This window comes from Nuphar pumila, chromosome 14 (assembly GCF_984573655.1).
Source record: "Nuphar pumila chromosome 14, dmNupPumi1.hap1.1, whole genome shotgun sequence".
NCBI classification, from domain to species: domain Eukaryota; kingdom Viridiplantae; phylum Streptophyta; class Magnoliopsida; order Nymphaeales; family Nymphaeaceae; genus Nuphar; species Nuphar pumila.
Window position 1 is genome coordinate 24215408 of NC_143262.1, and position 67635 is coordinate 24283042.

At 38.3% G+C, this 67635-nt stretch overlaps 1 protein-coding gene and 1 pseudogene across 2 annotated transcripts; one reads left to right on the forward strand and one right to left on the reverse strand.

Moving 5' to 3' along the window:
* The first annotated feature begins 1405 nt into the window (after positions 1-1405).
* On the forward strand, positions 1406-6733 carry LOC149816640 (putative glucan 1,3-beta-glucosidase A; annotated as a pseudogene). Its single transcript, XR_016427613.1, has 8 exons — positions 1406-1621; positions 1730-1849; positions 2311-2511; positions 2750-2908; positions 3122-3291; positions 3388-3543; positions 4870-5218; positions 6467-6733. The product of XR_016427613.1 is annotated as a putative glucan 1,3-beta-glucosidase A (transcript).
* A 21536-nt stretch (positions 6734-28269) lies between these two features.
* LOC149816641 (uncharacterized) lies at positions 28270-58021 on the reverse strand. The gene is made up of 4 exons (XM_089987424.1): positions 57743-58021; positions 50088-50665; positions 49206-49292; positions 28270-28711 (listed from the first exon to the last, which is right to left on the reverse strand). Exons 1-4 carry the CDS (start codon positions 57974-57976, stop codon positions 28417-28419), a joined length of 1194 nt encoding a protein of 397 aa, XP_089843550.1. The 5' UTR covers positions 57977-58021; the 3' UTR covers positions 28270-28416.
* Positions 58022-67635: the final 9614 nt, after the last annotated feature.

Here is a 67635-nt window from a genome sequence, read left to right on the forward strand (position 1 = left end):
CTAAACGGCTACTTTTTGTCATCGTTATAGGTCTATAACAACGACAAAGAGAGCAATAACGGTGCCTTTCATCACCGCTATTGACCTTTATTCTTCTGGTGTCGCTATATGAGTTCAAATGTGCCTTTTACAAGCCGAATATGATTTAAGCAATGAGTTTTTCCCTGCCATGCGCGTGAGAGATTAGCTCAGTGAGTAAGAGCGGCTCGTGATTGGTATTAGGTTGAGAAGATATCATGAGTTAGAAATCCATGGTGCACTTCTTCTTTTTCTTGATAGACAACCTGGGGTTATGCAGATTCCACCCTGAGCTCAAGTTGGTATAGGTGCACGTCTTTTGCTGCTACACAAAAACTGGGTGCAATACTTAGTAGGCAGTTGGACTTGGGGTTTTAGGCGAATAGGCTTAGTGTTGAAGGCAATTTTTTTGTTCAAAAAAATTTTTTTTGGGTTGAAAACTTTATAATGAATGTCACATTGATTGATTTTTAGTTACCAACAGACTCAACATGCACTTAATAAGTTTGAGAGAAGAAGTACATATATTAAATATCAAATGGACGTGGTCACTAATGGATGCTCTAAATTAGGCACCAGACTCATTGTGATGCTCTAAATTAGGCTCCCCATCACATCTGTGGACACTTAATTTGGATTTTGCCCCGCGCAGCCATCATCAACCGAGCGGGTCAAATTGTTTGGCTTGCACCCTCAAACAAAACCCTTCGGCGGCTTATTGTGACACGCCGACTTCACAACGTCAGCAAGGACTTCAGCCAGTCAATCCCATTAGCTACGGATGAGAAAGCCACACCTGTCCGCTTCTGGAAGCCCCCATCATCACAAATATGGCGAGATTTATGAAAATCTCACGATAATATCGCTAAAAATTACTTGAACTTTTTAAACGGTAATTTCTTTCGATATATTTAAAATATCATGATTTAAACCTGATATTTATATTTTTAACAGTTATTTATTGTGAAATAATCGTGTGGCTTTTATTTTTAAATACTATTTATTTATATTTTCTTATAAAATTTATTTATTATATAATTTTAATCTAATTTTTATTGCCGAAAAGAATGCGAGATTTTCAAACTAATTTCAAATTTTCTCGAGGTTTTGACCGCCGATAATTTGCCGTTTTAAACTTTTGTCACTATACTTGGAAGCTGATCCCATTGATTGCTGGATCAATGTGATGCTAGCTCATCTTATCTTACAGTAAAACGTTTCTTTGGTCTTGTCCAACCTTTCTTTGGCCGACCGAAGGCTCGACTTTATTTGCAGGGCAGATAAGTTGAAGATTGCTGGTCATGAATCCCTGTTGAATAAAACTATAAATACTATTGCCGATCGGCCTCATACTTGCACTGAGGGAAACAACGCAGAGTTAGGTTAGGAAGGGGGGAAAGATATGAGGGACTATAATCGTTGCTCATGGTGTCTGAAAAGCCTGATAATTCTCCTATGTCATCTCTCATGTCATGTGAGGGTTCTGCACTCGAGAGAAACGCCCAGTTTTAGGTTCAAGGCCGTTAATCTTGGAGGGTGGCTGGTCACTGAAGGCTGGATCAAGCCATCGCTCTTCGATGGAAGACTCAACAAAGATTTATTGGTAAAAACATTCCTTCTCCTCTTCTTCTCCTCCTTGGAACGTTTCAGCCGTAGTAATCATTATTAATGTTGTGTGTAAGATGGTTAACGTGTGTGGTTTGATCGTCAGGATGGCACCCAAGTCCAGTTGAAGTCGACTGCATGGGGGAAGTATGTGTGTGCAGAGAGTGGCGGTGGATCCATCATTGTTGCCAACAGAAGCAACCCTTCAGGGTGGGAAACTTTCAAGGTAAAACCCGTCACTCACATTTCTCTCTCTCATATATGTATATCGAGAGAGAGAGAGAGAGAGAGAGAGAGAGTATTGGCTGCTGATCTCGATTGTACCATACCCTATAGTACAGACACCTCGTTCCATCTCATTTGTTGATTTTTTTTTTTTGTGGATCAAGCTCTACAGATATTATATACATGATATATATGGTTTATTTAGTCACAACATGTTTTATATTGCCCGATGGCATCGCATGAGCAGTGGATCTGCTCTCTCAAAGAACTTGATAGGAGATATTTCTTTAATATGCACGTAGGAAATGTTATTTGTTGGTTATGATCAGGCAAAAGAATGAGCAAGATTACGTTGTCATGTGCAATACTGTACATAACTGAAGGATCCAGATGTTTTATTTGCATGATAATTTCAATTAATGGTATTGGTTTGATGAGCGTGTAGTAATACAATGGGTGCAGTTGTGGAGGGTGACAGAGGACAAGTTTCAATTTCGAGTCTTCAATGGACGATTTGTTGGGCTCAATATTGGACAAGGATCAAGCAGCCCACTCGCAGCAGAGGCCCTTTCACCTGGGGTGTCCGAAACGTTTCAAATTATCAGAAAATCTGATGAGCCAAATAGAGTTCATATCAGAGCCCCCAGTGGAATGTTTCTGCAGGTAAATGCTTCCCACAGCTTGTTCCTCCATCAAGTGAATGTCACAAATCTCTTTCCTAGGAAAATCTCTTTTGTTTTTCTTGATAAAATATCGTGTGGAAGTATCACCATATATTAAAGTATAGAAGATAATATAAAAGTATAAACGAAAATATAACATAAAAAATAGCATTTAAAAGTGCCTTTCCCATGTTTATATCATGATAAAAATATTCATTGTCCGTGCTAATTGATGGCAGGCGAAAACGGAGGATATGGTGACCGCAGATCTCGATGGCGAGCCAGACTGGGAAGACAACAACAGAGCAGTGTTTGTGATGAACGTCTTTGGGACGCTTCGCGGGGAGTTCCAAGTAACAAATGGTTATGGACCTGAAAAAGCCCCCCAAGTCATGCATGTAAGTAATACCAAAATTATATGAATTTTTTGGTCAAAACAACCTCCTCATATGAGTTCTAACTAGGGGTTCCTTGTCCAAGAAGGTAGCAAACATTATATGTATATAACGGATCTCTCCAATCAAACAATTATACAAGTGAAATGAGAATGCTTTTTTGTGTTAGGTAGCCTTGATCAATATGTTTCTTTTGGTTTTGTTTGCTTTCCGCAGGATCATTGGAACACTTTCATAGTTGAAGAGGATTTCAAGTTTATCGCAAATAATGGTTTGAACTCGGTGAGGATTCCAGTCGGGTGGTGGACAGCCAGTGACCCTACACCTCCCGCCCCTTTTGTTCAGGGGTCCCTACAGATTTTGGACAATGCCTTCTCCTGGGCACAGTAAGCCAACAACTATCTAAAACACTATACTTTAAAATGGTTTTGTATTCTGGTGAAGTGCAATTAAGATTGTGATAAGAAATGGTGTTGATTCAGGAAATATGGTCTTAAAGTCATAATTGATCTCCATGCCCCACAATATTCCCAAAATGGTTGGGAACACAGTGCAACAAGAGACGGCACCATAGAATTCGGAGCAACAAAAGAAAGCATCTACAAAACCGTTGCTGTTATAGACTTCTTTTCATCGAGGTATGCCCTATGATCTTACATCATCATTACCAAGATTTAACTCACACTTAATAGAAGCTTTAGATTTTTAAATTTCTTAAACTTTTTTTGTCGATCAGACCCTATCGATATGATAATTAAGCATTATTTAGTATTTTTTTTAAATATAAGTATTATTTATTAGAAAACAAGTTTTCTATCATGTGATTATAACTTACATGTAGGTTTTCTAAGACCTTTAAAAATCAATAGCTTACAATGTATCGAAATTTGATGACTTAAAAAATCCAATTTTTATGTCAAAAAAAAACATGATCCAAAGCGTGATTTCTATCAAATAAACTATCTTGAGTACCCCCATAAAGAGTGATTAAGAAGACACAACCTACAACTATGATTTCTAGTATGTGGAAATAGGTGTTCCCTTAGCACCCGAGTATTATCTCTCTCTCAATAAAAATATATATATATATATATAGCCTGCAACAGTAAATGTACTAAGTGTCCATTGTTATTGGATGCAAGAGCTTTTTTTTTTGCACAAAAGACAATTTAGCATCAATTTTGACCATCGTTAAATACCTGGGCAGAAACCAGGACTTTAACATCCTTCCAAGACTGCTACTAAAGCTTTTTTTTTTTACATGCGATGGGCAACCGTGCATTTGACACTTTCGTCCATTTTTTTGCATCCACCATTACATGTTTCTATCGTTTGTATGTACAAATGACAACAATTTTTTTTTTTAAAACTTGCTTCCCGAAAACTCGCTTCGGAAGCTCGATACTCCTCCCTTTCAAAATTTGATGAGAATCTTTATTTTTTCACGCTTCTCTTATGTTTTTCACACATTTCATCTATTTTTTTTATATGTTTTCTCACTCTACTTTTTATATTTTTGTGTTTTGTCTCACGCTTCACACTCACTTTCATGTGTTTTATTTAAATTGGCAGTCATCATTTTTAGATTTTGTTCAAAATTTAATTCTTACACTAAAAAATTATGAAATTTAAGAAGTCCACTTTTATTTTAGTTTTTATTTGTGTTCCATTTCGATTCCCATTTAACTCTTATATTGTTTTTTTATTCCTTGCATCCTATATATTTTAAACTACATCGCTTCTCACTTCTCACTTCCTTTTCTCGTATCATTTCTCACTTTCTCGCTTCCACTTTCTTGATTTAAACCCTGATTTCTATTAGAAAAAGTATGTAGAAAACATGTATAAGGTCAGCTTCACCAAAAAAATGCGAAAGTAAACAAAAAATTTTGGCGCCTTCGTGTGTGTGTGTGTGTGTGTGTGTGTGTGTGTGTGTGAGGAAAGATTATTCTTGTGTGTTGTAGGTACGCAAATTCCCCAAGCCTGGCGGCAGTGGAGCTCATAAACGAGCCCTCAGCTCCTGGGGTCTCCCTTGAAGTCATCACTGAATATTACAAGGCAGGATATGCTGCGGTCAGGAGGCACTCTCCCACAGCCTATGTCATTATGTCCAACAGGCTGAGCTCCCCAGGACCAACTGAGCTCTTCCCCATCACCAGTGGCCTCACCAAAACTGTCATTGACGTCCATTACTACAACCTTTTCTCCGACGTTTTCAATGGCCTGTACAACAAAACATAGATTTTGTCTACACCAACAGAGCTGCTGATTTGAACGCTGCGACCTCCGCCAATGGCCCCCTCGTTTTTGTGGGTACGTACCTTTCATTCTCCTTTTAATTTCTTCTTGTGTTTGATGAGAGCGGATCAGGTAAAGCCGTGGGTGCTACAATTTAGGTCACAAATATACAGGTTATCAAAAATAGAATTTCAATTTTTTCATCAATAAAAAAACTACTTTTGATAATTATATCTATATATATAATTGAAATATTATTTAAAATATCAACATAATGTCTCTACTTGTCGACGTCATGTTAATGTGTATCACCCAGATCACCTTGCCTTACGTGGCTCAGCTTTGAAATCTATGGATATACCCATGCACCATTGAGGTTTAATCCGGGGTTTTCAACTCAACACCTTCACAACCCCAATGCACCAATGAGGTTTAATCCGGGGTCTTCAACTCAACACCTTGACACCACACACACACACACACCACCACCACCACCACCACACACACACACACATGCACCAATGAGGTTTGATGCGGGGTCTTAAACTCAACACCTTCACAACCAACCCCCCCCCCCCCCACACACACACACACACACACACACTGGCCACACGGGTTCGTTTCTCATAATTGTGTTTTCAACCCTTGAATAGGTTATTTTCTTAAATAAAAAAAACCTTTAATAGGTTATTGTTAGGCGAGGCACTCCCCCAACAAGCATTACGATATATAGTCACAAATTTTGTTATCGGGAATTTCTCAGCAAAGGAAAATCTTGTGATAAATTAAAAAAAATTTATACTTCTTTAAAACATCTCAAAAAAATATAATGGGTATCTTTAAATTTTATAAAACTGTAAGAGAATATATAAAAATATAAGAAAATTATTGAATACGTAAAATTCAACTTTTGCTTAGGTACCATGATAGGATCTACTCATTCTCTTTCTCTCTCTCTCTTGTGCTGGAGATTGGGGACCTTGTGTCTTGATCATGGGACCAATGCTTGGAGGCGTGCAACAAATCGCTTTCTTAAAAGCGACAGTTGCGCCACCAGGTTTGATTCCGAGTGCATGTAGGGTTGTTCACAACTTTGCTTTTGGGATACAACTAAGCCTCACCACTCATGTAATACTGGGTAGGCCAGTCACCACGACACAGTTACCCTGACCAGCTTCCGGGTGAGGGAGAATCAGAAAAACAGAAAATCCATATTCATTTGGTGAAAAACATATTCATTTTCAATAGCTTTCTCTTTTCATTAATTTCACATATAGTAAACTTTGATTTGCTTTCTATGATATATGGGAAACAAAACAAAAGGCGAATGGGTGACTGAGTGGCAAGTGAGGAATGCAACGAAAGAAGAGTTTCAGAGGTTTGCTAAAGCTCAGCTGGAAGTGTACGGGAGAGCCTCATTTGGATGGGCTTATTGGACGTTCAAGAACGTGAACCAGCACTGGAGCCTTCAGTGGATGATTGAAAACGGCTACATTCAGTTGTAGTTGTACTTCCCATGCTTTTTGTGGGATCCATCAAGAATGCTGAGATCTAATTGATCTATTAAATAAAATCCAATTATTGACAAAAGTTTTCTTGGCAAACTGCTCATACATTCTCATACCAAGTGCTTTGGAATTAGAATAAATTGTGGAGTAATTTATAAAAAGCCACCTAAGGTATGAACTATTTACCAAAAGCCGCGGTTATTACATCTAACTGCCTGCATTATTTGAATACATTTTAAATACCCACTAGAGGTGTAAAATTGCAATTTTTGTTGTCTTTGTTATGAACAAATAACTCCACTTATGCTCTTTCATTAGTGAAATCAATAATGAGGCTATTTAGCCATTTGGTTTGACTAAAAAAAGCTCAACTTTTGAAACATAAATGGAAAAAACAGTTAAATGAAATAATTGAAACGCTATATGGCTTTTTGCAACTGTCAGATAAATAAGGCAGCCGTTTTTAAATAACTCGACATTTTATTTCTAATCACCTTAGTATTTATTACCTGCTGTTAGAAGCACCGCAGAGTTACTATTGATGTTTTCCTACAAGAATACATCTTTCTAACAAAAACGTAGATGGCACTCGCTTTGGCACCATTCCCTGTTTTGGAGAGGGGGGTGGACAGGGCTCGTATTCCCGTGTATGTTGACATAACTTTGCATCTTAGTCTGGTGCTGTTGCAAAAACTTAAGCACCCTTTCTTGCTATTCTTACCTTGAAATGATGGTTCGAGGAAATGACAAAAATATCCTCTATTCAAAAGTTGGGAAACTAGGGTTCGAGAAAAAGACAAAAAAGTCCTCCATCCAGAAAGTTTGATGTTAACTATTTAAAGTACAGACGTTCCCTATTCATTAAACTCCTGTGCCATCTGTTGTAACAGTAGCTCCCATTATCAACCCAAACTTTGCCTTCGTCTCCAGTCGAGGTTTCCACCTTGTTTTTTATCTTGTTTTACAACACATTATTGCCTTCTCGTGCCTGCCTTGTGTTACAAATTATTCCTGTGTCTTCTCTTCATTTTTTTTGTCGTTAGGCATTATGGAAGAAAGCAATAATGCACAAACATTCCAACCAGTGCCATTAAGGCGGCGTGAGTAGCTTTCCATTTCATCATGCTATTGATGAAGAAGGCATGTCGTCTTGTGTGTCATTAAGGCATTGTTTGGTTATTGTAGGTAGATCTTGTTCTTATGATGGTTGGAAACTTATCAATATTTGTAAGACGTTGGGACCTATTGACAAGAATGCTTGTTTACAAATGCTAGGAAGGGTCTCTACCCCATCAGGTATCCTACATTCACTCATTATATGCATTGTATCTCAAACTGTTGTATTAGTAACATACTCCTGTTTTTGTGAGATATATTTTTGTTAGTTAATATCGATTTGTTTGCTATTATGCTCAATTTCTTCTGTATCGATTTGTAATTTATTGTGCGATATATTTATCGACCTTTTAGATATTATGGTTTTGTATTGTCGAGTTGTAAGTTATTATGCTGAACTGCCGTATCGATTTTCAATATATTATTCGATATGTATATCGATTTGTAAGATATTATATGTTTTGTAATATGTATTTCTAAGATATTTATACACAGACTTTGAAAATGTGTGCGTGCAGAAACACATCGTTATACGCATGCGGGGGCGATTTTCGCATTCATATCGCTGCTCTGTCAGCGATTTCTATTAAACTCGCTTTACAACCTCATGGATATAATGAGAGCGTTATCGTCAACACACATGTACGACATGTGTCTTTTATTGTCATGGTAAGTGACAACTCGATGCTCAGTATAAGCAAATATCAAACCGCACTTGCTTTGATACTGTCATTCATTAAATCGTTGCTTTGACTTGCTTAACCTTATCGGTATCCGTTGTTATATGCATCCTGATTAAATCGTAGTAAACGTATGTGCTTGCTAACGCAAATTGATATATTGCTTACAAAACATTCCACTGTCTTCTCTTCTTTTTCATTGTTGTTAGGCATTATGGAAGAAAGCAATGATGCACAAACATTCCAACCAGAGCCATTAAGGCGGCGTGAGTAGCTTTTCATCTCATCATTCTATCGATGAAGAAGGCATGTCGTCTTGTGTGCCATTAAGGCATTGTTTGGTTATTGCAGGTAGATCTTGTTCTTACGATGGTTGGAAACTTATCGATATTTGTAAGACGCTGAGACCTGTTGACAAGAATGCTTTTTTACAAATGCTAGGAAGGGTCTCTACCCCCATCAGGTATCCTACATTCACTCATTATATGCATTGTATCTCAAACCGATGTATTAGTAACATACTTCCATTTTTGTGAGATATATTTTTGTTAGTTAATATTGATTTGTTTGCTATTTTGTTGCCAACACAAATTAATATATTGCTTAAAACATTGTTGAGCTTATCATCAGGTTGTAATAAAAATGATGTAGCTCAATCAATTGAAAGATTTGGAGAATTGAACATCTATACTAATGACGCAACTGAAGAATTGAACATCTGCACTAATGATGCACATGAAAAGAAGGGTGCAGGCATTAGACCCACTCTTGACTTGAATGTTCCAGTAGAAGAAATGCAATTCAATAATAAGGTAGATTACCATGACAGTACACATAATAAAAGTGTAGGCACCGGGAATGTACATGGAAGTATACTTGACTTGAATGTTCCAGTAGAAGAAATGCAATTCAATAATGAGGTAGATTTTGATGTCAGTACACATAATAAAAGTGTAGGAACTGGGAATGTACATGGGATTACACTTGACTCTGTTCCTGTAGAAGGAATGCAGTTTAATAATGAGGAAGTTGCATATAAATTTTACAACGATTATGCCTTAAAAGTTGGTTTGAGTGTGAGAAGGTTTTCTTGGTCAAAAAATGCATAGGGTGTCTTGGTTAGAAAAACATATGTTTGTTCCAAGCAAGGTTGGAAGAAATCAATGGAAAATCCAACAAGGAGCATGCCAGAATCAAGATATGGATGTCAAGCGAGAATGGTTTTGAGAAGACATCCGAATGGAAAATTTGTAGCCCGTACTTTAATCAGTGATCATAATCATGATTTATCTGCATCATTTATGACTCCTATGCTAAGGTCACATCGTAAAGTAACTATAGCGCATGCTGCAATGGTTGAAATAGCCGATAGCGCCGGCATTGCACCAAGGAAGACATACAATTTGTTTACCCACATAGATGGTGGTCGCGATAATGTGTCATTCACACCTTTGGATCTAAGAAACCACTTGAGAATGAAGAGGACAGATAACATGAAGAATGGAGAAATATGTTCTTTGGTTGATTACTTACAGAATAAATCAAGCAATGAACATGGTTTCTTTAGTGCAATGCAAGTGGATGAAGATGGATATGCTGTGAATATGGTTTGGGCAGATTCAAAGTCAAGAGTAGATTATGAATGCTTCAATGATGTGCTTGTATTTGATACTATAATAAAGATTAATGTTGAACAGTGGCCATTTGCGCAGTTTGTCGAAGTGAACCATCACGCACAGAGTTGTATATTAGGCGGGGCGTTTTTGTATGACCAGACCAAGAAAAGCTTTGAGTGGTTGTTCAGAGTATTTACACAGGCAATGAACGGAAAACAACCTGAAGTTGTACTTACAGATGGTGATCACGCAATTGCGGCTGCAGTGCTTCATGTGTGGTCAGATGTACATCATCGCCTATGTTTGGGGCATATCTTTCAAAATTCAGCAAAGAACATAGAACACATATTTAATCAAAAGACAGGGTTTGACAAAAAGTTTACAAGGTGTGTACTTCATAGCGTAGACGAGGTCAGCTTTATGTCAGTTTGGGAGGAAATGATTAAGACATACGACCTTAAAGATTGTCCTTGGTTACAAAATTTATATGCAGAAAAAGAGAAGTGGGCATTGGCATATGAAAGACAATACTTTTGTGCAGGTATGATAAGCACACAAAGAGCTGAATCTATGCATGCCACGCTGAAGAAAACCATGTATTCATGTTTAACAATGTTTCATTTCATGAAACAATATGAATTATTTGTAGACGGTCTAAGACAGAATGAGCTTGAACAAGACGTGAAATGCTTCAATACACGACCTCTAACTTTTGGCATGAAAATATTGATGCGACTTGCAGCTCTGTATACACTAATTGTATTTGAATGGATCAAGAAAGAGATGTTACATGTCATGAATTGCAAAATAGAAGGACTTGTGCAAACCGAGAATATGCACAAATACCATATTTTATGGCAGGACGAAAAGCATCACGAAAGGAAAGAAGCACATGTCACGTACAATGTTGACAACAGAAGAGTTGAATGTTCGTGCAAAATGTATGAATTCAAAGGTATTTTATGTTGTCATGCATTAAAGGCAATCAATCAAGAGAAGATACAAGAAATACCTGAGTCTTACGTAATACGAAGATGGAAGAGACGTGCAAAGATTGAAATGCTTGTTATGGACAATGGGAGTAAATCTGGTGTTGACGAGAAGTGCCACATAGCCTCCTGTTACCAACAATTATGTAGGTCATTTATGCATGTTGTTGATTTGGCATCGAGAAGTGAAGAAGGTTATGTATGCGTGAGAAAAGCTTCAATGGAGTTACTTGAAAACGTGGAGTTAATTCACCTTAAGTTCGTTGCAGCGAATGAGAAGATAATGGGATCGAACAGCGTAGGTGAAAATCATGTTTCGCTTGACACTCCTGAGAAGTTGCGCCAAAGCATAAAAATTATCTTCAACAAGTCAGTAGTGAATGTTGTTGATTATGATGGACATATTCATGAAGTGAAGGGTATCAAAAGAAAACTTTCCTCTGGTCGCAGTCGTCGGAGGGCAAAGGGTGCACTAGAATTGGTTGGCAAGAAAAGGACTAAGAAACAACCAACCTGTAATAAAAAACAACAAAGCCCTTCGAATTAACAGGTATGTAAGACATTATATTGCTTCTCATTACGTGAAGCTTGTCAATATCTAACTCGTGTAATGTCCAACATGCAGCAATACCCTACAAAAGTAACACAAAACATTGAAACCTTCATTCCTCTCGACCAGATTTCCTGCAACGATAGCTTCAGTTTTACAAGTCTTTTGGTATGTAATCAATGTTGGGAGGAGGTTTGCATTTCTTGTGAAACTTAATGCAGCGTCATATATTTTCTATTTCATGACAGGCTCTGATGCATTCGACAGATATGTATGGGACACAGGAATCTCGTGTGGGATATTAATTTAGTTGTCATGCCTCTTTGCATGACCTGATTTCCACATTGTCGGATTTCTTAAGAATTTATAGTGATTTGTCAGTGATGACTTGTGGTCTGTGGTTGGATTTGCTTAAATCGATAGATAGCGATTTGTGGCTTCTGCAGAAAGTCGATTCATGACATCACTGAATGGCGATTTGTGGTTATCGTTGAAAAGCGATTTGTGGCATCGCAGCATAGTAATTTGCGGGTATTGTTGGAATGTCAATCCAAGCGGGTTGAGAAGGGTTGTTCAAGTAAGCTTTATTGGGCCATTGATCAAGGTTGCGATGCATTTTATGATCTGAGTAAGCTTTCACCTGTGTTGTTCAGGTAGGTGGTTGCACAATGTTGGACTTGTGTAATGATAATAAAAAGAAATTGTTTTATGATCTGAGTTTTTTTGGTTGATTTAAACAATTTCTTTATTTATTGAATTGTGATTTACATCCAATAAATAGAATGTGTCCCAACATAGCTGCCAATCTACTTCCAAGATAGTGTCATGTTCACAAGTTATGAGTGCCATTCTTTTTCTTTGTACTTGTTTTTCTTGACAATTTTTTTATGGTGCATGTTCGCCCCTCGTAACTAATAATCGTTTAAGCCCTGATCGACCAGAAAAGTCGTTGGGTCTACATGATAAATCGCATTAAAGTATAAACATCTTGTAAAATAGATTATTATTTTATTTATCGTCATTTGCGCTTTACAAGTGTTTTGGTATGTAAACAATGTTGGGAAGAGGTTTGCATTTCTTGTGAAACTTAATGCAGTGTCTTATATTTTTTATTTCAATGTTGGAAGGAGGTTTGCGCTTTATAAGTATTCTGATTTACACAATGATTAAAGCCCTAATGACGATAAATAAAAAGGGCACTCATAACTTGTGAACATGACACTATCTTGGAAGTAGATTGGCAGCTATGTTGGGACACATTCTATTTATTGGATGTAAATCACAATTCAATAAATAAAGAAATTGTTTAAATCAACCAAAAAAACTCAGATCATAAAACAATTTCTTTTTATTATCATTACACAAGTCCAACATTGTGCAACCACCTACCTGAACAACGCAGGTGAAAGCTTACTCAGATCATAAAATGCATCGCAACCTTGATCAATGGCCCAATAAAGCTTACTTGAACAACCCTTCTCAACCCGCTTGGATTGACATTCCAACAATACAATGATTATCACTATGTTGTGATGTCACAAATCGCTTTTCAACGATAACCACAAATCGTCATTCAGCAATGTCATGAATCAACTTCCTGCAGAAGCCACAAATCGCTATCCAGCGATGCTCATAAATCGTTGTCCAGCTCACAGCACAAACTATCCAGCGATGGCAACAAATCGTTGTCCAGCTGACAGCACAAATCGCTTTCCCGCGATAATGTTGCAAGTGCCTTTTTGGTGAGTGCAATTTGTTATCTTAGGGAGTTATTAGCTATTTTTACAGCAACCAAAATGTTAATTGGTAGGGCAGGTTTAGCTATTTCGGTTGTTGTTCTCTTTAGCTTTAGCAATAGTAGTGAGGTACTACAAACCAAGCACATATGAAGTTTTCTGCATTTCTACGTTTTATTTTTTCTGTAAGAACTTTCATTTCTGTGTTGCTTCTCTAGTTTTATTGCTTATTTTACCAAGTGAATTCAATATATTCGTTGTTGGTAATATAACTATTATACCCATGCCTGGTCATATTGCTCTCATCGTCCTCTTCTTCGGCGCCATGCGTGGACGAAGATATCGATGCCACCTTTGCAATGCAGCTACAGAATCGACGTCGTCGGTCAAATATAAAGGAAACGTCCTTTCACATGCCGCCCTTTTTCGAAAACCACCCGCAAATTAAATGGTTACGTTTTAAATAATTAAAAAACCGTCGTTTTGACTTCATATTATAACAATAGTTGAGTGGGAGATTGACCCGACCCGAACAAACCCGTTTTCCAGGTATGAATAATCTTTGACGATTATTGTATTGATTATCATATATGGATACATCGATATATTCATGCCACATACTTTCCTTATCGGTTTTTTAACAACAAACATTCATTATCGCTTTATACTAGTATCATTTAACACTGCAAAACGATGTTGACTTACACCGTTTACAAAGGTTGATTATTACAGCACAAATCGTTTTTCCGCGATAACCACAACTCGCTATGCAGCGAATACGAAGTCGACTTACGCAGTTCCAAGCGATAACCACAAATCTTTGATTTATCATACATTATTCATTGATCACTATGGTTGAGCAGTAGATCTTTTGGCTCATAAATAGTGGCACAAGTACTGGACGGTGTGATTATCTTCTACTTCGTGAACCAGCAATAGTCAAACCGAAGGTTCCTTTATAAACTTGGAGTTCCTCCCTCGAACATGTAACCAGCTACATAGAAAATTGTGGTCGGTGAGGCAGACGAAGACAGCTACACGACCAACAATGGCGAACCATGCGTATATTGTCTACACATCGTCTCCATTTTCATCAAAATCTGTCTCTTTCATGCCATTTTTGCAATTTTTTTTGTGTAGTTTATAATGTAATTTCAATATCGTTCATTGCAATGTCCTTATTCATTTCAGTAGAACATCCACCGACGAAGTTGGGCGAAAAATTAGTCAATCACTTCTGGAGGACCTCAAACGAATGCACAATGAATTCGCACAATGCAACATGATCAGTAATTTTGTTTGTATGAAACTAGTAGGAGTTGTCTATATATGTAAGCCATATGTACGTACGTTAACAACACCATATTTGCTGCAAACAGACTATATCTGATTTCGTCAGTTATATTAAAAGCAACGCACCAAGCAAGACTATAAGCATCATCAGCCTGTATTTCATGGTATATCAGTTGTATTTTATGTTGCTTTTGGTTATTGATTTAGTCCAGTTGATTCGTATGTTAACATTGTTGTTAACAATGTTTCGATTTGCAGACTATCTTACGTTGTTTGCCATACTCCAGTGGATTTAAATACGGCCTACCTTATTGGGTTAACGGTAATCATTGCAGAGACCTTTTGTCAAGTGAAAAAGTAAGTAAACAAACCTAGAGTGCAAGATTACAGCATAACAGTGCTAACAACATTTTTACGATCCATTTGCAGATATTGATTTCTACACTCTGGCAATCTGAAAAGCATTGGGTTATATACGTGATGGATTTACATGAAAAACAACTATGGTGTTACAATTCGTTGGAAGTTGACAGTGGTTTACGGCTTGACATTTCTCATCTCGTAAGATTCCATCTATATGAGTATCGTGTCGTGTACTGGGGTCATGAATTTACTTTCGACCGCATTATTCTCATATCGGTTTCGTCAAAGCCATTTTGGGAGTCGATGTTAGCGAGTGGATCTATCGCACGGCATACCATGCTTCTTTACAAAATAATGGCATTGATTGCGCCGTATTTGTAATGAAGTACATTGAAGCGATAAACAATGGTGCAGAACCCTGTTTCAACGTTGTATGTCATTTCTTGGCCTCTGTTATTGGGGATTAAATGCATGTCTATTGGTTCCACATTACAATTTGTTTTTGCAGGTTGATATACCTAGATTCCGCAAAGAACTCTGCAAAAATTGACATCCTTTCTAATTGCGGAGGAAAAACTAACGGAGTCGCCAAGAGGATCTAAAAGGCAGCGACCAACGGTGCCCACCACGCAAGAGTAATTTCATGTTCGTCTATTTCAAGTAGATTTTAGAGACGGTACAACCAACTTGTGTGTAATCTATAATATGTCGACCGAATATTAGAAGTCGTTGTAGACTGCATGAATCGCAATTCTTTTTCGCGGTTTGCATTTAAAGTGTCTCAGCAAAAGAGCGATTCCTGATCAGCAAACAAATCTTACCGCTATTGACCTTTATCATGGGCGCATATCTTACAGCAAAATATATATGTTCGCCCAAAAAATAATAATACTCAACAGCGATAAGGAACGGTTGTTGTTCTGAAATCGCAATATTCTTCGTTGTCATTTAATGCTAACCTCAAGGAAAACATAGGATTTATACGGTAAGCATGCGCAAATAATGAAAACTTGTAATTGATAAAAGATGTGAGCTCAACTTGCATCGATATGAAATGTTTGATGTTTAAACATTGCTTTGTTGTTGACACGCACATAATGAAAATCGCAGAAGAGATTCGAGATGAATACGATGAACAAGAGCCATTAATGTCGCTTTCGTAATTAGAAATAGTACACAGCGATAAGACAGGTTTGATGTTCAGAAATGGTGGTCTAACGTCATCTTCACTGCTACAACCATGAAATCTTGTGTAAGAATTTGAAAATTTTTTGAAATTTAAACAACGTTTCCTTTAATTATGATATTGCAGACATATGAAAAAAGTCTAAATGGATACCTCAACTGCGTCGAAGCTTCCTATACATTCGATTCAAGAAGAAGTCATTTATGCAGGAATTGTCGGTTTGTCGGTTCCTTACTCGCAAAGCAAAGTGGAACACGTCCTTAACCTGTGTGATGTGTCATTCAAATATTAATGAAACATCCTATCACCCTCCGTCAGTTTGTGGTTTGACTTGGTTCAGCTCGCTATGAATTTGTTCGTGTTAGGTTCATGTAACTAGCAAAATAAACTACGAGCAGCTCGTTAACAAAAAAAAGAGTCAAGCACGAACAAAGGGTGCTCAACTCAGCGGACTCGAATTCGGCTGGGCTCATTTACCTACGAGCATGAGAAAAGCTCCAACTGAGTTGCATGGTAAAAAAGCTGAACCTGAACAAGGTTGGGCTCGGCTCGTTTGGCTGGTTTACCAGCCCTAACTACATCCTGCTCTGTTTTTCTTTTCTACTAGGGAGTACACTTGGAGTAAGTTTGGTTTGCTAGGTTACATGTCATTTTCTTATGTTTGGTTAAGCAATGCCAATCAGATCGATTCTCTCATTCTCATGAGATTCCGAATAATTTCTTAAGACGCTAACAAACATTAGCTCTCAATACTACTAGCATTTGTTAAGTGCATACAACACAAAACTATTTCTCGATACGATTTAATTTTCATAGATGAAGCAGTATAATGATTTACAAGCGTGTTTTGTAATGTTCAAATTATATTTCAACGGAGACAGATTTACAAAATTTGTAGTCTTACAAAATTTGCCTACCGGAAGTCCTTCTCACATATCTCCAGTTTGTCTCTCTCTCTCTGTCTCGATCTCTCAGATTGTGTTGATACCAGAAACCAGATGATTCAGATTCCGGCGAGATGAACCCCCATCACCAGCCCGCGACTGCACCACCGGCAGCTCCTCACCAGCTCGCGACTGCACCGCCGGCAGCTCCACGTCAGCCAACTCCACCTCCGCCGACCGCTCCTCACCATACTGCGACTGCACCGCCGGAGTTGGTATCGAGGAGGAGGGCGAGAACGGTGATGGCAGAGCTCTTTAGGTTGTACAGACAGAGCAATTGATAGCTTTCACGTTACATATTTTGTCTGTCGTTCTTTTTAAACTCAATCAAATTTCGGCATATTTCCTCGCGTACTTTCGATATATCTTCCTGCAACAAAATACGTAATATGAAACCAATATATAACAGGAATCCTCAATAACAGCGGATACAAAGCTCATACAGCGTCGAAACAAGGTTCTTCTCTTTTGTATATTGCTTCAATATGCTTCATTACGAATATGCCATAATCGACCCCATTACTTTGTAAAGGAGCATTGTCAGCACATAGCAACATCCACTCGGCAATGTCGATACCCAGAAGGTCGTTTAGGAATCCCGTATGTGATAAAGGGATAATATAGTACAGTCTGGTCCACCTCAAATAGCTACGATTCACCTATGGGCAAAAGCTTACCAAATGCATAGCGTCACATTCTACACCATTGTGGCAGTCCAATGAGTTGTAGCACCATAGTTGTTTTTCCCGTGAATTCATCTCGTATAACACCCAATGTTCGGGATTTTACCACAGTGTAGGAAGTAAAATCTGCGAATCGATACAATAATTTATAATTCCATAGACATATCGTGATAGGGATGTTACGACTAAACCTTAGAAAAGATGAATGTTCACTTACCTTTTCAAAATTCGAAAAGTCTACGCACTCATCATCGTTGTTCCTATAAGGTAGTGCATCTACGAATCCACTGGTATATGGATTTCGCCAGACATACATATGTTGCACGAAATAGTAAGGTTTAACCACCAAGAAACATGAGTAAGTCATAAAAGCAAACAAAATAATAGCAGACCAGACATACCATGAAATAAGGGGTGATGATGCATACTGTATTGTTCGTTGCGTTGCTTTGAATATAATTGACAAAATCACATATTGTCTGGTTGCAAAAATTTACGAACTTCAAAACATACAAACCGATGACCTAGAAAATGATAGTGGTTACATACTTACAAAATTACTAATAGTGTTCCCGTCTGCAAATTCATCTTGCATCTGCTCGATGTTATCTACGAACTCGTTAGGGCATTGCCGCCCACCCTTGTCTGTGGATGTTGCAACTACGGAATCGACGTCGTCAGTCAAATATAAAGGAAACATCCTTTAACATGTCACCCTTTTTCGAAAACCGCCAGCAAATTAAATGATTCTATTTTAAATAAATAAAAGTACGTCTTTTCACATGCCGCTCTTTTTCAATAACCGCCCACAAATTAAATGATTGTGTTTTAAATAATTAAAAAACCGTTGTTTCATATGCCACCCTTTTTCGAAAACCACCCGCAAATTAAATGATTTGGGTTTTAAATAATTAAAAAATCGTCGTTTCGACTTCATATTATAACAATAGTTGAGTGGGAGATTGACCCGACCCGAACAAACCTGTTTTCTAGGTATGAATAATCTTTAACGATTATTGTATTGATTATCATATATGGATACATCGATATATTCATGCCACATACTTTCTTTATCGGTTTTTTAAAAACAAACGTTCATTATCGCTTTATACTAGTATCATTTAACACCGCAAAATGATGTTGACTTGCACCGTTTACAAAGGCCGATTATTACAAGCCATTGTTGTTTGCATTGTTGACCTCTTGAATTGCAATCCTATTTCGCGGTTTGCATTAAAGGTGTCCATGCAAATGAGCGATTTCTGACCGGGAACCATATCGTACCGATTTTGGCTGGCAGGCATCCTATTGCGCGATTTCAATTTACTGATGATCATCAGTAGCGATTTTTGAGCATCAAACTTTTCTTATCACTATTGACGGTTATCATTTACGACATCAGAACTAGTTCAATTATTGTTCACGGCATACATCGCAAATCCTTTTTGCAATTTTCTATCGCAGCGGAGACAAGTTCAGCGATTGATGAGCAGAAATGCTCTATCATAACGATGGTGACCTTAATCATTTCCTAACGTTGATTACGGGACCATGTTGACCGTATAAATTGCATGTTTTCTGTGAATTTCATTAAAAAACGATGAGTTATATTGTGATTTGTGAACAATATTACTCGTAAGAATCAGACATCTATTGTGACTGTCATTCAAAAACGATGAGTTAAATTGCGACTTATATTGTGATTTTCAATCAATCAAGGAGGTTAGACAATGTCACGATTTCTAAACAACAGACATCTATTTTTTATTAAATATTATTTATTTACAAGATCCACAGACGAAACGTGTCTGTTAGATGTAATAATATAGAATTAAACAATAAAAAAATGTCATGTTACGACAATTAATTATACAATTACAACAAATACCTATCGTGATAAAAAAGAATACCTAGGGTTTATTATGTGGCACTTGATGAATCAGATGAAATATCATAGACGTGTCTCTCTCTTTTTATTGGTGGACTGTTTATCCTGGGTGGCCTCTTGGTTGCGTCCATCTTACTAAAAAAACTGGTCATCATCTCTACCACTGAGTTCAATTGTATCCCCATATTGCTTACTTTTGTCCTTAATTTCTTATTCTCCCTCTTTATAAGTTTGAACCTTGCGGCAGAGACAATGTTCTCTTTTGTAACAAGTGTTCTCTCTTCATCGCGCTTTGTTACTGAGGGAATTGTTCTTGTAACCAAAGAGAGACGATGTTTTGGTTGTAGAGGTTGGGCTGTAACATGAGAGGAGGCAGTTGGGAGGCATGGGTTCACAATTTTCTCAATCTTCAGATTTCGCCGCATTGGTTCCCAATACCTTTCGAAATAGAAGGGATCAAATTGTTGTTCATTAGAATCATACGATACGGCACGGACACCACCTGTGTTCCAAATTAATAATTTGTCCTTGTAGCGTTCGCGCCAATTCACGTTCCTGCCCTCACCACTATTCATCTTTCTTCTCACTTCCAAAGGCTTATTTGGTTTAGACTGCCTCAAGCCAGATTGTAGGAGAACTCGACTACCATGCTGCAACTTGGCTTCATAATTGCAAAACAGCCACAAATCGCGGTCAGACAATCTAGCAGCATCTGCAACAACGTCTTGGTCATCGTCCTCCCCATCTCTATACAGTCTCCACAAAACCTGTACATTGGTAATTCTTTTTAATAACGAGTGACAAATATATTACAATTTACTTAAGCATGATATGGCGACAATGATATGTACTACGGAAGACAATCCTACAGTGATGATTACTTAAGAATGCTAAACATTACAATGATTTATAATACTCAATGATAAATGTTGACATGATTGTAAACAATTTTAGAACGTTTACCTTATTTAGTTGCAGCCCATCTAAAATGGACGTAGCATTATGAACAGTAACGTTTATTCTTGCCCAGCGACCAATCTTTGGAAAACCACAAATCGCAGGGCCACAACATGAACGCAATGGGATAATATGTTCCCAAGCCCAAGCCTAATAAAAACAATATATTAGTAACACTACAACCTTCAATGAGCGTAGTCTACAATTATTAAGTATGTAATAAAGAAATACCTGAACAAATGACCAAAATCCCTCAACTATTTTCGTACAATTACTCGCACGGTAGAGTTGACTGTACAAGTGTGCGAGCATAGCGGCACCCCAGGCATAGTTGTCGACTTCGTCTAAGTCTGTCAGGTACTGCAACCACATGAAACTTATTCTCGAACCAGAACAATCGGAAAATAATGTAAGACCAAAAAAATAAAGAAGAAAGTTGCGCAACTCTTGGTCAGATGTTTCAGATGCACAAGTAGTGGCGCGGCCTTCCCATTTATTACGAAAAAATGAGACTTTCATTGATGTGGAATTGATTCCATCAGAAATACATTGACTCCATTCGTCCATCGACATTCCTAAAAGGGCTGTGCATTTTTCCCTTGCGTTATAGTTTGAATGCCGTAATAGGACAGTACTGTCATCGCACTTAAGGTCAGTGATCCTCGCCACATCTTCCAGAGTCATGGTGATCTCAAAAGAATCAAACTCGAATGTGTTCGTCTTATCATTCCACTTATTTACCAGGTGGATCATGGTATCCCAGCAAGTTTCAAAATATTGCTGGTCCAAAAGGCCACCGAAGTGCATATTTTGTAATCGGTCCTTCTGATATGCACTCAGCTGACCATACCACGACAGCACTACAGGCCATTGACACCGACCTCCGAGCTTTTCACCTGGTGCTCTACTTCTCCTGCGACCTCCCTGTAACACAAAATAATGTATTATTCCTACCAATTGTAAATTAGTATCATTTGTACTTATAAATAATATTCTACTAATCGCTATAAATAATATTGGTTGCACACAAACTATCACAGTAATCGCTATACATATTAATACCTAACACAGTAATCGCTATACCAAAATCGCTAAACATATTATTAAATCTTCACAGACAAGACGGATTTATTTACCTTGGTCGCTCTTTTCTCATGTTCTCCCTCCAACCTAGGCCTTTCTGGTGGGTCCACTGCCTTTCCCTTTCCTTCTCTACCGGCTCCACCATCACCTTCCTTTCTCACTCCTTCTTTTTCTCGTGCTTAACCTTCTCCATCCTTTCTCTCTCCTTCCTTTTCTCGTCCTCCTTCTCCTTCCGTCGCCTTTCTATCTCTTCCTCATCTTGTTTCCTTCTTTCCTCCACTTCCTCCTCCTGTTTCTTCCTTTCTCTTTCTTTTTGTTTTTCCTCCTCATTCTCCTTTCTTTCTCTCTGCTTCTTTTTCTCGTGCTCCTTCTCCTTCCTTTCTCTCTCCTTCCTTTTCTCATCCTCCTCCTTTTGCCGCCTTTCTTTCTCTTTCTCATCTTGTTTCCTTTTTTCCTCCACTTTCTCCTCCTGCTTCTTCCTTTCTCTTTCCTTTTGTTCCTCCTCCTCCTTCTCCTTCCTTTCTCTCTGCTTCTTTTTCTCGTGCTCCTTCTCCTTTCTTTCTCTTTCCTTCCTTTTCTCGTCTTCCTCCTTCAGCCGCCTTTCTTTCTCTTCCAAATATTGTTTCCTTCTTTCCTGCTTCTTCCTTTCTCTTTCCTTTTGTTCCTCCTCCTCCTTCTCCTTCCTTTCTCTCTCCTTTTTTTCGTCCTCCTTCTTCCACCGCCTTTCTTTCTCTTCCAAATATTGTTTTTTCTTTCCTGCACTTCCTCCTCCTACTTTTTTCTTTCTCTTTCCTTTTCTTCCTCCTTTTCATTCTCCTTCTGCCGCCTTTCTTTCTCTTCCAAATATTGTTTTCTTCTTTCCTGCACTTCCTCCTCCTGCTTCTTCCTTTCTCTTTCCTTTTGTTCCTCCTTCTCTTTCTCCTTCTATTGCCTTTTCTTCTTTTCCTCATCCTCCTTCTCCTGCCTTTGCATTTCCTTACCTTCCTCAAACTCCTTCTCCCTCCTTCGCCTTTCCTTTTCTTCCTCATCCTGAGGCTTATTCTGTTTCTTCTCTTCCTCCTCCTTATTCATTTGCCTTTGCCTCTCCTCCGCCTCCTTCAATAGCTTTACCCTGTTTCGTCTTGCTTTAAGCTCCAAGATCATTATCTCCACTTCCGCCTTAGCATCCTTCATTTGATTGTTAAATTCCCTTTTCCTCTCCTCCTCATTCTTTTTTTGCCTTTCCCTCTGCTTTGCCTTCTTCCTCCACCTTCTTTTTCATTCTCCTCCTTATTTCTTTGCTTTGCCTTCTCTTCGTCATCCTTCTTCTGCATCTTTCATTCTTCAGAATTCTTCCTTTGCTCCACAGCCTTGATATCTGAGGGATAATCCTCCGCATAATACAATTCCAAGGCTTTCACCTTGTCTTCATCATTCTCAATCTTAAGTATATTTTGGTACCTTTCAAAAACCTTAGATAGATGAGACTGGTGGATCACTTCTCTAATACACAAACCATAGAACGACGGGGTATCTCTAATCTGATGAGCCGCAGACATTGCTAACCTGCTTAACATATTAAACGATCATCATGATTAGAAATCGTCGGAATATTTGGGTTTATAAGTACACATCGTTGTAAGATTTATCAAACTTACAAATTGTTGTATAAGAAGCAACCTTCGGATTGAATAACAAAACCTTACACGAAACTAACCGAAATGATAGGATTTTGGATACTCCAACTGTAGAGTGAGCAACAGTAACAACTAATACACAACAGAAGGTGGCAACGATATTGCGACTACGCGTAAGACGGAAACGGATGCTCTAGCGGTAGCGAAACAAAGGAAAAGATGCTCCGGCGACAACAGATAAAAGCAAAGTATGCTTCGGTAGAGTTTTTTGCTTAGGGCAAGAATGGATTGTTTTGAACTATTTAAATCCTACAACATACAGCTTGCTACATACGCAAACTTTGCGGAACATTTTGGCGCGATAACGATGGAGGGCAGTTTTGTCCTTTTCACGAACCGTCGATTCAGTTTTCTAGATGGAGGGCATTTATGTCCGTTCGAGGAAGAGGAAGAGAATGGCAGTAAAGGGTACCTAAGTCTTTGTGACGGCACCAAATTATGATGGAATATGATGCGGACACACATGGGGATGCATGCCGGTCTGCATCTTATACGTGGCGCTCTTTGGGAACACCCGAACATGAGATGGAGTACCGGCCCTGTTCGGGGGGGGACATATAACCTGCTTTGCGTGTTTTGGCCAAGAACGGAAAAATATGGCCAACATGTTCAATCCATGGCTCAAAATATGATAAAATATGGCCAATAATTTTTTTTCTTGTCGTTTTTATCATTTTGTTGCCTTAAAAATTATGTTCTTTGGTCAAAACCCTTGTCTAAGTTATTGTCGACTGAAAAAATGAGATGCCATGATAAAACTGTTTCAAAAAGTAATTTACTATAGAAATTCAATCTTTTAAAACCTCATTTTGAATAAAAAAACCTCTGTTTGAGTGCCAAAATTGCAAAAAATTCAGTTTAAAGAGAGAAAGAGAGAGGAAGGGGGAGGGGGGAAACAAAACCGATGAAGCTTCCTCCTCTGTCATCACTTGTTCGAGCTCCACGTGAAATGCCTTCTCTTCTGTCCTCTCGTAGGCATTCGCCCCTGCTTCCCTCATTGTTCTTTTGCCATGCACCCCTCCACCACCACTGTCACTGCAACCACTTTTGTTGTGACCAATTACTCCTTTGTTCAATAAGCCCTGTGGGCACGGGTGCTCATGCATTTGCCTGACAAGAAAACTGGCCCTTTGAGCAAAACGTCAAGGCATTATTGACACTTGACCTGTGAAACAAGAAGGTTTCACTTTCACGTTGTAGGGCTGGGCAACGGATTGAGGGAGCTCAATTTTTTGCGTGGGCTAGCTGGTTCGTTGACAAGGCTGGCCCAGCACATCAATTTGTTGGGAACTTGGGCCATGGTCAGATGCTTCGCCTGTGGTGGGTCAGGCCCAGAGTTACCAGTGGAGGAAGCGGGAGTGGAAAGCGATACGGGAAGCGGGAGCGGGAAGCGAGGCACTTTCAAAAATTTAGGAAGCGGGGAAGTGTGGGACCACTTAGAAGAAAATTCTGAACCGTCTCGAAAGTGAACTAGGAAGCGAACCGGAAGCGAGGGGAAAGCGAAAAAAATGAAAAAAATGGGGAAGCGTGGGGAAAGTGCGCTTCCATAAAAGGGAAGCATGCTTCCCAAAAAAGGGGGATGCTTCCCCCTCACGCTTCAGAAGCGCGACGTTTCGCGCTTCCCCCTTTACTTAGGCGCTTCCGGTAACTCTGGTCAGGCCGAGCCTGCAACCATTGGAAAGAGAGAAAGAAGTGGTTTGTTAGGTCTGTTTGGGAGCCTTGCAATGAGATGGAAACACTATTTTCATGTGTCGCCAAAATATGGTTTTGCCAAAAACTTGGTATAGAGGATGGTGTTGCCAAAAACAACCTCTTGTGAATAGTGGTGGGGCTGCCAACTCCATTCCAAATACAATGGTTTGGCAATACCACTCGACAAACCAGGCAGCATTTGTTCAGAACGCGCCAGTCGCACCATAAAGCAGCATCCCCTGAAATCTAATGCGGGGAACCCAAGAAAAGGTCAATCCCAAAATCAATGGGGTTGATCCATGAGTAAAACACAAAACATGAGTGTTTTGCTCTTCATTTTGTAGAGTAATACCTCTCAAATTCGTATTCCCCTTACTAGTCCAAACTAATGAAAGCTAACTTTTTTTTTTTTAAGAAATGGAAAGGTAATAAAAGCTAACTTGATCCCTGCACCATCCTTTACATCCAATAGCCATGACAAAAGAAAGAACCCAAAACAATGATTCAGACCCATATATACTTGAATCTAAAACATATAGGATAATTAAAACTGGTAAGTTGCCTGAACAATAAACTAGAGCTAGATCCAAATATTTGTGCTTCTATACATGATAAATCACAAAGATTATGATAAATATAAACACGTAGATCTACAGATATGGACAAAGATATGATACAGATCCAAGAACCAAGTACGGGATTTTTATGAAAAGTAGAAGCCCGCCATTATCATCTCTACTAGCATATGAAAGACGTCCTTTTTCATTATTGGAAAAGAAAGAAGTCCCTCGGGCCACTTCATTGTCAATAGAGAGCAAGAATCCAAATCACAATTGGATAGATCCAAGTATGTGCCCATTTTTTCCACAAAAATTGGACTCCATATATCCAAGATATGATACAGATCCAAGATCCAAGATCCAAGTAAGCGGTTTTTATGAAAGTAGAAGCCCGCCATTATCATCTCTACTAGCACATGAAAGACAAGTCCTTTTTCATTATTGAATAGGAAAGAAGTCCCTCAGGCCAATTCATTGTCAATAGAGAGCAAGAATCAAAATCACAATTGAATATATCCAAGTATGTGGCTCATTTTTTCCACAAAATTTTGACTCCATATATCCAAGTAGCTTCCTTTTTTAGGAGGGAAACGGGGACCTTATTATAAAAACAGAACCAGGAAAGAACATGTCCTCTGTAGTCCAGGCATTCTTCTTTTTAACACGAACTCATGGATCTCTCAAGCAAAAGGAATGAACCCCAAGTTTTTATTATAAGGGTGTAGGCTGGTGCATTTAGTAAACTGGCCTGAATAAACCAAACAGGCTAAGCCTAACTTTCCTATTCCAAACCAGGACCAGTTAAGTCTACTGCCAAAAAGAAATTAGTTCCTCAAGAAATCTACTTATCATCCAAACAGATTATCGGTCACTTCCACAACTAAGGCTGTCAAGGGTTGAGTTTGTGTTGGGTACCTGACTGATGCAAAAGCGAGAGAAGCAGGAAAAATAAGAGAAACTGACAAAGAAAGCAGAAAAATCATAAAAAATTTAACTGAAACAAGGAAATACTAAATTCAGTCTCAAATCAAACTCTGAATTCTAGATAGAGAGCCCTCATCCTTTTATAGATGAGGTCTCTCAAACTATCTAATTTGATAAACTCTTAAAAAGATAAAAATTATCTTGATTAAAATATGAATGATCCAATATCTATTACAATAATTCAAAAATAAGAAAATGTTTAAACTAAAATAAAATAAATCTCAAATGATTCAATGAAAAAAGTTAACCCAAAAATGGGTCACTCTGCTCCTGCATCACTGAACCCAACCCATTGACGACCCTACAAGACTATCAGACCCAAATGGTGATGCTCTTGTGCATACCATATGGTGTCACCATGCAGTATTTTGCATGACTCCCTCAAAGATCGCCATGTTCAACTCGGTGGGATCAAGTATCCCATCAACCATGAAAGGGTCTTAGCTTTCTCCAATGTATGACAAGCCTGGCACTTTCAAAAGACATAAAGTGTGGGTGGCGTCACATCATACAAAACTCTGATACCAATTGAAAAATGATAGAATCATATGACATGATGTGCATCGATCCTAGCCATTCAACTGAATGCATCTGGATGGTTAGGCTTACTCTACATTCTTGCCCTTCGTACGTACGATCCAAGCCGTGGGTTGGATAAGACTGACATATGATGGACACATCCCATCATATATGATAGGAAGCAGATCGGGTCATTTCAGAACTTAAAGGGTGGCTCAAGAGAAATTGAGGCGCTAGAAGAAGCCTACAAATGAGGCCTCTCTTATTTGGACTTGAGTGACGATAACTTGAGCAGATACCGATGGCTGCAAATCCTTCCTCGTACCATTAGCAACTTCACACATCTGATTTCACTTAATCTCTTAGGGAATTTCTCTATGTTTCTATCATTTAATGGTTCAACTTCACCCATCTCGATTTCTTTGAAAATGGTTTGACAAGTCCTATCCCTCAATAATATAAACTTCTTATTTTGAAAGAACTATACCTTCAATTCAACCTCATAAATGACATTATTTCTTCCAAGCTTCTTATTCTACCATCTCTCAAAATTTTGATCTTCAACGGCAACCATCTAACTGGCTGGTTCTCAAGTTTCTCATCCAAAAGTTCATCCTTGGCAAGGATTGAACTCAACTACAACCAGTTGAGTGCAACATTGCTCGATTTCCCAAATTCTTATATAATGAAAGGTTGAAGATCTTAAACCTTTAAGGTAATAAGCTCACAGGAAAAATCACAAGTTGGATATGTCCCAAAATGAGGTGGACAACTGGACCTATCCCACAACATGCTAACAGGTTATGAAGAAACAAAAGTTATTGTTTATAGCTGTTTACGCTGCACTCTCATATTGACTAGCTCTTTTCCTGTATTTTCTAATTGCTTAACGACTCTTGATGTATTGGATAATAGATTATCGTCAAAAAAAAATTTGATGTTGAGCATGGAGAATGACTGTTCATCAATAAGAAAATTCTCGATTACCAACAATATGATTACAAGAGAAATTCTAAGTTCTATTTGTAAATGTACTCTCCTAAAAAATCTTGACATGTCAAACAATGCATTGACTGGCCCCATGCCCAGTTGTCTTCCTAAACTGACTCGTTTAAGTGCCTTTTTCATTTTAAAATTTGAATTACTCATCCAAGAATATACAAGCAATCAAGGCGAAAAGGGAGTGCCCATCCATGCAAAAACTGGGGCCTCCAAAGAAAACACATGCAGAAAATAATTATCCTACCAAACTAATCAGATTCTGTGAATAAATATCTCAATTGAATAAAATACGAGGCAATGGTCTGCTTGCAAGGAGTGTTGCGGATATCAACAAGACGAGCACTGAAACATAAGCTGTTAATACATATGATTCCCCAGCTAAAGAGCAGTGGCTGACCATCACCGCCTTGTTTTCTCCAAAAGAGGCGATAACAAAACCAGGATGATGTCATATCCCATGTCATTGCTGGAACAGTCACTTCTCGCGTCCCATCTTTGTGAATATGGTCGCCAAATTGATGGGTATGAGCACTGAAAACAATCCTGAGAATTAATGCAGTATAAGTTACTTGCTCAAGTCACAAACTGCAACTGGTCTGGGCAAATATTTGGCAGCCATGATTTTGAATCCCATGGTTGCCCACTGTTGAAACAAACACAACTTCACACACACACACACACACACACACACACACAGACATGCAGCAGATGCTACTAATGTATTGAGGTTGTTAATAAGTAGACACCCTTTTGCCCATCAATAAATTCTAAAATACCATGATGATTGGCGCCACAAAGGGGAACTTAGAAAGTGAAAGGTACATCTATTAGTCACACTCGAAATCAACCATTTAACACAAGGAGCCATGTCATTTCAAAGTTTGCAGTAATAGGGTAAGGTTTTTTTGTTTTTTTGTTTTCTCTTCAAATTGAATCTAGGAAATGGTTGATTCCTTTAGATTTTTCTCATTTTGAGAATGCAGAAAAATTCGGTGATAGGTGTCATTCAAAGTTTTGCATGATGTCCAGTTTTTCTTAAGGACATCACACGAATACTTTTTTGGAATTTGCTACATCACCTAGGCCAATTTTTTCCTATGTAGTCAAAAGGGCTAGGCAGCACCTAGGAGGCAGACATCTAAAAGGCACTCACTAAGTTTTCGGAATCACAAACGATTTACAGGATCCTCTAAGAGTGGGATCTGCTATGCAAACTGAATCCATTATGACTAGGCATGTCAATAGGTCGGGTTTGACCCGAATCCGACCCTTACCAAACCATATAGGGTCAGGGTTTGGTGTAAACAAGGAAGTTCGATTAGAATCCAGGTCAGATTTAAAGGATCCAATTAATATATGGAGTCGGGTATGGTTTATGAAATTTCATACAGACCCAGGCCCGACCCAAGTTCTGACTAAGATCCGCGACTTTTCAATGTAAAAAAGATAAAAAATATTATTTTACTGGGTATGGTCCAGGTCTAGTTCATGTAATCCTTATAGGGTCTGGGTATGGTTTCTCTTATGGTACGTCCAATTTGACCCGAGTCCGAACCTGCTACCAGCATCTTAAATCAAATCTGGGATTGGTCCCACCCGATCCAAACCAAACCCGACCCATTGACACCCCTAATTGTAACATAGAAATGTACACAGAAATTGGTTGGACCTAGTAAAAAAAGATTGGAAGTCGACCTCTAAGCATTGTGAATATAAAAGACAGTCGCTCACTACAGTGCCAAAAATAAATAACTAGCAAATCGCACATGGAATATGGGCTATGTCACAAGGATACTCGATTTTGCCTCCCATTCTCTGTCCCTTTATATACAAGTCATATTGGAAACCCTACAAAAATCACCATATCCTCATATCCATAGCTGCAGCCATCTCCATGTGAGGCGTACAGTATGGGAGAGCCAGCAATAAACAGCATTCTTGAAAATATTGGCATAAAGCCAAAACTTCCTACAAATTTGTTTGGAGACAAAAAATGCAACTATTCATATGACACAACCCAATATGTCATTTGAGGATGATCCATGTATCTCAAGACTGTCACTTGCAGGAAGGACCAAACCAAGATGGTATATCCTCATGTAAAGTGACAATCAATAACTGGATATCTTTACTAGATTCATGTGAAGGTCAAAGGTATATACTCTTAGAAAGTTCTAGCCGGTTCGAAGTGTTTGACATTTTTGTCATACTTGAGTGGGTTATTAGAGGAAGAATATTAATAATATCTTACTATGTAGTTTGACTATCATATATTATATTTTCATCCCTTCTAGAGCACAAAGGAATCTTGTTGATTTGTACTGCAAACTTAATATATTATCTGAAACAAGTACTAAATAGAAATGGTGTGAGACTGTTGTCCTTCACTATCTCCCACTCTCCATATATATGTGTGCATATGTCATGAATGTATCACACTTATATGTGTGTGTGTTGTGCACACACTCCTTGTACATTGTGTTCATAATCATAACTTTGACATACACGTTAACTAACAGGCGCAGGTTTTTTGCCAAAATTTTAGGGAGAAAGTTTAGATTATACCTTGAATCATCACCTAATAAAATAATGTTATTAGTAAATACCAGACAGATGGTAATTGTCTATATATATATATATATATATATATATATATATATATATATACTTTTGTGTATGTATTGTATATACATATTTATGTATGTTTTTAGAATGTATTTTTAGGAATATTTTGTATTTTTATTTTAGTATTTAATGGCCACTAGAAGCCTTTTTTGGGTCTTTGTTCTAGACTTTGGGGCTAGCCCAACTGCTAGTTGGGCTAGTCCAATGGTTAGCTCAACTAGCCGTTGGATTAGCCCAATGGCTAGTTGAGCTCCCTCTTCTCCCTCTTGTTATGTATATATATGGGGCAGTGTAATTAAAAATGCGCCTCAAGGCGCAAAAAGCGCGTCTCGCCTCAAGGCGCAAAAAGCGCGCCTCGCCTCAAGGCGCAAAAAGCGCGCCTCGCCTCAAGGCAAGGGGCTTTATGCCTTGAGGCGCATGTACAAAGCGCAACAGCCCCGAGGCATGCTCCTCATATACGCCTTGAGGCGCACGCCTCGAGACGAGGCACGCCTCGAGACGAGGCGCGCCTCAAGCCGAGGCATATACGCCTTGAATTTTTTAGTCAAATGAGGGTCAAAGCCCTCATTTGACCAAAAATTAGGTTTTTTTTTTACGCAGTTTTAACTAAGCTGCTAATAAAAAGGGCATTTACTACAAGGCAAGGGCAGATACAAGAGAGAAAGAAAAAAAAGAATTTATACAAGGCAAGGGCGACAACCCTAAACCTAAACAAAATCAGGTCTGATCCATAAGACATTGGGTCTCAAACATAAGCCCAAAAGAAAATTCTTCCAGGGGATGCTGCCCCCTTAAGAACCCGCCAGGGGCGGGACCCGCACCGGGGGGAGCCCCCGAACCCCCCTTTCTGCAAGGGCAAAAAACTCTAAATCAGGCTCCACAATTCATCAGTTGGACCTATGTTAAAATGAGTAGGTACAAACCTGAATCCAAGTAATGTAGGTATCAGATCAAGATTCGGGTTTAACTGGATTTTTATAAAAAAAACTATACCCAGATCCGATAAAAATTACATAAACTAGACCCAGTCCATACCTGGCAAAATAATATTTTTAATTATTTTACATTGAAAATTTGAGAATCTTAACCGAAACTCTGATCAGACCTGGTTTGGTATAAAATTTTATAAACCATACCTAACCCATATAATAATCGGACCTCATGGATCCAACCTGAATAATTAATCAGAATCCCTTCTTTGCAACCAAACCCTGGCCCTATAAGATCCAATATGTGTCAGGATCGGGTCATACCCAATCCATTGACACCCTTAGTAGCAGGTTCACCAATTTGCAGTCTAATAGACACTCAAAGCAACCACGTTAATGAAGTCATTGAGATTAGTTGCTTCGTTTCACAAAAAATTAATATCACTGTGTCAACTTGTTCAATGTATTCAATTTCGTAGGAGCAATAATCTCTTATAGAGTGTGACGTTAAACCCTTTTAGTGGCAAAATCAAGTCATGCAATTACATGCAGTCACAACCCTATATATATGGAAATGAAAATATGCATTTTCTAATATATATATATATATATATATATATATATATATATATATATATATATATATATTAACATTTGGTTGTTAATGCTAAAATGCATTTTCTAATTATGACATGATATTGTTAATGCTAATATGCATTTCGTTGTTAATGTTAATTTTTTATTTAATGAATGCTCATGTTTTATTTCTTAGATACTTACATAGATCAAGTTGTTGCATTAATGTGATTTTTACATGTTAATCTCATATTTTTTTAGTATTTATTTGAGTTTTTTTATTTCTTGTTGGTTGTTGCTTCATCAATAAACTTTTATTTATTTATTTATTTATTTATTTATAATTTTAGATATTTTTATAGCTTTTTTAAGTTTAAAAAAAAACTTTGAGGCTTACACTTTACGCCTCGCCTCAGATTTTGGTGGAGCGCCTCACTACGCCTCGACGCTTTTCACAACACTGATATGGGGTGTTCTCTCCGCTTTTGTGTATGCTTCTCTTAAGCATTTCATTAATAAAATTATATTTATTTTATGTGTGTGCTCTCTTAGATTCTATTTTGTGCCTTTGTGCACTTGTGTTTGCCCTTAGTGGCTTGTTGTATTTGGCTTTGTGACTAGTGCCTATTGTATTTTTCTTGCATTCTTCTCTATTGTTTCATTACATGGTACGAGGGGATGTATTCTATTTGATATTGTACTTTGGGGAGAGTCTCCTCTTGATTCTTGGTGGTCCATACCTCTTATTTCTATCTTCCTGGCACATGAAAAGAAACTGTGAACATCCTCATCATGGCCGAAGGTGATTCAAAGATCGAGCTCTCCTTCAAATTGAACCATCACAATGAATAACCACCTCTAGGGTAAGAAGTTATGAGGATATGTAAGTGAAACTACTATAGAACCCCAACTTAAACTCACAAACAAAGAAGGAGACCAAATCAAGGCCATTGATGGTGAAAAAAGAGAGAAGGTGATTCAATAGTACCAAACAAAGATGGAAGATTGAGAAAGTGAACTTGCTAAGATCTTGGCATCGTTCACGAACAATATGGAGTTAAGAATTTGTGTTAATCTTGCAATGTTCAAAAGGGTAAGTGAAGCATGGATTTTATTGAAGGAGATGTACATTCAAAAGGACCGTACACACCAATATTTTCTACAAGAAAAGATTCATTCTACAAAGTAAGGAGATATGAGTGTGTGACTACTATAGTGCTCTATCCCCTTTGTGGGATGAGCTTGCAATTCTTGAACCCAAATGAGGACCCCTTATTGAGCTTTGACAAAGACAAATGGAGAAATAACACTTTTCAATTTCTCCATGAACTTCACACGAAGTTTGAATAAGTTTGGACTTCTTTGCTTCATCACCCTTCTCCATTGTCTCTAAATGAGGCATTAGTGGAGATTTGTCAAGAGGAAATACGTATTGGCATGACTAAGGAGGGAGACAAGGTGCACGCCATGTCAAGACTAGGAAACAACATAAGACCTACAAGCCTCCACACTTTGAAAGGCAAAACAATGGAGGAGCAAGGAAAGTCATTTGTCATTTTTGTAACGAGTTGGAACATATCAAATCGGATTGTCTTAAGCTAAAGAAGAAGGTGACTTTCATTTGAGAGATATCCACCAAAATGAGTGATGATGCAAGCAAGGAGGTGATCTTAAAGACCTTTCAGGCTCTTCAACAAACACATATACAACATCAACATCTGTAGTTGTGGTCTCATCTTCCTATCATATAGGTATGTCGTCTTGGATATTTAACTGGGGTGCTTCTTTTCACGACTCTTAATGCATCCATTCTATTCGACAAATGCACAAACTCCTACTCTTTTTGTGTTTTAGCATCGATGAAACTCTTTAGAAATCAAAAATTTGCAAAAAGCTTTAAAAGATTCTAAAGATTTTTGTGTTCCTGAAGTTAGAATTATTCCTAAATTGAATTTAAACTTATTTTTGGTTTCTCAAATTTTCAACCATAGATATGAAATCAACTTTTCATCTAAAGGTTGTTGCGTGCAGGATCCCCGGTCAAGGAAGCTGATTAGGCAAGGCCATAGGAGAGTAGATCTCTATTACATGGATTTTTTGTTTTCATGCCCTAAATCTTTTTGTAATTATGCCCATGATAAATATATTGTAAGTTGGCACAAAAAACTTGAGCATCCAAGTGCCTCAAAGTTGTATCTTTTTCCCTTTTTAGAAAAATGTTATAATAAAAAAGAGTTTGTGTGTAATGATTATTTTCTTTAATAACTTCACAAGATATGTGTGGATCTATTTTCTTAGGTTTAAATTGGATATTTTCTCACATTTCAAAGAATTTTACTTGCTTTTGAAAAAATCATTTCAAACTGATATTTTCATTCTTCGTTGCAATTTTGGAGGAGAATATATGACAAATGATTTTCAAAATTATTTAAAACAAAATAGAATTTTGTATCAAAAATCTTGCCTAAAAACCCTTCAACAAAATGGTCTTGCAGAAAGAAAGCATAAGCACATTATTGAGAACTAGAAGTGCACTTATTTCTAATAGTGTTCCTAAAAACTTTTGGGTTGAAGCCTGAAGCCACACTTACCACTATCTATTTAACAAATAGGATGCCTTCTTATTCTTTGAAGAATATTTCACCCTAGGAAATATTGTTCAATGTAACCCTTGATTTCAAAAGATTAAGAGTTTTTTGATGTAAGTGTTTTGTTCTATTTCAAGAAAATGACAAACTTACAACAAAAGTGATAGAATGTTTATTTCTTGCTTATGGTGAAAATAAAAAAAAAATATAGATGTTATGATTTGAAAATTGACAAATTGCATGTTTCTAGAAATGTAACATTTTTATAAGAACAAAATGGATTTGATAAAGATAAACCTAAAGAGAAAGTAGATTATTCCTTTTTATTTGATCTTATACCTAAAAAAAGAAATGATGTATCTAGTTCAAATGATTATGATGGAACTTTTGACAATGTTGAATGTGTTGATGATGATATTCCTAATAAAATTGTTAGCAATGATTCTATTGATAAATCTCACTCAAATGATGAAGTATCTCATGAACTTCAAGTTTATACCCGACATGAGAGTGAGGATCAACCAGAGTTACCAGTCAAGGAAGCGGGAGCGGGAAGCGAGAGCGGGAAGCGAGGCACTTTCAAAAATTTAGGAAGCGGGGAAGCGTGGGACCACTTAGAAGAAAATTTTGAATCGTCTCGGAAGCGACCTAGGAAGCGAACCGGAAGCGAGGGGGAAGCGAAAAAAATGAAAAAAATGGGGAAGCGAGGGGGAAGCGTGGGGGAAACGTGGGGGAAGCGTGGGAAACGCGCTTCCCATAAAAGGGAAGCGCGCTTCCCAAAAAAGGGGATGCTTCCCCTCACGCTTCGGAAGCGCAACGTTTCGTGCTTCCCCTTTTACCTAGGCGCTTCCGGTAACTCTGGGATCAACCATGTGCATTAGAGAAATATTCACAAGATCACTATAGAAGAACCTAGCATTAGGAAATCTCAACGAATCTCTAAAAATTGGTTTGTATCCTGAGTCCTTTTCTCCAAATTATAGAGTTTGTTTAATGGTCATCCACACTTGCCATGAACCATCAAACTATAGTGATGCCAAGAACTACCCTCAATGGATAGAAGCAATGAAATTAGAGCTAGATGCACTTCATAGAGCCAACATATGAGAAATTACAACTTTACTCTTAGGCAAAATGGACATAGGTTATAGGTGGGTATTCAAAGTCAAAATCAATAGTAATAAATCCCTAGAAAGATATAAAGCTAGATTAGTTGCTAAAGGATACTCACAAGAATATGAGATTAACTATGAAGAAATTGTTGCCCAAGTGGTTAAGATGACTAGTATTAAAACCCTTATAGTCGTAGCCTCTATTAAACAATTGGTCGTTTATTAGTTAGATGTCAAGAATACATTTCTTAATGGCGCCCTTAATGAAAAAGTGTACACAGATCCTCCTCCCGACTTTAATATTGAGAAAGGTAAAGTTCTTAAGCTTAGAAAAGCTATGTATGGTCTTAAATGGGCTCTTAAAGCCTGATATAATCAATTTAATAAGGTAATGATTAATCTTGGATTTGTTTTCTGTTATAATGACACTACTCTCTTTGTTAAGAATGTAAGAACAAGTATTGTCATTTTATTGTTAGATGTTAATGATATGATTATCACAGGAAGCCCACAAGGGCTCCGCTCATCTGGTAGGGGCAACTTGTGAATGTCACCAAGTTGACAAGACATCACAAGTTTGAAATCCACAGGTGGCATCCCTTATCACAAGGTTGAAGCTGGGTGTACTCCCTGATGGGCAAGAGGGACCTCAAGGGTTTTACCAACCGGAGGCCAGTCAATATGCAGTCAGTGATGGGGGGTTTTCCCTTGGATTATCCAAAATAAAAAAAAATGATTATCACGAGAAGTGATAAGAAGGGTATTAATAACATTAAATGTTCTTAAAGAAAATTTTAACATGTCTAACCTTCGTTTTCTAAGGTATTTTTTAGGTATTGAGGTTACTTATTCCCAAGAGGATATGTGTTATCTCAAATGAAATTGGCATTAGAAATAATTGTTAGATCAGGTTTGTCACATGATAAAGTAGAAAATACTCTCGAAGTTGTCAACGCTAAAATGAAGGCCAATGATGACACTCCATTTGAAGATCCTATAATGAAATAGGATAAGGGTCCACACACCTCACAAGAGGCACCAACAAAAGCCACAATGGGCACAAGCACAGAGACCAAGTAAATTTTTATAAATGATATATCACGCCTACAAATGATTAGTTTTGACTTATTTGACATATCACGCCTACAAATGATTAGTTTTAACTTATTAGGTGGATGACATATTACATCTATAAATTATTAGTTTTGACTTATTAGGTGGATGACACATCACGCCTACAAATGATTAGGTAAATGATACATTATGCCTACATTGATTCATTTCAAATGATTGCATTATGATTGTCTGAGTGAATATATCATACTTGTATAGCATGATTGAAGTGTATATCATGGATATCTGACTAAATTACTTAGAAGGTATGTACGTGTATTTCACGCTGGAATGGTCGAATGTGATTTGACTTATTGTATATAAGAATTATGAATGCACATGAAAATGATGCAATGATTTGAATGTATTAGATACATAAATGACGTGAATCATGTGTGCATAACTCGAACTACATAAGAGTTACGTATGTTGAGGTTTAGTTACTTCGTATTATGAATTGTGCATATTCATGTACATATGCATAGAACTCATGTTTTGTTTACACATGCTTCAAGGTTCAATTTACGAAAGGCAATATTCCTTGTGGCAGTATAATGCATAGGATATTATGCTTCTGTATGATATGATTTAAATGCCACGTGATATAAAATATTGAATGCATGCGATAAATGTTTAAGTGCAATAGTGAATTATGGCTCATGGAACCTTATTGGTTAAATGTGTGATTTTAAGATTTAAGTGTCATATAAACTGATGTGATGCATATTGTTGGTATATATGCTTGTGCTCATATTGATGGTTATCGACCCTGAGAGCGGTCATTTGTATTGATACATGTATCACTGAATATGGTACCTAATGAAGATTTGTCCCCAAAGGATTCTTTGTGAGGGTACGTATAACCAGATCAGGTAGTCCGGCTAGATTGGTAAATCTCTTTAAGGAAGTACACTATCCAAGAGCGGGTAGCCGCAAAGACAGTATATTCCTGTGAGGAAGTGTATTGTCCAAGACCAGGTATACCATCTAGGGCGGTAACTCCTTGTGAGGTTGTACTTTTCCCAGACCAGGTGATTCGGCGTGGATCTTGTGATTTTTTATTAAATAAAGAGTTATTGCGAGTTGTGATGATCTTCTAAGATTAATTGAGATGGCCAGTTATGAATCTATAAATTTGGCTTTCTATTGTAGCATGATTAGATAATCAAATCCTTATTGATTTTAGATGAGGTTATGTTTGTGTCTTTTGTGGAAAGGTGGGTCATTCTGTGAAAGAATGACACCTTAAGCAAAGTCACGTCAAGCGACAATTGGTCGCGCAAGGCCTTGGGAAGCATCAGCAAGATAAAAAAAATTCAAGACAAACAGTCGGTTAAAAATAATGAAGGCAACAAATGACGACCTGCTAAGGATAAAATGCAGAGACCCCCATTCAAAAAGCAAAAACAAGGTGAAGAAAACAAGTCACAACAACGGTCAAACCGAAGATGCCTAAGATGCAATTATGATCATCATAGATAGTCATGCCCCCGAGACACTGGAGGTTGTCTATATTGTGGAAAGATGGGGCATTTTGCTCGTGTTTGCTGCAAGAAAGAAGCAAATTTAAAGAAACGGACCGCAAGTGAAGGCCAACAGCAACAACAAAAGTGACTTTAGGAGTAAGCACAAAAAGTAGTGTTTGACCGCGTCTACTCCATTATAACAGAACACGTAAAGAAAGACGAATAGATACTCTGACTGTCTTAGGATAAGACATTTTGTGTTTCAGTACGTATTTTGTCAAACAAAAGTTTATCAATGAAATCATGTATGAATTTTGTCAGGACCGACTTTTAGTTCAAAATTTCTCTCAGAAACTCATTATGAGTTATCCTGATCTCTTTAACAGTGTATATGTTTGGGAGCACGCACACATGTGTGCATCCTCGTCGATACCAATCACCTTATACCATGATTTCTTCAAATAATAATTCAATAAAATTTCACGGACGAATTTTTTTTTAGGGTAGGATGTAATCCCATAAAAAAAAAGAAAAAAAAAACTTTGGGTAGGACCCAGGTTGAGTTCGGACCCGAGCCAAGCACCTGACCCGGACCCGAGCTGGGTACTGTTACACCCCCCCCCCCCTCCCGTGCCTATTTAAGGAACACGGGGGTAGGGTTTTTTCATTCAAGAAAACCCTAAACCCCCTCTCTCTCTTGCATAGCTCTCGCCCTCTCGTTGCTCCCCTCTCTGGCAGCCTCCCCAGCGATCCCGACGGGCACCCCCGTCCGACCCTCTTTCCTCCCTGTTTGCCTTCAACGCCCTCGCTCTCAGGCGTCCCATAGCCCGGCAGCCCCCTCTGTCCCTTGAAACTCGTCGGAGCCCCTACTGGCATCCACCACGCCTCGCCGGAGGCCACTTGACGTTGGCAACTCCCCTCACAGGTAAACCCCCCACCCCTCTCTCGTTGTTGTCCTCTTCTTTTCCCCCCTCCTGTTCTCAGGTCGGTGGACCAAAGCCACCATCGTGGTGGCTCTGGGTCTGACAGGGAGAGAGGTGCGGAGCACCTCCCCTCCTTGTGCTTTTCCCCTCATTTTTTACCCATTCGGGTGGTGACGACAGAAGATCGGTGACCTGCCTCACCCTCCCTCTCTCTTTTGGCACCGATCAAAGGGCACCAGCCCTCCGGCCTCGCTGTTCGGCACCGGCAAGAGGGTGCCTGCCCTCCTGTCTCCCTGTCTGCTTTCCTTTTTCGGCCAGCAGACTGGAGCCACCATAGTGGGTGGCTCTGGTTCTGCTAGGAGGGGGGGTACCGTGCACCCCCTCTTTCCCTCTCTTTCACAGAGGAGGGGCGCCCCTCCCTGTCTCCCTGTTGCGGCAGGGGCGGGTGGTGCCCTCTCTTTCCTCCCTGTCTCCCTGTTTCGACAGGGGAGGGTAAGGCCCTCCCTGCTCCCCGCTCTCTCTCTCTCTCTCTTTGTCCCATTGGGATCGGGCTCGGCCAGGTAGCCGAGCCCACCTCCCTCTCGGTCGAGGTCGGGGTCAGGCTCGGCCTAACAACCAAGCCCACCCCTCTCCCTATTGTCCCCCTTAGCATTCTGTCAGGTAGGGGCAGGGTCCCCTGCCGCCTTTAGATTTCCGATAGGGGGGGGTTCGTCCCCTGCCCCTTGAGCTTTACTTTCCGATGGGGGGGAGGGTTGTTGCCGCACCCTCCTCGCCCTCGGTCCGGTCGGCAACCTGCGAGCAGGGGCAAAGCCCCTGCCCCCTGCCGCTTTTTCTGCAGCAGTCTGGTAGGGGGTGTCCCCTGCCCCTGTTCCTTTCGTCAGGACAAGCAACTGGCAGGGACACAGCCTGTGCCCCTTCCCTTCCTTTTTGAATCAGCAGGCAGGGGTCGCGCCCTGCCCCTTCCTACTTCTTCCATTTTTCTCTTTTTTTTGTCTTCTTACTAACATGTTGCACTTCCGCAGCTTGCGCGACGGAGCCCGCACGCGGCTCGAGACCTTCATCTTGTGCACTCGAGAAATGTGCAACCCCGAAACCCCCAAGGTAGGGGAAAGTTGCGCAAAGGACAATGGACGAACTTAAATTAAGCAATTAAAACTTAAAATGGAAAAAGAAATGACTAAGGACAATATATATGTATACGTATATCTATATATGTACGCATTTAACTCAAGGACGCGATTTCGTGATCCTTGTCCTTTTTCTTTTTTGTTTTTTACTGTTTTTTGTTCTCGTTGCGCTTAATGTGCCTAGGCTTTTCCTTCTGCATTTACTTTCTTGTCTTTTACTGCTTTCTATCGTCACCGCGCTTTCATGTGCACAGGCTTTTTTCTGTATTTAAATGTGTCTTTACTTTTCTGTATTTAAATTCCTGTATTTACTTTTCTGCACTTAAATTCTTGTCTTTACATTTCTGTAGTTACTTTCCTGTTTTATGCTTTTGATTGGCGTCGCGCTTGATGTGCATAAGCTTTACTTTCGAATTTATTTGATTCCTATGTTATTGTTTTACTGCTTTATTTTGTCGCCGCGCTTCGCACATAGACTTTGCTTATGCATTCGTTTAGTCGAGGTACAGTTTTGTACCTCATATATTGCCTTACGTATTTACTTGTTGCATGTTCGTTTAGCAGATGTATGGTTTCGTACTTCGTGTGTTGCTTATGCACTCGTGCGCTCAATGCGCAGTCCCTCACCCTTGGGGATCGATTGCCCCTTCGTCGTCGAACTGTAATGACGCGCTCGCTCTTTGTTGGCTTGCACTTACTTAAGCATAGCTTTGAGTATATACCATTTCGCTCATTTGTTTTAAAAGTCACGACTCACACTTATGCATTTCGGATTCCCAAAAAAGATGATTTGTAGGCGCAAACCCATTTTTCCAAATGCATAGTTTTACAAAGCAGATTTTGAAAGTCTTTTGCAAAATAGCGGCTAGATCTCCCAAATCAATGTATTTGGGAGAAGTGTTTTACAACTCCGGTTCGTGTACCTGATACGACTCGGATGATCCTGATTAAGGGACACGAACTTATGTTTTGGTTTGGTCCTTTGGAAAACCCTTATCTTGTTTATCGAGACCAGTATCGTGAGTTATGCACGACATACGAATACTGCGATAAACGAATAAGAGATCTGTGGCGATCTTGCCTCGTGCGAGTTGCCCAGTGTCTAGGGGTGGCAATTTCTGACACGACCCGCCAACCCGACCCGCCAACCCGCCTCTTAGGCGGGTTCGGGTTGGGCTTAAGCCAACCCGTTTAATAAACGGGTCGACCCGCGTAACCCGTTTATTAAACAGGTCGGGTTCGGGTTGGGGGTATGCCAACCCGCCAACCCGACTGACCCGTTTAATAAACGGGTTAGGCGGGTGGGTCGACCCGCCAACCCGTCTGCCCGACCCGTCAACCCAACCCGCCAACCTGTTTACCTGCCAACCCAATCCGTCAACGCGCCAACCTGACCCGCGAACCTGAAAACCCGTTTACCCGACCCAACCCATTTATTAAATGGGTTGGTGGGTCGTGTCGGGTTACCCGTTTATTAAACGGGTCGGGTTCGTGTTTGCCACAGCCGACCCGTTTAATAAACGGGTCGGGTTCGGGTTGAGGTATGCTGACACGCCAACCCGCCAACCCGACCCGCCAACCCGACCCGATTGCCACCCCTACCAGTGTCGTACTCAGTTTGAAAGATAAATCATGTTCCAAAATAAGGTGTTTGGTTTAGCACATTCCAAGTATGCTCTTTTTCAAAAGATACGGGTCTGTGCGTGAGCACTAAAATCCTTAAAAAGAATTTCTTTTCATGAGTCCAGCTTTTCAAACAAACAATTTTGCAAAGTAAAGTTTTAGTGTAACGCCCCGAAATCTTAACCCAGATTTTTGAAGAAATTTTTTTTTATACAGCGGAAACCAGTCATACCATAGGGCTAAGCATTCCAAAACATTACAGGTGGAGCAAGACCAAAACATTCTTTTCATTTCAATATCAATGAAAATTAAGATCAGAGTCCTCACACTATTCTTGGAACAGTAAATCCAAAATCCCGATCGAAGACTGATCTCGCAGCCGCTCTTAACTCCAATTCTTCACCTGAAATTTATAGGAATTAGACTACAATTGTCTAAGTAGGAAATCCGTAACTTTAAATGTGGTACATCATAAATCCAGTATGTGATATGGGTGTCAAGTATGATGTTCAGTATATATACCAAAAATAAACAAAGGTCTATACTATGACAGTCAACAATTTATCAGAAGCTAACTGGCAGGTAACATCAATAGCAACATTTATATATCCCACAACCACAATATGAATCCACACAGTTATTCAGAGAAATGCAATTATGACAATTCATAATTCAAGTACGCATTCATACCACAAGGTACATCCATTATGCATAAAGAAACATTAAATCATACTATGATGCACAATTTTAGTACAAGATATTTAACATACATTGAAAGTTAAACATCACGCATCCACCAAACATATAACAATTAAGGAAACATATAACATATGCATGTTCTAATGCATAGCAGGAAAATGCATGACTTTTGTGTAATACATGAATCCTCTTATTATTTTTTCTTAAGTTTCTTTTTCCATATGCATGCCCTATTAAATGCATATAATTTATGTTCCTCTTTTTAATTATCGTTGCCCGCGGATACACCAAACGGGTACAAACCCAGAGGTCAAGTAGGTTCTCAGGGTAGCTTAGCACACAATTTGTATTTTATTACTGGGTTCCAATTTATCCCTCGACCGAATCACCTTCGGAACATTAAACTTTTACATCTAATGTCGGGGACACCCCACGCCCACAAGTGTCACTTTCTTGGTACCAAACAAACTCACAGCTGTGACCAACACACCACTCCCGGATAAAGTGGCGGACTCTCCCTAAAACCGTGGCTAGGAGAAAAAACCTCTATATCGGGTTCAGGAAACAAAATTACAGCACACGGAGTTTTTGTATCCTCACAGTCTCCCCAAAGCCGGATCTCTAAGATTCTCATACTCCAGATGAGATATCCCAGAACGTATATTACACTGTTCTTATTCATTATCTTTTTATTAAGAGCCAATTATTGAGTTTTGCAGTTCCACATGCAAAAACAAGGCAAAAGCTCGCATCAACCCCTGCGAGAACCATCACTAGACTCCAGCCCTTAAAAACACATCGAACAGTGCAATATAGAACAATAATATAAAGTATGATTTTTGCGATGCATTTAAACAATTAAAGAAAAAGCAAACCCAAGCTCAAGGCTCTCTAGGCCTATGATGATTCATCTAGACCATCAATGCATCGTATGCAAAAATCATAACTTGCAATGTATGCAATAATACCAACATGATTCCAAATGCACATTCATTCATACCATTTTAACAATGTGCATGAGCCTCCACAGTCATATGCATGTGTTCACCATCCATGTGTAAGTGCTTTCATGTAATCACTTAACACACATGCATTCATCCATCATCCATAAGGACATTTATACCTGATTTTACATGCTAAACACTCATCGATTTCGTGTATGCACATGTACTCAAAACAAATCCATAAATACACCATAAATAAACATGCCCCATCAATATAGGCACAGGAAACCTTTTCATGTGTTAACATCCACACACATGAACATAACCCAGATTCAGCAATTGAAACTTCAGGGCTGCACACATTCATATCATGTATGCACCTATATCAAAACAACTTTGCCATGACATATTATTAGACATCAAATACCTCACATCTTACAAACTAAAAAACATGCTAACATGTGCCAAATGCATGTGTACTCATGCAACCCTAACACAATCATAAGCATGTCATATCTCAATCATATGCATCTTCACTACGTGTGTCACCTACATCACATACGGGTATTAACCAATGCATATCTCTTTTGAGTGTGGGAGTATACACGTAAAATTTCATATCCACATCAAGCATACATGCTCAAAGAAAAATGTTAATAATTGAACCATGATTGCACAATCAGTATATTGAAAGGCTAAGATAACATTTTTCATATACATCCGACAGAAGGATGAGTTTCTACATATGCTAGCGATGGTCGGCTTTACCAATCCTGAACCCGCTATCATCCTAGCTAAACATCCAACTAAGTCCCAAAATTTTCTTGTCATATGTTATATCCATTGCCCCCCATATACTAAACATGAGTACCCATCATAGTTATCTATCTCATAAATATGACCCAGTTGCACTTGTTAACAAAAGTATCATATAACTAAGATTTTGTTCTAACCGATTTATTTTCAGCTAAATAGCCATTAAGCTATCCTGAAATTTGTGGTAAACTATCTTTTTGCTGACAACTGTCCAATATAGAATGCAGTTAAACACAGAATCAGTTTAGAAACACACCGCAGTGGAATTTAAAAGAAATATAACATTTTATGCATAAGAGTGCAGTATTTAATCGAACTAATTTTAAAGAAAACAGATAACATGTTACTTCTTCAGCCAGATTCAATAATCAGTCACAACCAAAATAAGATAAGATCTGATAACAGCTCCAAATGTGCCAATATTCAGGTCATTCATGAACTGAAATAATTTCTTACATACAACTAATGTCCACTATTAGAATTAACTGTTAATAGAGTATATAAGAAAAATAACACTGATCTTAAGGATACTCTTTCGTGTTAACATGAAATCGCCATCTCTGGCTAATCCAAAAATAATAAAAGATTCAAAACCATCATGTATAGTTTTAAAGGTGTCGGTTATAGTATCAAACATTCTGCATCCACACAACTCATCAATCAAGAAGGTAGGCTTAATAATGTATCTTTTTTTATTCTCAAACGAGATTAGATAAGCAATAAAACATATACAGATTTGCTTAAAGATTAAAATCAGATGTGGAATTTGCCCATGCAGTTCATCAAGAAACAAGGTTTGATCAAGAAAAACTAATCTGATCAAGAAACAAATATGATCAACATACAGCTAATAGAATTACACCAGATTGAATGGACATCACTTGACATATACAACTACAATATAGCCCCTTGATTTTTTTTTTCATATGTGTATCACAACAACACGGGGTTTACATAGACACCTAACAGAATTTAATCGGATAAACTGAATATCACAGAAATGAAAACAAGAAACCAAATCAAGATTTTAACTCACTTTAACGTGAAGATCTGAAACATAAAGATTTCTATAACAACTAAATTCCCAACCATACCATCTATGAACCAAGATCTCCCAGTAAATCATATCTCCAGAAACCCCCCCCTTCCTCATTCAGTCTATCGAATCCAAAAATAGGAAAATCCCCAAATCCGACACCAAGAATCGAAAAATCCCCCCCCTCCTCACGGCTGGCCATCCAATACCTCGGCCAAACCCCCCATCGATTTTGATTTGAGGGTTTTTCAGGTTAGGGTTTAAATAGGAAAACCCCCAAATCGGAAATCACGACTATCGGAAACCCCAACTCACGGGCCTGTGTTTTCCGGTAGCCAAGAACCCTATCAAGAACGACCGAGCACCCAATGTCTTGCTTTCTTCACCGACCCACAACACACACACAGGATACAATCAACACCAAACAAGAAAAGTGCAGAAATCCTACCTTTTCCGGCGACTGGAGGAGGTGGTTGCCGCGGTTGGGAGGTCGCCGGCATCGATTGCTCCACTATGAGGGAACCGGTGTTGATGGACGTCCGGCGTTGTCAGCACCATCGCACGCCGAGGAGGAGAGGTTGAAGAGTGTACCAGAGAGAACCAGCATGGAGGCTCTGTCACATGCAGGAGGCTTCCTTGTTGGGGTGTTCTGAGCATCGCACGCCATTTACAGGCGACGATGAGAGAGAGATGAGAAGTGAGAGGGCGAGACCTTACCCTCCTCCCTTTGTCGAACCGAACCCCACCTTTTCTCTCCTCTGTAACCCCCTCCCCTTGCCTTCTTAATGCTCTGCAAGAATCGTGCCCTAGGCACGACTCTTGTAATCGAGCCCTATTAAAAAAAAAGGTATCGGGTACGGGGACGCTGGATCCGAGCGATCTGGATCCATATATTTAAAAAATATGGATCCGGGTCAGCATTGAACTGTCGAATCCACTGGCTAGGTCCATTTGGCTCCAACGAGGGTCCAAACCCAACTCACCCATAATTATTATATGGATCCCGGTAATGGATCCTATGCCCATAATGCATAAAACTACCCTTTTTTCTACGGGTATTACATTTAGAGTCTTTTTTATTCCGAAATAATAGCCAAGTCTCCCAAATCGACGCATTTGGGAATAGGGTTTTTGCTACTTCTGTTTGTGTTTCCGATACAACTCGGATAACCCTGTTTAGGGGCATGGGCATGGGTTGGGCAAGATTTTTGCTGCATCACTTCTGTTGCGAGACTTTGTTAGGTTGTCTTGTCACTTCTTTTGTGAGACCTTATTGCTGGGTTTTCTTGTCGAACTAGATATTTGTTGCATCACTTCCTTTACGAGATTATGTTGTTGGGTTTCTTTTGAGAAATCCATGCCCCCTTCTTCATAGCCGTACTTTTAGATATATACGATATGTTTGGACTACGAGAAGTAGGATGAGAGGTTTGTGGTAACCTCGAAATGTATTTTGGCACATTATTGTAATCATGCAATGTCGATGTTCGCCTAACAGGTAAGAGGCTCGTGTCGATCTAAAAGACCAGAGCATGTCAAATTTGAACTTGAATGATTACACCATGTATTTTTGCAAAACAATGTTTTGGGGATTTTCTTTGAGAAATCCATACCCCTCTCATCGTAGTTGTACTTTTTGAACAGGTACGTTGCATACTACGATGAGTAGGATAAGAGGTCTATGTTTACCTCGAACGTATAATGGCATGTATTTGAGACCACAAAATGGTGATGTTTTCACCCTCACAATAAGTTGACCCCTCTCATCGTGGTTGCACTTTTGAACAGGTACGTTGCGTACTGCAGTGAGTAGGATGAGAGGTGTGTGGTTGCCTCGAACGTGCAATGGAGCGTTTAAATCACCTAATGGTGATGGTTTCACCTTCACAAGCAAAATGCTCGAGTGGGTCGAAAGACCAAAGCATATAGAATGGGTCTTTAGTTAAGTAACACATGATATACCCATTCGACCCGCCAACTTCATTAAGAGAGAAGATGAAATTGTACAAAACTCCAATGGACAAGTTGTTAACAACCACCCCTCAGGCAAATAACTCGGTGTCCCAGTCATCGGAGTTAGGGGACGAGACTACCAGAAATTATCCTAGGTGGTAGATCTCATAGACTTCTGCAGAAGTAGGATGCATCTGTTGTCTACAAATGCCTTTGGGGATTTTCTCTCTTTGTCACCGGTCGTCCCCTTAGGAGCGGACTCAGCTAGCTATTCGGGGTAATGAAAATACATAGCATAATAAACCCCTGAACTAGTCTCAGTTGTTTCTACGTGGCATGCCTTTTGCGTATCCCTAAGGCAAGCTATTATCAAAACAATAAATATCTTGTTCACATCAATTTTTGACTCATCAATAGAATTGTTTGTTGTGCAAATGCTTACAACTCGTAATCTACGAACTATTTACATCTTATGACTAATGTAATTGCTTGTCTTATAAGTTGTTTATATCTTGTGATTAATATAACTGTTGTCGTGTGATTGCTTACAGCTTACATCTGGTGATTTATAAAACTACTTGTTGTGCATCTTATGATTAATATATCTACTTATCGTGAAACTGTGTATATCGTGTGATGAATGAACTCTTACCTTGTGATAGTTAATAGCTCACTTGATTTCACAATTAATTGTTCGTCTTTAATGGGTTACATAACTCAATTGCTCATATTAGAGATAATTGCTCAGTTGCTTAACACAATTGCTCATATTAGATATACTTATTCATTTGCAGAATTTGTTGCTCATGCTAGAGGTGGCTTACTTGCTTAAGTAAATTAACCAATTATGTTTGTTACATAGTATTGCACATCGATTATTGTTTATTTCAGTTCCACATTGTCTCACTTATGCACCTAACAGTTTTTTGTGAAACTGACCCATTTTATGGCAGGTGATGTTTCGTACTACGATGACACGATGAGATCAAGATGAGACTCTTTCCCTGACGTTTCGCTCTTGAGAACATTTCGATAAATTTGCATAAAGATTTTCTTCAAAATTTCTCCTTTGTACAAGTCTTAAACTATTAAAAAATTTATTTTCATAATCTATTTGATTTCTTAAATGTATGGAGTTTTAAATCTGTTTGTGAAAGAAAGTTTGTGTTGTAATGCGCCCAATGTCCATTGACTTGTTATTTTAAACATCATTTTCAGCTAAATTACTATTTAAAAACTCTGATAAACGAAAGATTACAAAGCTTTCAAACTTATAAAAAAGTTACAAGTCCTGGATTTTGGGGTGTTACAACTTAAGTCACACTTGAGTTTTCTTGCATTATTGAAACCAGAGAAATATTGCATGAATCTAAACAAATTTACTTGAGTCACTTGAATTCTCCAAAAGATGATATTCATAGGGAACTTAGCATCAACTGAAACTGTAAATGACTTGTGATTAAGAGCAGCAGAAAAGATCATAGTTCAAATCAAGAACAAGAGAAACCTTGGTTTAAGAGCCTGAAGAATATACTCAGTTGCATTCAGAGGAATTGTCTGAAACAGTTCATGTGGACCAACATCAACAGATGCCCTGCAAGTATGCATAATACATAACCTTAGTACTGGGGATTGAAAACGAAATTAACAATCTAGATAATTGTCCAAGGCCATAGTAGAAATAAGCTCACATGCTTAATGGTAGTGAAGTAAAACAAAAGGAATAAATGAGCATCAAGTTGAAAACAGCATTCACTCATAAAGTAGAAGTGGTGAAAAACAAATTTCAAACATCGCAATTACACAATCATTTTGTGAAGATATCAAGCAATAATACAAGAAGACTCAAGTCTATAATGATTTCAAAGATAAGTTTTTATATTTAAGCTCCTATCAAAGTCAAATCCATTGATTAATACTGTAAGATGAACTCAAGGGACTCCAACAAATGAAGGGTATCAATATTTGAAACCAGGCACACCAACTACAATCCTCGAGCCAATAATAACATTATTCAGTCATTTAGAAGTTCTGAAGACAAAGAAAAAGAAAAAAAATCTTTTAAGCGAAGCTATTAGTTAAAATACTATATTTAACCCAGCTATCCATATAAATACCCACTTGGTTATTTATTATGTTTTTGGACTTTTATGCACATATAAGGCCACGTCCTCCTCACCTTTTTAAAAGAAATTGTACTGACTTTGTAAGCACCATATCCAGCCACATACTTGGATCTATGTGCATATAACATTGTTTGAAAGCCAAGTCATGGCTATGGAATTTCCCTCTCAACATGTCAACACATAATTCGACACATGTAGATTACTATAACAGGCATGCATAAAAATAAAATGAAAGAAGACTGCATACATTTTCTGTGAATTACCTCCCATAATCATTTAGAGGGGCATGCAATCCACCAGTGAATTTGTCAAATTTCCCACCATTGCTGGCAGTTGTTTTGTGCAGTGGAAAGTGAAGTAAAAGTACAGGTCCAGCTCCAGAAGTAGTATTTTCTCTCCAATGAAAGTTGTCACAATTTTCCATTAATTCATCAGGCTCGCATAACCTGTCAGTTGCTTTTCTTGAAATTCGTTGTTGCTCCTGATTCTTTCTTTCTATGACCGTTTCGACATGAAAACGTAAACCATTCTTACAAAGCATTGCAATTGCATTAAGAGATATAAAGCTAATATTGTAAACATCAAACAGCCCACAACCAGCTGAGTCTAATCCAGGCAAACTACTGGCTATCTGTTCAACGAGATTCCGATCAAGTTCATCACAATTGCCAATATCTCTGTCCCCTACAATTATATGAAGTGGAAGTCCAAGGAAGGGCCCCAATAAACGTTGAAGTTGATGGAGAACTGATAGCCATTTACTTTTGGAGAGCTCGTTTCCCTTTGCAGAGACATCTCCCAATACCACTAATATATCAGGCTTTAGTGTTTGAAAAGATTTCTGTTGATAAGATTAAACAGAACCAGTTTACATTTATTGTTATACCAGAATCCAAACTATATGACAGAAATAATAAAAATTAGAAGCAATCATGATGCCTTCGCATTAAAACAGAAGAGGGAAAGGTTCCAGGGGAAAAACAATAGCGACACATTCACGAAGATCAAAAAGCAAGCTTGAATTTCACACATAAAACCAGATAAAAACCTGTCATATCAAGAGAAATTAGTTAAATGCTCACAAACTAATCTGGAATCAGTTGAAGACTATTTTTCTCAAAGAAGCTGTAATTTTTGGCATGCCTCACATAATTTAATCTCTAATGCATTAAAAATGGAAGTCCAAATTAATCAAATTATGTATTCACTGTTCGAAATGAGAGGCAAACCAAAAGTTGATGCCACGTCCCAATTGTGGTATATTCTCCAAAGTATACCTTCACTGCTTCTGGACTGATAGACAAACGATATAATCCACCTCCACTTGCCCCTTGCAGAAGTTCAATCCCCATCTTTCAATGCTTCACACAGTAATATTGAGAATGAAATTCAAAATAAACATCATTAGGAAGAGTGAATCTATTTACTGGCGATAGGTGGTTTAGGGAAAATGTAATGTGATGTTTGGCTCCCGAATCTCAGTACCAACCTCCATCTGTAATACTTGTGAATTTTATCGGCTAAATAAACTTGAATTTCAGTGTCAAAAATATTCTTATTGCTTTTAGTTTTATCTTTATTTGGATCCTGGATATTCTGATCGGATCTTCAATATCGGATCCCTAATATCCTATTTGAATCCTTGCATTTTGGATCCCGAACATCTCAAATTGGATATCTAATAGTAGATTTCAAATAATGGTTCGGAACCTTAATATCGGATCCTCGGTATCATAGTCAAATTTGATATTGAATCCTAAGCGTACTAAGTGAAAAAGTGGTATTCTGGGTCATTAGGACCCGACCCGAGTCCATTGTATCCATCGTATGTACAGTCTGGATACAATGGACCCGAGCCATGTAATGTTTTATTTATTCGCGTCTGGACATACTAGACCCGGACCCATACTTCTGTAATGTAAACTTATTAATACAAGTTTAGGTCACGATTTCTGTGTTGAAATCGTGACAGTCGCAATTCATCTTAGCTCTCTCTCTCTCTCTCTCTCTCTCTCTCTCAATACAGGTATTCTAACATGGTATCAGAGCGGAGATCCATCTGAGGGCCGAAGAAGGTTGCCGACAGGTGCGACGATCAGAGATTTGAGGTTTTTCGTTCCTTCTCTTCTACTTTTCTTCATTTCCTTTCTCCTTCTTTCTATTTCTCATTTCTTCCCTTTTTCTGAAATTTTTTGTGCTTCCGACATCAAGAAAAATATTGTCTCTATTTCCAAACTTATTGATGATAATCATGCTTCAGTTGAATTCACTCTCTTCTCTGTGCAGGTCAAGGACCTACGCACGAGGGAAACATTCGATGAAGGAAAGAGACGAGGCAATATGTATGACTTTGAAGAAGCTCCATGTTATTTGTTCCATGTCATTCCATCTGCCCTGTTCATCAGGATTCGAAGTCTTCATTAGAGTCGTGTTCATCCTCTTCTGCAAATGTTTTTAGTATTTCTGAATGTAATAAGCCTTTCTTATGGCATAGTCGATTAGGACATTGTGGGAGTCATTTTATTGAGAACCTTGTCTCTAATAACCTCATTCCAAAAGAAAGTCTCAATAGGGATGAGAGCAGTCAGAAGTGTCCCAATTGCCTTTCATGCAAAAGTCATGTATTGCCTTTTCATTCCATTAATAAGAGAGCTTCAAAACCTTTTGAAATAGTCTGTTCTAATGTATGGGGACACGCCCCAATTGTCTCTGGATCTAGGAGCAGAAACTACCTAATCTTTGTTGATAACTATTCTCGATACACTTGGATATATTTCATAAAAAATAAGTCGGAAGTCTTCCCTTTGTTTCAAAATTTTCTTTCCTTGGTTAAAAATCAATTTTCTGAGTCCATTCAATTTTTCCAGTGTGATGGAGGTGGGGAGTTCTCATCTCGTGATTTTATTTCTTTTCTTCAAAATAACGGAATAGGAAGAAGGGTGTCATGTCCATACACCCCTCAACAAAATGCGATTGCTGAGCGAAAACATAGGCATGTCGTTGAAAGTGCCATGAGTATGCTTCATGACAGTAATCTTCCCATCAACCTATGGACAGAAGCTTTTCATTCTGCCGTACATGTGATAAATAGACTGCCTATGGTTGTTCTGAAAAATAAGTCTTCTTATTACTGTCTTTTTGCATCTCACCCTAGTTATCATAATTTGCGTGACTTCGGATGTGTTTGTTATGTGCATATTGATCAGTCCCTGAGAAACAAGTTTTAAGACAAAGCCCAGAAGTGTAGATTTGTGGGATACGCAGATGACTACAAAGAATATAGGTGTTATGATCCAACCACCAAGCGCATCAGAATCTCAAGAAATGTTGTCTTTGATGAGCAAAATTTTGATCATAGAGCTGACGCAACGGATATGTCCCCTAACACAACTGAAGTTTACTATCCTTGGCTGAGTTCAGAACTTTTTGCTAGTTCCAACGAAGCCTGTTCCTCAGACTATGTGCAGCAAGAAGAAGAGATATATGAGAACACTGGGACATCGAGATCACAGAATAAAGGGAAAGTACCATCATTCATACCGGGCAGATACAAAGGCATTTTCTATTCTAGACAGAGACCGACAGCATCAAGCCATTCATATCATATCTCAGTCGCCGATCCTACTTCCTCTCATACTCTTGAGGTCAGAAAATCAAATCGCATACGACATCCTATTGACAGATGGGTTAGCTATAACAACTTCTCCTTGGATCTTCAACTCTTTTTAACTGCCCTCAATAAGGAAGATGAGCCCATTATGTACTATCAGGCAGCCACTTCTACTAAATGGGTAGAAGCCATGAATGATGAAATGCAGGCCTTGCATGAATGTGCAACCTGGGAAGTTGTTCCCAAACTACCTGACAAAAATGTTGTCGGATGCAAATGGGTCTACAAAATAAAGTACAAGCCAGATGGAACCATTGAACGATATAAGGCAAGACTTGTGGCAAAAGGGTTCACCCAAGAAGCAGGGCAAGACTATGATGAGACCTTTAGTCTGGTTGTGAAAATGGGAACAATTCGAATTATTATTTCCTTGGTTGTTGAACATGGATGGAAGTTGAGTCAACTTGATGTGAAAAATGCATTCTTGCATGGGGATTTGAAGGAGGAAGTCTACGTGGAACAACCCCTGGACATCAAGAACAAAATTGTAAAACCCATGTGTGCAGGCTAAAGATAGCTATCTATGGACTAAAGCAAGCATCTTGCTCTTGGTTTGATAGTTTCTCGCTTGAAATTCAAAAACATGGATTTTCACGTTCCGTACTGGACCACTCATTATTTATTTTTAGAAGTCAGATTGTGACCACTCTATTATTAATTTATGTTGATGATATTGTCATCACAGGAAACTCTGAAGCTCACATCAAAGAAGTAAAAAACTTACTAGGTCAGAGGTTCAAAATGAAAGATCTTGGTGTTCTGCGTTATTTTTTTGGTGTACAAATTGATAACCAGGATCATGGCTTGACGCTCACTCAGCACAAATACATCGTAGATGTTCTCAGCAAAGCAGGCATGAAAGACTGCAAACTTCTAAGAACTCCGAGTGTGCTTCACCAAAAACTTAGCGCTCATGATGGAGATCTGTGTGACGACCCCACCAGGTATCGCAGCATAATAGGAATGTTACAGTACCTCACATTCACTCGACCTGATATTGTTTATTCAGTTAATCAAGTGTCTCAGTTTATGCATGCACCACGTATTGGACATATGGAAGCGATTAAGAGGATTCTTTGATATCTGAAAGGGACTATTGAGGATGGATTGACATATTCACCACAATCATATGGCAAGGATAAGCATGAACTCACTGTATATTGTGATGCAGACTGGGCAGGAGATCCTGATGAACGAAGATCTACATCAGGATATTGTCTTCATTGGAAGAAATTTAGTCTCTTGGAGCAGTAGAAAACAAAAAGCTATCGCTAGATCAAGAAGAAGACTTGAATTATTTTGAAATGCTTAGTCCAGATATGATGCCTACTACCTTCAAAACTATCTTGACTATTGCCGCATCATTTGGTTGGATGATTCAACAACTTGATATGCATGATGTCTTCATCCATGGCCATAATATGAAGAGGTCCAGGCGAGTCAATCTTCAGGATTTGGAGGCTCTTAATATCTGGCTTATGTGTGTAAACTCTATAAAGCTCTTTATGACTTCAAACAGGTACCTCATGCCTACTTTCAATATTCCAGTACCTTCCTTATTACACTTGGTTTTTTTAGAACTCGCATTGACACCTTTTTGTTTACCATCATCATGAGAATTTGATCTTATATATCAAGATTTATATAAATGATATATTAATCACAGACAATTTGTCGCAACATGTTTCTCAATTAATCTTTCTTGGTTGTTCATGAGTTTGTTTTAAAAGACTTAGGTTTATTATACTTTTTTGACAATCGAAGTTACACCAATGTTAACGGGCTAATATTATGCCAGTAAAAGTACACTATTGATATGTTTCAATGAGTCTCCATAGATTATGAAACTTACATTCATGCCCTTAGTGAGGTTCATTGAATTATCCATTGACAATGGTAATACACTTCCTAATCCAACTCAATATAGAAGGGTAGTTGTGTTAGTATATAAAACTCAGAAGACCATACTTGGCTTGTTTTCATTACTACAGGCTGGCAGTTCATGCACCAACTCACTACTTCTCATTGGAGCACAATAAAACAGATCCTGCGCTATCTGAAACATAGTTCATGTTATGGAGTCATGGACTACTTATATGAAAATCTTCTTCACTTCATCTTGCAGATTTTTCTGATGGAGACTAGGTTGGCTGCATTGATGATAGAAAGTCCACAGGAGGCTATGTTGTATACGTGAGACCTAACTTATCATTGTGGCCAGATAAAAAAATGAGATATTGTTTACAGATCTAGTACTGAAGATGAATATAGGGCTTTTGCTAGTGCTTCTGTTGAACTCTTATGGATCTAGTATCTTTTGGAGTTGGTCACTTCTATATCAAAACCACCTACCTTGTTGTGTGATGATATTGTCGCAACATACATGACAACTAATCTTGTTTTTCACAAAGGAACAAGCATATAGAAATCAATTTATATTTTATTGGATATCAGCCTATGAAATGTCATTTGGAATTTGGCTATTTATCAACTAAAGATCAGATCACAAATATTATGAACCAAACCATTGGGTTCCACTTGATTTCTAGAGCTGAGGAACAAACACGACACCTCTTTCAGGTTATTGAGCTTGAGAGGGCCTATTAAGGACTCATAAATTCGTGCCAAAGATGAGAAGACCCAGCTCAAAAGATGATTTTAAGCTACTTCATCCTATTGTATTTACCATGTGTAGTTACCAAGCATTATCTCATTTTTGTAAATTGATATCCTCATTTGGGTCAATCCCACATATCAAGGCTTGTAACATTCCTAAATGTGATAGTAGCTCTGAAAAACATAAGGTGAAAGACTATTCAATTCAACCTCTTCTTTGGAATGTTTTAGTGACATAAAACCAAGCTACAATTTCCCCATAACTAGAAAGATGAATATACCCTGCATATATGAAAAAACAACTAGCAATAAAATAACCCCACAAGAAGCTAATAGCAATAAAAATGCCCTCCAAAGAATAGTTGCACTTCATATAATTCATAGGTAACAAAAGTAGAGCAACCACAAGGGAAATCTCTTGTCGAGAAGGATGATGTCGAAGAAGTGGTAGGAAATGTTGAAATGCATCGGGTTGGAACTGACCAACTATCTGCCATGTCATTACTAGAACATTAATTTTCATGTCATACATTGTCACCCACATACACATAATCTTAATAACATCCCTTTACATTTTTTTTCAAAAAAAGGATATACATCAAGCAGACAATTAGAACTTGGAAGAGGACTTTTAGTATGTCTACTGATGCCAATGTAAAAAGTAACAGGAATTATGCAGCTGACTCAAAGCTCTAAGTTGTAGACAGCAAAAGATAGAGCAGTTCTGAAGATGATTTCCATGTTAAACCATAAGAACTCTTCTGATCTTTTGAGAATCACATTAACAGGGAAAACAGCTCTATCTAAATCAGTAATTACAAATCATCACTAATCTCCCTGTCAAAAGAAATAATTTAGATCAAACCATGAATGAGTTGAAGCAACTCCAGTAATGAGAATCAAGCATGTTGCATCACAAGAAGCTAGCAATACAACCGTGCGGGACAGGGCATTGCTTTTCTTTAAATGGTAGAAAAGAAACACACTGACTAAGCGCATTTTGATTTCCCCTCTTCTCCTTTATGGGGATCGATTGCCGAGCCTTAAAGCCTTTCAATCACCAACACACATTTGTTTAAGGATGCAAGTCCAATCGATCTCACATCTTTGCTCATAATGACTTAACAAGCGAGAGGAACGAATGCTTCCCTTAAACAAAGTAGCAGACACAAGAAAATCCGCACCAGTTAGCCCACCCAGCAAGTAAGGATAGCCCATGTACTGTAGGTACCTGATCTTGACCCCAACAACAAAGAAGCATGTACACCGCATAACTGCAGTTGCGGTTCAGAATCGTACACAATTGACAGGCCATATGTTTGTCCATCTTTCCGAATATGGCAGCATTTCAAAATTCAACCAAGTACTAAAAATTGAGATAGAGGGCAGAGCTTGATGATTTGCACAAACTCTTTGGTGTTAAGGGGTGTTCTAGACGCACCCGCTGACCAGAAAAGTAGGATGCGCTGGGAATTTGCAATGTGGGGTACATTACAATGCAATTTCCCAACTTATCCCACTTTATTGGATAAATGGGGGGACATGCAAACACTGACTATTGACGGGACAATCATTCACCTGTTCACGGCATTGAGCAAGAAAACAGAGGGAGAGCAGCGAAAGAAGTTTTACTCTGAAGAACTTGGCCATGTAGGAATCGCGGAAGTAGACATCGAAGTAGCCAGAGTCCGAGCCCATCAGCAGTAAGTCGGCGACCATCATCACCTTAACGTCGTCATGGTCGCTGGGAGTGTGGCCGCCCTCCTGGGAAGGGGCGACCTGGCACGATGGCAGAGACACCCTCTCCTCGAAGACGATGAGAGCCACAATGAAGAGGAGAGGCAATACCGATCTCCATGACACCATCTCTCTCTCTCTCTCTCTCTCTCTCTCTCTCTCTCTCTCTCTCTCTCTCTCTCTCTCTCTCTCTCCTACCCATCAATAGGATCCATGTTTTGGCTTGATATCTAGACAGTGTCCGGTGTCGGGAATGGGAATTCGTTTGAAGTGGTGGAAAGAATGCTGAAGCAGTGAAGGAGAGGGACTCGGGGACGGCTGCTTTGCCTTTATCTTTCAGAGTAGCGACGACCACGCTATCTCAGTAAGAATAAAAAAACAAAACGTGATGCATAGAGTCAAAGGCAAGGCAACTGCCTCTCTGCCATGTGTGTACGGTCAGGGCGCGTTCGGGAAATTGGCAAATGATGTGTTTGATGCGATTAACGCAACCAAAATAACTCTTAAAATCGGCAAAGCAGGAGTAGGGATGGCAGTGGACCGGGTGACAACGGCGCTCCGCCCCGCCTCGCCCCGTTTGGACCGGGGATGAAGGGCATGAAACGGGGATGGAGGTGGGGACGAAGGTTAAAATCTATCCCCGTTCGGGGATGGAGGCGAGGATGGGCTTAAGCTTTTCCCTGCCCAGCCCCACCCCCGTCCCAATCTCCGCCTAGCCCCGACCCGTCCCCAATCCTTTAAGGGATGACTATACACTAAGGGGAAACGGGCCCCGCCTCACCTCCATTTGGACCGGGAATGGAGGACATGAAATGGGGATGGAGGCGGGGGTGGAAGTTGAAATCCATCCCCGTGCGGGGATAGAGGCAGGGATGAAGGTTCGGATTTTGAAACGGGGCGGGGGTGGAGACCTTGTCCCCCGCCCCGGTTCACTGCCATCCCTAAGCAAGAGAGAATGCAAGATCGAGAGTAACTCTTACTCAGCTCGTTATCTAACCAGTCAAGCAAAAAAAAATGAAAAAGAAATTCTGCCATTTTAAAAATATCAGCAAAAAAACTAATTCTTTTGAGAAAAATGCTTAAAACACAGAAACATGTCTCTAAAAGAATAGTTTAAAAAAGAAATCAAATACGGATCCAATTTAATCAGATTTTAAATTCAGATCGCTTGAATCTTGAAATTTTATGATCTATAATTGTTGTTTTTAAAAAATCTCATATATATATATATATATATATATATATATATATATATATATATATATATATATATATATATATATATATATATATATATATAATTATCTACGTGGTTTGTTAGTAGGGTGGAGGACGACCACCTCCTGCCGTGTGGAGAAAGTAGCCACCACCACCATCGACGGTGGTGGTGGTCTCTCACTCTCTTGATGTGTTGAGGATCGGCCTCACCTTCTCTTTCTCTAATTAGCCACCAAGGACCGACCCACTCACCTCATTGTTGCTGGTCTTGGAGACGGTAGCCACCTCCACCCCCAACTGCGGTGGAGCCTTTCCTCTCCTTGTCGGTTTAGTGATAACTGACCCTCATCCTCACTCTCCCTCTCGTTGTTTAGACATCCACCACCACCACCAGATTCGGGTGGTAGGGGCACCCTTGCTTGGATTGATTTTTGGTCACCCGCTTCTTTGCAGGGGTTTCGAGGGAGTTTCCCATAAATTTTGGTGGAGGAACCCCTTGCATTTTGCGGATTTTTTCTTCTTTGTCGTATTTTTATCCATCCTGAGTGTTTGTATAGGCTAATCCATGCTTTAGGAATGTGTATCTCAAATTTTTCTAATATGGATATGCATGTGTATTTTTAATTTTTAGAATACGAATATGCATGTGTATTTCTAATTTTTTGAATATATATATATATATATATGCATGTGTATTTCTAATTTTCCGAATATGGATGTGCATGTGTATTTCTAATTTTTTGAATATGGATATGTATGTGCATGTGTTTCTAATTTTTTGAATATGGATGTGCATGTGTATTTCTAATTTTTTTAATATGAATATGCATATGTATTTCAGATTTTTTTAACATGTATATGCATGTGTTCAGATTTTTTGAATATGTATATTCATTCATGTTTCAGATCTTTGCAAACTTGTATATGCATGTGTTCAGATTTTATGAATATGTATATGCATATGTGCTCAGATTTTGACAAACATGTATATGCATGTGTTCAGATTTTACGAATATGTATATGCATATGTGCTCAGATTTTTATGAACATGTATATGCATGTGTTCATATTTTATGAATATATATATATATATATATATGCATATGTGTTCAGTTTTTTACGAACATGTATAAGCATATGAGTTTAGATTTTACAAATATGTATATGCATATGTGCTCTGATTTTTATGAACATGTACATGCGTGTGTGTTCAAATTTTTTTATGAATATATACATATGTGCTCAGATTTTTATGAATATGTATATGCATGTGTGTGCAGATTTTTTTAATATGTTTATGCATTTATGTTTCAAGATTTTATGAATATGTATATGCATTTATGTTTCAAAGTTTGTGAATATGGATAGGCATATGTGGTTCAGATTTACGAATATACATGCAAATAAGTTCTTCTGAAATTTGCCAAGATGCATGTAAACACACATTTATGATTTTTCGTATATGTACATGAATATGTATATCCGATTTTTACAAATGTGCATATGGATAGGTATTTAAGATTTCTCGTGTGTGTGTGTGTATATATATATATATATATATATATGATTTATGAATTTTGAGATATGTGTATCAATCTTAATATGATTTTCAATATATATATGAATGTGATTGTGCTATGTGGAAGGCACAGAAAATTTGATATACGACTATGTTGGTGTTATGGTAAGAGCACAAAAAGGCCATTAGAATATACATATTAGTACTATGGTAAGAGGATAGAAAAAATTTATATACGAATGTGTTAGTGCTATAGTAAGAGCACTAAAAATGAGATTGAATGTATGTGAATATGCTATGTTAATAGCATAATCGTTTTAGTCTATGAAAATGCATTTGATGCCATATGTATGGGCACATGAATTTAGTCATGCAAAGATATAATGTGTCATGTATGTATACCTTGATGATCTGATTGAATGTCATGCCTATGATGATTATGCTATCATGATTTGAAATATGTTCATGATGTGAAACATGATATATTAATATGCGGCATGATATTACAAGATCGAACTCACACATTTTCTCCCCATTTCCTACCGGTCTCGAAGAAATCTCAAAAATTTTCACTAAAATATAAAAATGCTCACCCACTCAGGCCGAAAAATAAGCATCAAGAGATCCAAAATAAAAAAACACAGAGATATCTTGTGATCTTCATTTCGCAGAAGCAAACTACATAAATACACATGTATCGGGCATCATGAAACAGTTCAAGAGCAAAAAGAAAGCAAATCAGTTCGAAAAATGAAAGGATAACACCTCTGATCTACAAAATCTCATACAAAAACAACAAAAAGCAAAGTCACAGAAATCTCCTACGCACTCCTCCAAGAAATTCCCACCAATTCTAAGCTTGTAACTTAAGCAAATCTTAATTCACTAACTCTTCATCAACATATATCCATCCTATGTTTTCTTCAAAATTTGGAGGCCCCTCCAAAATAGGAGGCCCTAGGCGATGGCCTCAAATCTCAAAGAGGTCAGTTATCCCTGCTTCCTTTGTGGCCTTCTTGGAACCCTAGCACAAAGAGAGAGATTCACTGAATGTCGGCAACAATGGCAAGAGACAGACGAGAGTCGAGGTGAGAATGAGAGGTGAGTGGAGGGTCTGCGTGCTCCAGCATCATTGTCGCTGCTATCTAGGGAGAGAATAGGGTTTGAGTGAGAACGAAGTTTCGCAGAGGGGTTTTTTTTACCCACCACGTGAAGTATTACAAAAGAGTATTAACTACGGCCTAAAGCCATAGTTAATACTTAAAAACAACATTTAACTATGGCTTTCTTGCAATTGTAGTTAAAAGGGTATACATGTGCGGCTATTTAAGCACGACTAAAGCCATAGTTAAAAGTCAAAAAGTTATATTTTAAAGTTCAAGGACTATTATTAACTACAGCTTCTTACTAAACCGTAGTTAATAACTAATTTTAACTACGACTTTCACAAGCCATAGTTAATACTTTTAATATATTGCATCTTTATTTTGCAGTGATTGGATACATTTGTATGTGTGGCATGCAATTGTATTTTTTACTATAAGGCATAAAAAGCATGCATGTACTTGTTATTGCTCTTGTATGAGCTTAAGGTTGATGAGAACCCATGATATGTGAAAGGAGAATCATTTTATGAATAATACATGCACATATACTTAATTGTTGTTATCTCACTAAAGCAATGCTAAATGGGTTGGGTACATATTAAACTAATCATAATGTTATTGGTACCCTAGAAGGGTACTTGGGCTATTAAGCCTTGTATTACCTAATGGTATGGCACATGTAATGATAAATCTCCTTAATAAGAGAACTCAGTAACTCATTCAGATTAATAGTTGATACTTTGAAACTATTATAAGTTTATGATGACATTGATATTGTCATTTTTGTTTAAATTGTTATATATGATCTTATTAATGGTTTAATTATAGTTATGAATGTCTTTACTTGTTGATGGTTTGGAATCGAATTTGTAGTTGAGATTGTTTATATGTATGGAGTTGGACCCATTCCAGATGAGATTAAGATCTGGTACTTAGTAGTTGTGTATGATTGTCTATGACCCGCCTAAAATTTTATAATTCAAAACTGAAGGAAGTTTTCGTTGTTTATTAAAGTGTTTTCTTTATGTAATGTATGCATCGTTACTTATTGGAAGCAATGCTTTTAATATATTTCAAAATATATATATTTGGTGCAAATTTTTGGGTTAAAATTTTTGGGGTGTTTCAGATATGTTGACCAAGACAATTACTACAGAGAAGTTATGGTTGTGCACAACTTCAGTTGGCCTTCACGAATAGTAGTTAGAGACATCACACTAAGATTCTGGATTGCATGAAGCGAGAAATCACAAGGTGTAGTTGTTGAAAGAAAATCAATCCCCAAGTGGGAGATTGTTGGAGGAGTATAGAGTCTCTTTCTACATGGATATAAATCTACAATTTTACCCTAGACTCCTTGTATCCAACAACACTCCTAGACTCCTCCAATTTAAGGAGACATCCTCCTCTATATTATGTATCCAATCAACAAAGAAGAAGGCTCAGTGCGGTTATAAATATAGGCAGTTTTCACTGAACCATGTAAAATCCTTGTTTTCATGTGTTGTTGTTTTCTCCTTTTACTTTTTCCGTGCATGTTTCTTTGATCCATTAGTAGATCAAAGGATCATTCCCTAACACAGGAATAAGGAACTCTCGATGCATCTGCATGTTGCGGCACCCTGATGAGTCATCCTGTCGACCTAGGCACCTCTCGTCAATCGAGGTCAGTCAACAAAGGGTCGTTGGACCTGGCTCGGTCGGTGGTGGTGGTGTTGTGGCAAATCGAGATTGACCCTAAAGGGGGTAAGCCTAAGGGGAAGGTGGTTCTGATGACAACATCGCTGCCACTAGTTTCCTCAACTACCAAGGCTCCTCCCAGTCGAACGGTGATTGGCGGAAACCCACCGGTGACAACCTAGTTGCCTGTGGTGGTGTAGTTGGTTGAGACTGACCCCAAAGTGGGTAACCGTAAGGGAAAGGGGTCCCAATGATAGCACCGTTGTCGTTGACTTCCTCAGCCACCAGAGCTTCTCCCAGATGGACAGTGACTGGCGAAAACCCGTCAATGATAGCCTAGTTGTCAGTGGTGCCCAAGTGATGGGGTAAATCTAGGATTATATTGGTGTTAGAGTTGTCATCGCTTACAGTCATTTCGTCAGGTATTGGCTTGACAAGTTGAAACAGAATAACATCTTTGCTACCTAACTAAGGACCCACAATCCTCATTGTACTGCCTGCCCTCTGTCGCTCTATGTATGCCTCAAATTGCGTCCTAAGCATCACCATCATCGTGTTAAACTTTTAACCCAACACATCGAATCTTTGTTCTAGATTCAACACCTTCACGTCTCTTTCGTGCACGTAGGTCTCCATAGAACCCATATGCACTTCTATGGATTGTCCCCACTTGCTTTTCGAATTGAGACATCATGAATAAGTGGTCAAGGTGTGGCTCTGATACCAAATTGATGCACCTTCATAGGACACACACTCAAATTGGTCTACCATGGATGAAGATGTGTTGTAGTGATTGTTTGTTGGTGACTATGCTTGTTGTCGATGCAGGTAGCCACATGACATGGTCGTTTGATGTTACTTCCTAGGTTTGTTTGATAAATTTGAAATCCAATAAGATCTTCCCTCGATCGAATCAAGTAAAAGCCTTGCTCGGATACTAAATCGATGCACCTTTGAACCTGAATATGCAAAAAAACTCTATGTTATACTACTCTTATGCACAAAAATCAAAGGTAAGCAGAAAAATAGTAATTTTTTTGCATAAAATAATAAATTTCAATAATTTATCTCTTCCTAATTCCCCCCCATATAATACGTATTTATAGAAAAATAAACCCTAATCCTATTTTTGAATCTTGGATAGATCCAATATCATAATAGAACTCCAAAACTAATTAGAAATAAAAAATCAAAATGAATTGGATCCCAAACCATTAGTAGCCCTTTAACTTCTTCTTGCTCATCTTCTTTTTGGTAGATCGTCTTGGATCCAAATCCATGGGTGCATCAAGGAATAATCAACATTCTCATCATTCAGTCTCCATAAATACCAACTACCTCTCTCATCATGAGCAGGACCTCGAAATCACTATCGGGTGGGGGCAGAATGATTTATTGGATGCATCCATTCATTCTCTAATTACATAACATGCTGATCCTTCTCATTCTACCCAAACAGATCTTATGGATGGCAAATGGTATAGTGAATTGACAAGGGAATTGGTGAATTGAGACATCAAATCAATAGGCACCCTGTCTTACATATAGACCATAATGCAAGCAAAGAAAAGAAAAAACAAAAAAAACATCATTCCTCAATTTTTCAACCTTCCCAACAATTCTAGTGTATGTTTATACTCTATTCTATTTTCTGGTATGCGCTTTCCTCCACCCATAATTGTCTTTCTATTGATTGCATGAAAGTTATTTAAAATATGCCAACGCTATAAGTGGATCAACAGATCCTTTCGAAGATCCTATCGCATTCCATCCCTTTTTTTAATGAATGTTTTAATCTATGAAAAATGATTGTACTGTAAAGAAAAAATAATGTATTTCTTAAAAAACCCTACAACTTTTAAAAATCCACCGATGTCCAAAACCATAAATATTGACGTTAAAAGGACCATTTTAAGAAATGCACGAGCGAATTTCCTCCAAATATGCGAATTTTCTCCAAAAAATATGCCCAAGCATTCAAGACTTGTGACAGACTTTGTCATTGATTTTTGACCTAAAAAATGAAGCATTTAGAAAAAAAACAGAAAAAATAACAAGTTTAAAAAAGAAATTGCATATTTATGAAGAAATTTAGATATTTTTTGCAAAGCAGTCACAGTTCTCAGATTTTTCTCTCTCTAATCCGACATCGAAAACCTGCATTTTTATAGTGGTTAGAAAGTTAACGCCTCGATCCATCTATTTTTTATTGTTTTTTGAATTTTTAGTGCAGGTGACCAAAAAATAGCATAGAAAAATATGGATTAGCGCAACCGAGCATTTTTATTTCATGTTTTAGGAACGCTGTCAGGGTTATATCTCAATGCTCGTTCATCATTTTTTAACGAATCAAATGTCGTTAGAAAAGTAATTTTGTCTAGTTTCTTTGTTCTTTTTTATGTTTTTCTGAAATCCTTCATTTTCTGTCAGTGGCAAAGTCTATTACAGATCTTCAATGCAATACTTAGGCACATATTAGGGAGAAAATTCACATATCTGAACAAAAAATTATCACATGCAAAGGTTAAAATGGTCCTTTTAAAGCCAGATATTTGTGGTTATGGACATCGAACGTATTTTTGAAAATTATAGGTTTTTTTAGAAAATACATCATTTTTGTCGATATTTCAAAGACATGAGGTTTTTATGATTGATTTGATTTTATTATTTTATTAGTTTTGCATATTTTTAAAGTTTTTCAATTATTTATTTCATCGATATCTTACCGAAAAAACAGTTTAGTTTATAAGGAGACATTGATTGCCACCATTTAGCCATTTTAAGACTTTTGTCACTACAGTGTAGTACCGATATTGCAATCTCACTTGAGTTACTACCGTGCCTTTACCAGGCCCCAGAATGGAAAAAAAGAAACAAAAAAAAAGTATATGCCTTACCAGGTTGAAACACATAAATTCAACAAAATCAGAATCAAATTTTGATATGTCAATCATGTGGAGCCAAGACTAATTATACATAGGCTAGTTTGGTCATGCCATGAAGGGTATATGACACTAGACTCGACTGTACTAAGCATGCATTCAAGGGTATATACTTTCGACAATCAATTTAACTAAAATCCAGTTGAGATTTCATGATGCAAGTCGTTTTAACTCAATCTGGCCCCATAAATGCATTTAGCATGGATAATTTAGTGGGAATTGACCCTTGGATCATGTTTTTTCCATGAAAAAACATTTTTGGGTCAAAAAAGGTTTGGTGCATTTATAGCCATTTATTTTTGCATCACTGGAAAAACCTATACACACCTCTGATTCCGGCAGTCCAAAAGCTGTTTTCTACTAAACGGAGCATGTATATCAAGGTTATATTTAACATAAAACAAAATAATAGAAAAAGGGTTTTGCTAAGTCCATTTTAGGTACAACCGGTCATAGCAAACATTAACCCTGCATTTAAATACCACCTATTTTTAATTGGTTTATTGAACTTGAAAGATACATGAATCTCATATTTGTGCTCTCTTTCTCTCTCCTCTCATAAAAAAACTGGGTCTTTAAATCCAGATAGAAACAGGATATTAGTAAGATCTGAAGTCATCAAACACACCAAAGTATGATGGCTATCCAATTAAGTGCCACATCTTTCCAATTGCACCTTCCATACAAAATTATAAATATGATCATTATTCTGAAAGAAATGTTGTGGTGAAAACCAATGTTGTCAGGATCGGTATCAGCTCTGAATCGTTGGGCTGCCGATTCAGCTGTATGGGCCGACACCTGATACTCAACTAAATCGTTCTGTATCGGCCCACAAATAATAATAAATTATTATGCGTTAATCATTACGTGACACGTATTAAAATCATTAAATTAATTTTAAAAATTATTAAAAATATTTTTGGTATTTTTTATATTTATTAGAAATTAGCGGAATGGGCCCTGCTGCGTATCGAAATTCTGCCGATACTGATAAAAGATTGATGACCAATGATTTCTTTAAATGGTACGCGTAACTCCTTTTGGGACAGTTGCAAGCACAAGATTAGCATCAACATCAGTGGCGGAGCCAGAAGTTTTTTGTTGGGTGGGCAGACTTCTGGTGGTGATCATCGACCTCTGTCGGTGGCGCAGTGGCACGAAGCTTCCATGGTGGTGAAGATCATACATCGAGATCGAAAGCCTGTTTCGGTAGTTGAGCCACCTCCTTTTCGGTGGTGATCCAGCAGCAAGCCGAAGGTCTTCCAACTGAGGTGCCTCCTCAGCTCTCTCTCGGAGGGGACGGTCCTCGCCACAGCATCG

What these genes read in the sequence shown, in the direction of transcription:
- LOC149816641 (XM_089987424.1), bottom strand. Translation starts at nt 57,976, where the DNA reads ATGGTGTCATGGAGATCGGTATTGCCTCTCCTCTTCATTGTGGCTCTC. An exon ending in CCTCTAAATGATTATGGGAG is followed by an intron (nt 49,293 to 50,087) that starts GTAATTCACAGA and finishes GCATACTTGCAG; the next exon opens with GGCATCTGTTGATGTTGGTC. An exon ending in CTTCAGGCTCTTAAACCAAG is followed by an intron (nt 28,712 to 49,205) that starts GTTTCTCTTGTT and finishes ATTAATTCTCAG; the next exon opens with GATTGTTTTCAGTGCTCATA.